The sequence below is a fragment of the Scaptodrosophila lebanonensis genome, unplaced genomic scaffold (assembly GCF_003285725.1).
Source record: "Scaptodrosophila lebanonensis strain 11010-0011.00,11010-0021.00 unplaced genomic scaffold, SlebRS2 tig00001412-arrow-pilon, whole genome shotgun sequence".
Taxonomy (NCBI): domain Eukaryota; kingdom Metazoa; phylum Arthropoda; class Insecta; order Diptera; family Drosophilidae; genus Scaptodrosophila; species Scaptodrosophila lebanonensis.
In genome coordinates, this window is record NW_022060739.1 from 1,541,631 (window position 1) to 1,613,719 (window position 72,089).

Genomic DNA, 72,089 nt, shown 5'->3' on the forward strand with positions numbered 1-72,089 from the left:
GACTCCAGCAGACCTGCCAATAAAAATAAATATTACTTTCAAAGAGGCTTTTGAATATTGAATTGAATATTCTTAGTTTTTATATCTAAATTTATTATATCAAGAGTTCAAATTTGCGTATTAGACTTCATTTAGTAAGTAATTTCTTGTTCGAAATTGTCAAAGCTGTTGTTCGCAAAGTTCTTCTAAATTAAATTCAAGCATATGAATCCTTCGCTGAAATTCTCTCTTCTTGCCCTCCCGCCGCATTATAAGTTAATTATTTAAATTTGGTGTGGACTTTTTTTGTCGAGTGTAGCAACTGGCGTCGCACATTTTGTCAGCGGTAACTTCCGGCGACAGGCACACCAAGAACAGCGGCAGTTCCCTCTAAAGTTCCCACACCTGCTAGGTGTAGGCTACAATTGTCCTTAAATCACGCGTAATGAAGTTGTCGCTGCGTGTTGTTGCTGGTTGGTTGCTGTTGTTGATGTTGCTTATTGCTGTTACTGCTCTTGCTGTTGTTGTTTGTTGTCTTTGCATTTTATCGCGCGCATTTATTTTTGCATTTCAAATAAATTACGACAACGACACAAAGAGCGCCATTAAGGCGGCAGGCAGCGACTGTTAGAAGTAGAAGCTAAGACAGCTGCTAGCCACATGCGCAGCCACAGCCACAGTTAAAGCCAGTGCCACTGCCAGAGGCACTCCCTTTCAACCCAGCCAGCATTCACCTCAACCACGTGCCAATTCAAAGTTAAACGTTTGCCATTCGTCACATGGTCACCTGGGCAGCTAACCTCCCCACCAGCCCTGCCAATCCCTGTTGCCTCCACAAGCTGGAAACAAACAAATGTTCAAGTTGCAACTGTGTTTTGCCCCAAAGTGGCAAGTGCCTTCGTTAGCGAGTTGCTCCGCCTTGCCGTTCAAATGCGCGTGCAACATAGACAGCAAAGATTGCGCTGCCAGTGTCACTCTTTCTGCTCCCATTTCCTGCACCCCTTTCCCCCACCCACCACCCCACTATTCACTTGCTATGCGCATTGTGCGCGCCATGAAAATTACATGTTTACAGCGGCAAAGCCAAATGTAAACGTAAACACACATTAACTTGGTCGCATACAATATTTTTCACTCAAGGTTGTTTAGCACATGGGGTGGGCTCCCCAAAACACATCAACACACACACACACATATACACAATAAAGCCCTGCTCCCTCTCTGTGCCATAATATTCCGAAAATGGGCAAAACTACCTGCTCATGACATGGCTAAATTTTGGTTTGACCTACAAATGCAAGGCAACTTAGAGCACATAAAAAAGAACCAGAATAAATGAGTGGGCCAGGAGGTGGAGGGAACGCGTAAGGTGCCTCGTATCATAACCAACTATAAAACATTTTCATTTCTCAGGAGCATAGGTACGAGCTCATGGCGTTTGTTACCGAGAAAAAGCAGCTACACTTACTCCTATAGAGAATATATTTAAGAATCAGGACGATTTTAGATAATTTAGGCAGAGACGTTAATTGATACCACATTTAATACAACTAGTCTGCCAACTCAGAGATATAGTGCATCCTTTTCATTTACATTTGAAAAAACAAAAGTTGGTACCACTCCGACAAAAGATGTGCCGCTTCAAAATATTCCAAATAGTTTCGAAACCAATTGCTGTTCATACTTGAACACAACATGAAAACAAATGTATAATATAATATTCATAATTATTTAATTTCTTAAACTTCAAGCTAGTTTTTATCATTTAGTTGAGACTTGCATCTGAGAAATGTATTCTTTAAAAGGTTGGATTTAAATTTGTACAGAATTAAGGGGCTGATGACAACTGGGAAGGAAAAACCTTATAATAAAACTATAATAAATCTTTACTTTTCTTTATAAATATTGTAATAACTTCATTTTCGTAAACAATAACAATAGCTCGTCAAATGGGAATTAAGCAAAATTTGAATAGAATGTTGCATACTTTTAGGGATTGGCTTAAATACTGCATTGTGTAAATAATATACAAATCGGAAAATATTTTGGCTGGTAAAATGATGAAAATTAAATTAAAAGAACAACGCAAAACTGCAGGATTTTTTAATACATATAATGCAGCCGAAAATCTAACGATAATCGTTTTCAACTTTTGGTAAAACAATCACGATTATATTCGTATTTTTTACCCCAACACTAAATAAATATGTATGACAACGAATTTTGTTCTTAAAAGTTTTATGTAAGTTTAAAAGCATTTAAATCTTAATAGAATAATTAGTAGTTACATGGCTTGCAATTTCAATGCTTCACTGCATAAAATGTTCAATCAGGCAGCAATCGCTTGCAGACTTAAAGACATTTGGGCAGATAACCATATTTGGTAAATAGCCTATAGCTTTGAAGGAAAAAATCAGTCAAGTGTATGTAATGTTCGGCATATCGAGCGTTGCTTTTTGTTTTTCGTTGTTTTGGCTCATTCTAACATATGTTCAGGCAGTAAACAATAAAGCTGCTGCTTGGGTCTGTTGCTGCGTTGTTGTCAAAGACGTCGCGTCGCGTCGCTGCAATTTTTTGTGTTGCACAATTTTCCATTTATTTTCACGCCACGCGCGATGTGCACGGCAAGATAAGCTCAGCAAGGGGATAAAGGCGGAGACGAAAGTAAAAGCACGGCAAAGTCTTGGACGTGGACGCCTTGGAAAAATATGAAACATGGTTCAGTATCCTTGGCTTTCTTTCTTTCCTTCATGCCGTCTGCTCGCTGGCTTGCTTGCTTGCCTGCTGCTTACTGCTTGCTTTCCATTATGGGCTGCACTGGCGCTTCGGGTTATTACAACAACATGTCAGCGCTGGCCATAAATTGCGCTAGTCTGGCAAATTTTTGTAGTTTCTGACAACATCAATGTGTCGTCTTCCCCCTTTTTTGTGCTCGTGCTTATGTCATTGTTGACATATTTGCGCAACTATCTACCATTAAACGACAAACTTTGATTTCGTTTGCTCTCGCAGATTGCCAAAGTAATATGTGCAAGTGGATGCTTAGATGCTTAGATCCCCTGCTATTCTACTCATACTTGTATGACTTTCGCAACGCCTGTCGCATATTTTAAATCCCAAATGCTGCTTGGCAATCAAACCATTTCAACCCCATGCAACACCCCCGCTCAGTACACAATACACAGTACCCAGTTGACCCCGTGGGACTTAAGCTAAAGACGAGCCAACTACCCCAAGATATTGTCGTCGTTGGCACAATTAAACAAGCGTCACCCACGGTTCCCTGCTGGCCTGCCCACTTACCCAACCTGAACTCATTGCCACCTTATAGTGATGGGCATGGGTTTGGACTGAAATGAGCTTGAAACATTTTTTAGAAATCACTCAAGCGGCTTCTCAAAATGCACTTTCGCAGACTCTGAATATCGATTATGATTTCATAGAAAATGAAAAGGCGTTCGAATAATAAAAGCAATACAAATATGCCAACAAATATTTTAACATATTGAAAAGAATTATGATACATATATTTTTCGATCTCTCATGCTCTCCAGCTCTCCAGCTCCATGCTGTCCTCTCTTGTAATGTGAAAATAAAAACAGCATGCAACACCAATGTTCCAACAAAGTCCCTATTGTGTTGGTTGGGCAATCCATACATACTTACATGCTGGTATGTTGCACGCACTGGTATTTTCTTTTTGCCCGATATATACCCTTTAAACATACTGTTAATATTTCCATAACTTAAATTAAACTTGTAGCAAAATTCAATTACAACAAACTAGTTTAATCTTATTTACATTTCATATTATTGAAATATCTTACAAATGTGAATCTATTGGCAAGGTCAATAGGGTTTGACCTTTTCAACCTCTTTCTTATTAAAAATCGTCCTTATGCGCCGATACAGCAGACGCCTTGCAAGAACATTTACATGGCTTCAAAGACGTCTCATGTACAAGTATTGTGAAGCTTGTTCATTGAGGACGTCAGCAACTTTCTGCACTTCAAGGTCCTATTGAATAGCGATAGATTAATAAAAGGAATTGATTTCCAATGGTAGGGACAGCTTATCAATAATTTCTTGATAAAACTTTTAGTGTGTGCATAGGTGGAATGAAAATGGAAAGTCTTATATTCGAACTATCTTTTGGATGCACAAAAGCAGTATTTTAAGTCGCAATATCGATAGTATAATTATGAATAATTAGCATGCAACGCAAACAATTTGAATAAAACGATCATTTCAGAACCTTATATTTTATTTTTGAGTGAAAGACACGGTTTGATCATTATTCAACAACATATCCTTCACTGCATTTTGTTCACATTCGAGCAACCTTCATATCCTTTAGTCACGCACTCATCTCTAACATTTTCCCTGCTCAGCATTTAAAAATGATAATAATTTGCTCGACTCGCGCTTTAAGTTGCTTTTCGTGAGCTGCTGCTTTCCTCTCGTCTCGTGCCAGTAGCAATAACAACAGCAGAAAGAAAAGCGTCGACATCGACACTCGCTTTGCGGCTGCTTTTTTTCATCCCCATCCCCTATCCGTGCTGGCTCTTCTTCTTTGCCTATTGTGCCACGCAACGCGAATGTCTACATTTTGCCATTGCTGTAATTATATTTGACTGCCGTTACCATTACCGTTGCCTTTGCCGTTGCCTTTGCCGTTGCCGTTGCCCTTGCCACCGTTACCGTTACCTCAAATGCTTTGTTGTGGGCCGTTGGCCGTCGGTCGTTGCCCGCCAGGCTCTGTCGCAGGATCGGATTCAGGCTAATCCAGGTGGCTAGTCGACGGCCCCGGGGATGGGGACTGCTGTTCTTTGCTTTGTAGCTGTTTTATTTAATTTCTATTTTCATGCGAATTGGCAGCAATGTCAAGGGACAATAACAAACGCCCACGACCCATCTCCATCTCTACAAGTATAAGCACATTCCCATTCATATACATTCAATGACCGCCCTCACCCCGCCCCTTTGAGTTGGCTACAAAGCGGCAATTGCTTTATAGCCCGCTGCGTCGTTTTACTCAAGTGTCAAATCATTGCGCTCTCTGGCATTTGTTGGCATGGCATGGCCAATTGCATGCCCAAGTGTTAGGTGAGTCGACGAGTGGAATGGGGCGGGCGGCGGTGCTGATGTTTGAAGTGGTCGGGGCCAAGTTGAAAAGTGCATTTGAAGTGCCGTAGGGCAGCGGCAGCGACAGCGACAGCGGCGTCAAAGTGAAGCGAAATTGCATTTATCTGCATAAGCTTTGAGTGGCGCTGCCTACTGGCTGCCAGCCTGCCAGCCTGCCAGCGTGCCAGCCAGCCAGCCAGCCAGCCAGGACCTCGGGCCAGTGAGCCTGGCATATTAACACGTTTCTGAGCGTTACGACATTGTGCTTTTGACGCCAGCGCCTAACAAAGTTGTCACACAGTGCTGGACAAGGTAATAGGTATTCTTTTTATCAATACCTTTCGAATGCTTTATATTGGCAGATTAAAGGTGGTTACTTTTTAAGTAGAAATTAAATATAGAGACCAATCCACAACGGCAGCCAGCAAGTAACAATAATTTGCAATTAACGTCCTTCGACGTCGTGTCTGAATTGTACGCAAAATTATAAATAGTGCTATGCAAGTCGAAATTTAATTGAAATATTTATTAAAAGGAAAACAATTCCATTCACCAGGAATCAAAAATGTATAACAAAGCTGGAAACTATATATATACTTTAATTATAATTCAATATTTTCTTAAGTTCAATTAAATCAACGTATTTATGGAGCTTCAAGCTTAAGTGGAAAGTCCTAGAAGGGATCAAGCATTCTGGACAAAGCCTCTGTTTCCGTCTCCCGGATCTATGTAGTGTATTTCATTTCATAGGCATGGCCATAACACCCTATACAATAACAAAAAAGGAATGCTAAAGTCGAGCAGGCTCAACTCTTAAATACCCTGTACCACCCCACAAAAAAGTAATTAAATTAATTAATTAATTTAATTTAATTAATTAACTAAATTAATTTAATTAATTAACTAAATTAAATATAAAATATTCCATGCATGCATGCATACATTTACCTTTGCATCAGAATAGCGTCTATGCGTGTTTGTGTACTTGTACGTATGTATGTGTGCATTGGGCCTGGTTATATAGCTATAACTTTCTTTCCGATCATTCTATCATAATGAAACTTGGTACACGGTTATATAATAACTAACCTAATGAAACCAAATTTTAGTTCAAAATTCCAAGAACTACGGGAGTTATAGAAAATCGTTAATAGGGGGGGAGTGGGGAAGTGGATCAGAAAAAATGAACAAACTCGTCCTTTCTCGGTGTCAGGAGAATCTGTATACCAAGTTTTGTTATTCTAGCTCTTATACTTTCGGAGATCCTTGCGTTCATACAGACAGACAGACGGACAGACGGACAGACAGACGGACAGACAGACGGACGGACAGACGGACATGGCTATATCGACTCGGCTTGTCAAGCTGATCAAGAATATATATACTTTGTGGGGTCTACCAAGCCTCCTTCTGTGTGTTCCATGTGCACTCGCACAAAACTAATATACCCTTGTACCCTTTGGGTACAGGGTATAAAAAGGATTACAGTTTCCATGGTGATAAGGGTTCTTTAGGAAACTGCTTTCTAAATGTTCAAGACATAGCAGACTCAGGCTTGTTGCTTTTAAATTTGTATACTCTTTTTGTATCTCAGGTGTCAAATGTTTCTCTAAGTATAAGTTGAGTTTCTTGCACCAAAAAGTAACCTTTCATTATTTCGTCGTAAATTTCCACTCATTTGCCATACGAGTTTCTTGTTGTCTGGCTCAAATTGTTGTCTTTAATTAATTTAATTAAGTTATTAGATAGCAATAGCCTATTGAAGTTGTTCAGCTAATGTGTAAAAATTGTGAAATTAATTTCCTAACTAAGCGGAATCCACTTATCGTTTATTAACTGAATTTTCCCTCTTAGGTAAAATAAATTGTGATTGTCTGATTGGCAGGAGTCCGAGTCCATACGAGTACATACTTTTTATCAGAGGTCGCATCTCTAAAGGGTTGTTTGAATGAAAAGGAAAACTGAGTAAGACAAACCTCTGAGGCTTTTGTGAGAAAAGAAAGAACTAACATTTTATCAATCTCGAAAGCTGTTGCTGCAACTATTTACATGCTCGTTGGTGTTGTGTGCGTATTTGTGCGTGTTTGTGCATGCATAGAATTTCTCTATTATCTGGTAGCACTTTACACTGCATTTAGCATGCGTGCCTCATTCATGTGATTGATTTTTGCCAAAGGAAGTGCAACACTTGAATGGACAGACTGCTTGTTGGACATCCAAGTGGATGTTTGCACGCACTACTACGCAGACAAACACCAATATGTGCATATCTGTGCATGTCTGTGCATGTACGAGTAAGCAGCTCAAAGAGCGCTCAAGGCGGTGATATAAATTAAAATATGTACAAATGCAAGAAGCGTGAAAATTGCGTTTAAAATAGGAAAATTAAATACACTAACTATTTTACACACATGGCCAGCAGCTAGTCAGACACATACACACACACCCGCACACATACATTTGTATGCCACACATAGAGCTTTGGAAAGTCCTTCGCTGTTTTAACATGCTCGACAAACTCGCTTCACGTTGCCTGCCCCTCATTTCGTATATTCCATACCATACCAGACCATTCCATGCCCCATGCACATGGCCCGCCACACTACAAACAAATTTAATTTATTCGTGAAACATTTTTTTATGCCGAATTTACGAGCGTTGGCTCTTTCGTTGCTTGGTCCCCGATCCATGATGATTGCGTGCATGTGTGTATTGGTGTGCTGCTGTGTTGCTGTGTTGGTGTGTGTCCTTGCCAGGCGAGGCAAGCGGCAACTGCACTCGCTGGCAATGGCAATGCCACGTAAATGGCGACCGCTCCTGCCCCGCACTACGCCCCTCCTCCTCCCTCTCAAATGCTGCTGCTTCTGCTCCTGTGAGTGTAAGCGTCATAGCCACGTCAATTTATTTATTTTTGGATTTCAGTTTTTAGTTTGTCGTTTTCTTTCTCTCCCCCTCTCTCTCTCTCTACTTTGCTCCTTTTCCCTACCAGCCATACTCATTTTTTCTGCTGCTGTTGCTGATGAGTGCGCAAAAAAATCACTTGATGCGTTCGACTGGAGTTGTCAGTTAGGCCAGGCCTCCAACCCGATCCTGTTCTCCGCAACAATATACATATACACAGCAAAGAATAATGCAAGATTTGAACGATTTTCAAATTGATGAAATAAATAACATTTACAACAGAATAAAAGCTCTCAAGCCAATTACAGACTTAAGGCTTCCCTAGTTGTCATTCAAAACAGCTTTTCCTTTTATGTTATGTAACTATTTTTCCATAAAAAGAGGTTTCCAAGACATAGAACCCACAATTTCTCAACAGCCCCCACATAGTCGCTTACAAAATGCTAGAAAATTAATATTACTTTGTCTATTCATATTTTGTAATAAACTAATCATTGCTGTAAAACGCTATCTAGTTTTTGCCCCACGTTGGGCGCCAAAAATTTATGTAATAAACTACTCATTGAAGTATCCTGGCTAGATGTAAAAACAACAAAAACCAGATAGCGTGAGCCGACGGTGTCACAGCGGAGGTCGGGACCCTTTGATACCCTAGCTCTTTCGGGGTGGGGTGGGTTTGCTGTGTCCTGAAGACTCTAAGTACATAAATTAAATTATTATAGAGTCCCTGCTGAAACTAAATTTTGGAAGGCCTACTTCCAACAAAACAACTAAAACAAATCAAAGGCCAATTAAATGGGAGAGGGAAACTGACGGTACAAGTGATAGCTTCTTGCATCAGAAAATATGTCTAGCTATTTTGCGAGATCTTGAGATGGAAGTCGATGCTCGCGTTCTATACCCACCCAACCATGGAGCTCCAATGCGAGTATTGTTTATGGAGTTCCCCTATAGTAAATGTTCTAGCTAGTTTTACGTCACCATGTCACCAGAAAATAAAACTTTACTAATTCATTTTAAACAAAATTTAATAATACGCATGATTAATTATAAAGATATACATTGTCGAGCAAACAAATTATAAATCTATTAGCAGGATAAATTCTTATGACAATGCAAACATAATAGGTATAATTCATTGAAGAAACTTATTTAGTATGAGTAAAAAAAAATACAAATTTAAGCCAAGTAGTTATTTATATATATAATTCAAAGAACATAGGCTGAATATTTTATAGTCTAAAAAAATTGGAAAAATTTATTGTGAAATCAGAAAGTGTGTGTGCATATACGCTTAATGTTATTTATTCTCATGTTATTCTTTATGTGTTAAAGTAACGTCGATTCAAAATTTAGCTACCCGAATCAGCAGCAGTTTATTTAAAGGCAATTAAATGAAAAAAAACAAAACTAAACTAAAAGCTCACATGAGTGATAGTGAGGTAGGTCAGTGCTGCAGATCAGCGCATTCTTTGCGGGTTCATTGACCTCCGCATTTTAAGTTATTGTCATATGTTCTCTCAAAGGCATATTAGTATAAGAGAAAAAGTTAGTATAAGACGAAAGTAAATTGACATGCGATAACTGTCGAGCAAAAGCTCTGTACTAAAATTGATATGTATGCATGTATCACATTATATCAATTTAACTTCGGCTTACAAACGAGATAAGAAACAAAAGCAATAGCAATGATAAATACAGACTTACGTACAGACTCCAGCGATGAAGGGCCCTCCAGCGAGGTGTAGTCGTTGTTTTATGTACAGATTCATTCAATGCACATACATTTATATGCAAATGCATATTTATATGGTGTGTTATTATATGGATGGGTTAATTTTGGGCTTATTTAAATTTGTCTTATTTATCTCGAGGCATATTTTTTTCGGGTTCATTTTCTTTTGCTATTATGATATATATTTGTACACATGCCTTTTCGAGAATTTATTTCGGTTTAAGCTTGTATGCACTGATCTTGGGCACGAAAAAAAACAATAGCAAAAAAAATTAAATGCACATGTCTGCTAAAAAAACTGTACCTATTGGTACATATAAGTATATGCACTATATTGGGTTTTAAGGCATTTCCCTTTCGAGGCACTGTACACACACTCTCTTCAATTGTGAAACTGTGATTTTCAAACTTAGACACTATATAGGCTCTTTTTGTGAGCAGTAACACATTTTATGTAGTTAACGCTGAGGTGGTGGTGGCGGCAATGGTTTCTACGGCAGAGGGAAGTCGGCGGTGGTCAGGTTGGGCTAATGACGTTTCGACACCCAGAGCAAAAAGATATATCCCGCATGTTCGCAAGCTCCTTTTTGGAAGACGGACTGGTAGCATACGGCAATTCACTTTGCCGGTTGGAACCAAATGTTTCGTCCAAGTGTAAACAACGACTGCGGTTTGAATTCCACCGGGAAATAACCCTTATGTCGAAGTTATTTGATTCGGCTGCACCCAATACAGCAGCGACAAGGGGTTAGTCGCAAATCTCGTGACGGATGCGCACCGATTACTTGGCAGCGCCCTTAATAGGCAGTTGCCCACAGGCGGAAAATGCCATAAAGATTGGGGGGGTCTTCAAATCGTCTCCAGCCGCACGGTTTTACACTCGATGAAGGTCCAGGTTAACGTGGACAAAATCTTAGGGTTCGAGAGTGTCACGCCGTTTTCCTTTTGGGCCAGTGAATAACACCCAAAACACGTGTTAGGCGTAGCTGACGGACGTGGCTACTTTGTAGAACTTGGCCATCCAAAAGTTAATGCACAAAAGAGGTCGGTTTTAGCTAGATCAGGCCTTTTATAACACCTCATTCCAGGGAACTACTGAAGTGCGTAAAGTTAGGTGCGCTTTACATTCCAACCAAAACCCAGAGTTGTACTAACTAAAGCTTTCAGAGTAATACAGCTGATAGGGGCCTGAAGCTTTGGGACAAATATTAGCCCTTTTTATCGCAAGTGCTAATTTTGTAGCACCGAGCTGCGATAAAAGTAACATTAATTTTATTTTAATGCAGGCGACCATTACACCACACGATAATCTGACTATATATATTGGAAGATTAGCGAGAATCAGCTTCGAATATCTTTTGCATGATAAGTTCCAATATCCCGACCTTGAAAATCTTCTAGTTGGTAGAAGCAATTTCCAAGTTTTTTACCTATTCTGCACTTTATGAACTGTGGTCCTAATTTCGCATTGAAATTTTTCGAAAACTTGCTAAGGGCAAAGTTTCTACGGAACACTTCTTGTCCTTCTTTAAAGGAAACTGGCTTCGATCGTAAATTATATTGAGCTGCATTACGTTTATAAGCCTTTTTAATATTTGCTTGAATATCTTTGCGTAGCAATGCTAAATTATCTTTTCGATCTAGTGGAACAACAGGCTCTGTTAGCAACGATAAATCCTTTAACAAGCGATAATCCGAACCATGTGTTATCATATCCAATCCAAACAAGGCTTTATATGGCGAGCATCCCAAGGATTGATGTAAAGCAGAGCGTAATGAGCAAGAAATGGCTGTAAGGTGTTTATCCCACTCGGTTTGATCTTGTTGCAGATACGAGCGAATAGCAGCTAACAGAGAACGGTTTACTCGTTCAGCAGCATTACTTTGCGGAGAGTACAATGCTGTATAAACATGCTTTATGCCTAATTCTGTCAAGAACGCATTAAAATCGTTTGCTTTGAACTGCGTTCCATTATCGCTTACAATGGTCTCGGGCACTCCAAAACAGTGAAATATTTGCTTTAACATGAACTCTTGTATCCCAGCCGAAGTAAATTTCTTTAACGGGTGTAACCAATGAAATTTACTAAAATGATCTAGAACTATTAATAGTCCAATATGACCGCTTTTACTACGTGGATATGGGCCAAGCAGGTCAATGTATAACCTTTGAAAAGGTCTACACGTTGGTGTTTGCGCACCCATAGGTGGGCGAAGAATACAATTAGGAGCTTTATTTTCCTTGCATGCGTCACAGTTACGAATGTAATTGCGCACATCTCTCGCTAAACCAGGCCAGTAGAGATTTCTACGAAGCTTTTCAATAGTTTTTTGCATACCACAATGCGAAGAGACTACGCTGTCATGAGCTTGTTTAAGCACATCGGCTCTTAAACGTTCTGGAACCCAAAGTTTCCAAGAATTTGGTTCTTGTTCCTCTACTCCGGTAGCATGTTCAGTTCTCATGTAAATAAACTGATTTAGAATTTTAACGTCAGGAAATTTGGATTGCTGCAGAGTAAATTTTTCTTTCAATTCCTTATAATCTGTATCAAAGAATGCATCTGATTCCAAATCAATGATAGGACCTACTGTTAATTCCGCTAACTCATCCTCACACATTCGAGACAGTGCGTCAGGAACTACGTGATCTTTCCCTTTTCTATGTGAAATGGTAAACTTGTATGGTTGTAAACGGAAAATCCAGCGGGCCAATCTACCAGAAGCATTTTGTTGGCGCATTAGCCACATAAGACTGGAATGATCTGTAACTACTTCGAATTCTTGAAGTTCTAAGTAGCACCTAAACTTTTCAATTGCTAAAATAACAGCCAGACATTCACGTTCGGTAACGCTATAATTGCGTTGTGCACGACTCAATTTTTTAGACATAAACGCAATTGGCATTTCATCACCCTCGGAAGATAATTGCACTAGCACAGCGCCTATTCCGAAGTTACTTGCATCGCAATGAAGATAGAATTTCTTGGCGAAATCTGGATTTTGCAACACAGGAGCCGTAGTCAAAATGGTTTTCAAGTTATCCATGGCTTTCTGTGCTTCTTCAGTCCAGACAAACTTCTTTTTATTTGACAACATTTCGGTGATGGGGCATGTCAAGTCTGCATAATTTGCAATAAAACGACGATACCAGCCACATACGCCTAAGAATCCTCGAACCTGCTTGAGATTTCTTGGTGGTGGCCAATTCAAAATACACTCAATTTTTGCGGGATCCGTACAGATACCACCGCTGCCAATAACGTAACCTAAGTAGTTAACATTACTCACGCAAAATTGACTTTTCTCAATATTGAGAGTTAAATTTGCTTGACGAAATTGTTCTGCAAGACGAACCAACACCGAAAGGTGGGAAGAAAAGTCTTCAGAAACAATACAAACATCATCTAGATAACCAAAAACGCAATGACGAAGATCAGGAGGAATGATATCATCCATTAGACGACACATTGTAGACGGCGCATTACAAAGGCCAAAAGGCATCACTTTAAATTGGTATAAAGGCCTACCAGGAACCGTGAATGCTGTCAAGGGTCTTGAATCGTCCGTAAGCTCAATTTGCCAATATGCATCTTTTAAGTCGAGCTTAGAGATTATATTTGCTTTTGGCAAGCGAGCAAAAATACCATCGATGCTTGGTAGAGGATAAGCATCCTTTTTAGTGGCATCATTTAACTTCCTAGCATCCAAACATAGACGAACCTTGTTAGGTTTTAATACAAGCCGCATTGGCGAACTCCAAGCGCTGGAAGAAGGCTCTATAACATCCAATTCTAACATTCGATCAATTTCTGCATATAACAATTTCTCAACTGCTGGGCTAACAGGGTAAAATCGCTGTTTCACTGGACGGGCATCACCAACATCAATATGGTGTTGAATTAAACGAGTGCGACCCAAACCTTCTGAACAGTTTGGAAACAATTTTTTCACCACATCAAGTTGTTGCTTTTGTATACTGGTAAGTGGATAATAAGACGAGTCAGTAATTGTATGGTCGGTGCTATTATCATTTTTCTCGAGAGTGGAAAATTCTAACGAACTGATAATATTAGGGGCCAAAGCAAAAATTTTCCAGAAGTCAATGCCTAAAATCAATCTCTGCTTTATAGAAGGAATAACGTACAGCTGAATTGATTTTGCAGTACCCTTATATGTCATAGTGACGGTCAAAACGCCAATGACGTCATGAGCTTTACCATCTGCAGTTCTTACCTGTGATTTAATAGCTTTAAACTCAGGTAATATAGAAAAGTTTTCCAAAGCTAAGCTCGAGCCAATACAACTTACATTCGCACCTGTATCTAACAGACCGTGCTCAGTAAATTGCAAAAATGACACTTCCGCATAACAACGCATATCATTTTTGTTACTAATAACAGACGCGACTAACATTTTACATTGTTTCCTAATTTGATGGAAATAGTTTTTGATCCGTTGTGTATTTCTAGATATTACAGGATTAATATCATTGAAGATTCTATTTCTGACTTCTAAATAATTTCTCAGCCTCTCATGATATGGACGAAAACTTTGAGGGGCGACGGACACATTCTTATCCCCTTGCGGTCGTTGTATCACTTGTACAGGAGCAAGAGAATCTGTGGCGTCCTTGTTGACATTTTCAGTTAATTGGTTGGGGGCATCCGGCTGTTGTTGGATGCACCCTGCTGGCGGTTTTCCGAACGACGACGATTGCAAGTTCGGCACTGTGGCTTATAAACGTTGAGAGCTCCACATCCGTAACAGAATATTCGGCGTTCTGCCAAGCAATTTTCCCATACATGGCCTTGCCCATCGCAATTCCAACAGGTAATGTTTACATTGCGAATAGCGGCGAGTTCATTTTCCATATTTAAATCGATGTCAGGATCAGTGTGCTCTTCTACTTCAATCTCCTCAACTGCATAACATTGACGACGCGGTATAGCTGGAGTTATTCTTTGTCTTCCCTCCGCGCGACAACTGAGTTCGCTCACCAGATTCTCGTGCATTTGTACAAGTCTACGTAGCTGACCTATGGAATGAATAGGTTGATACAGCAACTTATGGCGGATGTCTGGGAGCAAATTATTTTTAAGAATTTCAATCAATTCTTCATCCTCAAACCTTATCGAAGATTTATCAATCAATGCGATTACAGCTTCATAAAAATTAGAAAAAGATTCACCTGATTTCTGTTTGCGAGACCGTATTTGTTCTTTGCTTGCAAATTCTGATCGGTACTCTTTGTACTGCTGTCGTAATGAAAGGCAAAAATCTGTCCAGGCAATGTGATCCACTTGTTTGTGGTATCGCCAATACCAATCCCTGGCTCTTCCTACGAACAGAATGTGCATATGTTTACACAATGCAGTAAAATCGCTATCGAGAGTTTCGTCGGTAAGCGCTTTTACGCGATAAATAAACTCTTCGACCCCTAAACCATCCGAAGAACCATCAAAGTGCAAATTCCACTTCTGTATTACCTCTGCCACTTTACTGGGATGAACTGAAGTACGACTATTAGACGATCTTGCGGCTGTCGTTACTTGTGACGAATTAGCATTCGAAACAGGGCTCACATTCAAAGAGGACATTACTCTAGATACAGTTTGTTCAATCATAGCTTGTATAGTAGAATAATTAACTGGCTGTTCACGTACATGACCGACACGATTGGGACGACCTCTTCTCCTAGTGTTTGCAATTCGCTGTGGAGGAGGATCTGCTGCAACTGTAACTTGACTGGCATCTAATTCTGGCACTGGTGCATCACTCACGTCCAGAGGACGGGGATCAATAACTTCGTCAGGGCTTTGAGCATCTCTCATGCTTTTTGCCAAATTTCTAGTGACCGGACGACGACTTGGACCAGGGCCTATAGGATCTACTTGCTTAGGTTGTGGAGAGCAATTTCCTATAACCAATTTAAATTGTTGGACCTCTAGCACAGTGGAACAATTGGGACATTCAGTGTGAGACTCTAGCCAACTTTCAAGACATGTTTTGTGAAAAATGTGTTTACAGTTTGTAATAAAACATGACTGCGTATTTGTCATTAACTGACAACAAATATTGCAATTCCTTGCGGCAGTATCCGCTGAGGATTGCGCATTTTGGGGACTATGTTCAATAGGCATAATACTTTTTAATATATTTTTTCTGATATATGACATTTTTGGTTGACATAATAACTAGAACAAAAATCAACTAGACATTATTCAAGTGCAAGAAGTAGTGTGTTTTTTTTTTTTTTTTTTTTATTTTTTTATTTTATATGGGCTATTGCATTTATAAAAAGATAAATAAAACGTGCTATGTATGTACCCTTTCAATTGACCGCCCTTGCTCGGTAGCGATATGCCGAAGCAGCATGATACATCTATTCCAGACACAAAGGGAGTCCAATATCACCAGATAAACACTAACAACCATTTATCAATCTTACGATCCGAAAGGAAGGTGACGCAATTTAATATCTACTAAACTTTTGAATACCTGATCAATGAAAAGGCTCTCACAGTGACAATCGGCAGGGTATCCAATCTTAGCTGAATACGCAAGATTCCAGAAAGTATACGATAGTATTTCAAAACTCAAAATGCTCAAAATCTAGACAAAATCAAAAAGCAATCGAAAACAAAACGAGCTAAAACTCCGAAGCAGTGTGATAGCGATGTTATTCTATCTGTTTAGGATTTTACAACTCGAATTTGATTAAGTCAATACACAACCAAATAAACGTCGGCAAGGCATCCGATCGCACTCAAATACCAGGTTCCAGTACGTATATTCTGAAGTATTGAAACGTAATCACAACTCTTAAAGAACATTATGTTGTGCCAGGTAACACATACGTGCCATCAGTCATAATGAACTCTATATTGCAAAATACAGCTTCGAAAAATTTGGGAGGAGTTACTACTGCGCATAAATGGACTTCACTTCAATTATGTTCTTAATCCATCGTACCCTTATTTATTCACATGCAGCAGCCGCCACACATGTTGTGGTCTAAATGTATATAACTTTTGTTATTCACAAGCAGTAGCAGCCCCACGTTTTGGGCGCCATAAATTTATGTAATAAACTAATCATTGCTGTAAAACGCTATCTAGTTTTTGCCCCACGTTGGGCGCCAAAAATTTATGTAATAAACTACTCATTGAAGTATCCTGGCTAGATGTAAAAACAACAAAAACCAGATAGCGTGAGCCGACGGTGTCACAGCGGAGGTCGGGACCCTTTGATACCCTAGCTCTTTCGGGGTGGGGTGGGTTTGCTGTGTCCTGAAGACTCTAAGTACATAAATTAAATTATTATAGAGTCCCTGCTGAAACTAAATTTTGGAAGGCCTACTTCCAACAAAACAACTAAAACAAATCAAAGGCCAATTAAATGGGAGAGGGAAACTGACGGTACAAGTGATAGCTTCTTGCATCAGAAAATATGTCTAGCTATTTTGCGAGATCTTGAGATGGAAGTCGATGCTCGCGTTCTATACCCACCCAACCATGGAGCTCCAATGCGAGTATTGTTTATGGAGTTCCCCTATAGTAAATGTTCTAGCTAGTTTTACGTCACCATGTCACCAGAAAATAAAACTTTACTAATTCATTTTAAACAAAATTTAATAATACGCATGATTAATTATAAAGATATACATTGTCGAGCAAACAAATTATAAATCTATTAGCAGGATAAATTCTTATGACCATGCAAACATAATAGGTATAATTCATTGAAGAAACTTATTTAGTATGAGTAAAAAAAAATACAAATTTAAGCCAAGTAGTTATTTATATATATAATTCAAAGAACATAGGCTGAATATTTTATAGTCTAAAAAAATTGGAAAAATTTATTGTGAAATCAGAAAGTGTGTGTGCATATACGCTTAATGTTATTTATTCTCATGTTATTCTTTATGTGTTAAAGTAACGTCGATTCAAAATTTAGCTACCCGAATCAGCAGCAGTTTATTTAAAGGCAATTAAATGAAAAAAAACAAAACTAAACTAAAAGCTCACATGAGTGATAGTGAGGTAGGTCAGTGCTGCAGATCAGCGCATTCTTTGCGGGTTCATTGACCTCCGCATTTTAAGTTATTGTCATATGTTCTCTCAAAGGCATATTAGTATAAGAGAAAAAGTTAGTATAAGACGAAAGTAAATTGACATGCGATAACTGTCGAGCAAAAGCTCTGTACTAAAATTGATATGTATGCATGTATCACATTATATCAATTTAACTTCGGCTTACAAACGAGATAAGAAACAAAAGCAATAGCAATGATAAATACAGACTTACGTACAGACTCCAGCGATGAAGGGCCCTCCAGCGAGGTGTAGTCGTTGTTTTATGTACAGATTCATTCAATGCACATACATTTATATGCAAATGCATATTTATATGGTGTGTTATTATATGGATGGGTTAATTTTGGGCTTATTTAAATTTGTCTTATTTATCTCGAGGCATATTTTTTTCGGGTTCATTTTCTTTTGCTATTATGATATATATTTGTACACATGCCTTTTCGAGAATTTATTTCGGTTTAAGCTTGTATGCACTGATCTTGGGCACGAAAAAAAACAATAGCAAAAAAAATTAAATGCACATGTCTGCTAAAAAAACTGTACCTATTGGTACATATAAGTATATGCACTATATTGGGTTTTAAGGCATTTCCCTTTCGAGGCACTGTACACACACTCTCTTCAATTGTGAAACTGTGATTTTCAAACTTAGACACTATATAGGCTCTTTTTGTGAGCAGTAACACATTTTATGTAGTTAACGCTGAGGTGGTGGTGGCGGCAATGGTTTCTACGGCAGAGGGAAGTCGGCGGTGGTCAGGTTGGGCTAATGACGTTTCGACACCCAGAGCAAAAAGATATATCCCGCATGTTCGCAAGCTCCTTTTTGGAAGACGGACTGGTAGCATACGGCAATTCACTTTGCCGGTTGGAACCAAATGTTTCGTCCAAGTGTAAACAACGACTGCGGTTTGAATTCCACCGGGAAATAACCCTTATGTCGAAGTTATTTGATTCGGCTGCACCCAATACAGCAGCGACAAGGGGTTAGTCGCAAATCTCGTGACGGATGCGCACCGATTACTTGGCAGCGCCCTTAATAGGCAGTTGCCCACAGGCGGAAAATGCCATAAAGATTGGGGGGGTCTTCAAATCGTCTCCAGCCGCACGGTTTTACACTCGATGAAGGTCCAGGTTAACGTGGACAAAATCTTAGGGTTCGAGAGTGTCACGCCGTTTTCCTTTTGGGCCAGTGAATAACACCCAAAACACGTGTTAGGCGTAGCTGACGGACGTGGCTACTTTGTAGAACTTGGCCATCCAAAAGTTAATGCACAAAAGAGGTCGGTTTTAGCTAGATCAGGCCTTTTATAACACCTCATTCCAGGGAACTACTGAAGTGCGTAAAGTTAGGTGCGCTTTACATTCCAACCAAAACCCAGAGTTGTACTAACTAAAGCTTTCAGAGTAATACAGCTGATAGGGGCCTGAAGCTTTGGGACAAATATTAGCCCTTTTTATCGCAAGTGCTAATTTTGTAGCACCGAGCTGCGATAAAAGTAACATTAATTTTATTTTAATGCAGGCGACCATTACAATTTATTTTCTTTAAATTTGTTGGCTATTAATCCTTTCCATTAGTTTATCTATTTTTTTTTATTTATATTTGGCACACCTTTTTGTTTCCTTTCTACAGCTGCATTTGAAAACACAAGCAGTTAAATTATAGTTTTGCGAATAAAGCAGATAAGATGGTACAAGAAACCGATTATTGAATTTAAGCGCGAGCGTTCATTATCCCCAAACAGATTAGGTTAAACTTTAATAATTTCAAAAATATTCTTTATTATAATTAAAATACATACATATTAACTATAGACTGCCAAATGCTCTACATAAGTGCTTTAAAATATGAGGGTATTTTTGCTGGGTGTATGTAGCCCACAACCACATCCCTGGCCACATCCCTATCCACATCCTGTTCCTGCTGAATCCACGTTGAGCAGCGTGCGTTAAAATTTCGTTATTATGTTGACAGCACTTTTGCTATTTTTATTATTTTTTTTAAGCTTAAGCGACGCATAAGAGTGTGCATATATATGCATGTGTGTGTGTGTGTGTGGCATTTACGAGCAGCGAGGCAGTCAGCGAGTCGAGTCAGTCCTTGGTGTTATTTTGGTGTTTCCCCAAGCTTGTTTTTTGGTTGGCTGCCATTGCGCTCATCAGTGATATATGTATATATGAATATAAGTATATATCTTTACGCTCCTACATGCGTGCCTGTGTGGGTGAGCTTGCAACGGCAACTGTGGCAACTGAGCTATTTTGTGGCAATAAGCATGAAATTTAAATGAGTGCCGCCCACTAGACACAATCTGCCCTTCCTTCCATCAGCCACCCGACACCCTCGGCCCTGCTATAGCGTGCCGTGCCATGCAAGTGCTGTTGAGTATTATTTTTCACGCTCTGCTTGCAATTAGTGCCAGTGCTTCCACAATTCAAAACTCCATGAAGCCTGCAGATTTGTTGTTGCTTCACTTTTTCCCAGAACCAAATAGAATTCCTTTTAAGCCAATCACGTAGTTGTGAGAGATTAAGCTTTTACCAATATCTGTACTAAAAATATTCTGTAATGCGTTCAACAATAGAGGACTACCACATTTTGTGAAAGAGAAATTATTGGAGCATGTTTTGCAGAAATACAAGAAATAAGTATAAAAGGTGCAGCTATTGACTTAATTAGCTCAGCACCATGGGCAGAATGGAAAATTCTCATGCAAGTCAGTTGTTTGCCGTCTTTTGTTTAAAAATGATTAAATGAACAAAAGAGTATTCGCTAGTTTCCAGATGGCGTTTTTAAAGAAGATTGCTCATTAATCAAGCCTAGTACTTAATTCAAAAGTACTATAAAATACACAAATACACAAGGCCTTTACTTACCTCGAAAGCTATCAGATAGTATATATGAGGAACATAATCAGATGTGCAGTTTAGCGGCTACATCACAGAAACAAATGTACAACCTGAATTGCTTCTTTCTCGATTGTTGTAGACAGAAGTCCTTTAATCTTCAGTCCTCAAGCACTCTATCTTAATCACAAATGTTTTTGAAATTTATTAGCTTTATCAGGGAGTGCTCAATATTTTGTCTTCAATATATGAAACTATTAAGATAAGAAAGAGGTACCAAAAATTCTTCATATGTAAGATATACATATTGGAATTCTGAATACAACTTCGTGTGTCTCAAGCTTAGAAGGAAAAACTCACACAAGGCCATAAAACTTAAACAGCTAAGTTGTTGTAGCTAATTAATATATGAATTTAGCATAATATAAGATGAGGTCTCCTTGCTGTAAAGCATACCCTTCTATTGGCTCATCTTTTCAATATAGTAACAACAATTTAATTCGGATTTTTTAAACATAACATAATCAATATGAAGTAAATGTAAATATGCAAAAATATGCCAACAATTCCTGATGATTTTAAAAATGTAAAGTACTTATAACATGATTTTTCTATTTACATTCTTTCAGACTTGCGGCATATTTACAAATAAATGCAAATATGTGCACAACTATCTGAGTCTGCTCACATTCTGGCATTGTCTATTTGCATTTTTGAAAACTGATCAATGGAACATTTAAAGCATATTAAATGTTGTATTCAAATACAGAAATCAAGCAAAGGGTACGGAATGAAAAGCTCATGTAAAAACCCATAGCTTTACAATACATACTATACTCGAACTATCAAAGTGACACAAATCTGCAATGGCAGGCACTCACAGCCAGAAACACATGCAGCTTAATATATTTGTATACATATATGATTGCCCTCGGCTGACCAAGCAATACAAGTTTCATTAGTCGAAACAAAATTGTTAACGAACAATTTTTGCAACAATTTCAAAATAAAAATTTTTGCAAAACTTGGGGCTGAATGGCAACCGCACAAAGAGTGTTGGGTTTTGGGGGGACAGGGGCAGTTTGAGAGTGAAGCAACGAACAAAGACAGCTGGACTGTGTGTGCCATTTATTTATTTATAACATTTTAAGCAATGTTAGTTAACAGTTTTGTAAGTGCGGCTTGTTTGTGTTTGGAGGAGGGTTGGATGCAGTCGCTTGCCTCCTCAAAAACAGTGAATACTGACAGATGTGCTTGAATTGTTGTTGTTGCTTATGTTTCTGTTGTTGTTCTTGTTCTTGTTGTTGTTGCTGTTTCAGGGTTAAAGTGCAAAATAAATGCGCTTAGGGCTTTTGTTGTTGCCTTGCACGTTGCTTATACAAATTCTCGTATTATGTTGCATACTTTTTGGGGTAATTTATGATTTGACGCACATTTGAGGCAGCGTGTGCAGTTAGGGGGGTGCGACGACAACCCAGTGGTGGGGGCTGCGTTCGGGCGTGCATTGTGGGGTGTGGGAAACAAAAAATAAGGAAAATACTTTTGACATTGGCAGGCAGGCAGGCAGGCACACAGGCAAGGGCTGCTTGCCATTCGCAGCTGCTGGTAAAACAAAACCCGAAAACCAGCAACAAGAAGTACTACAACAACAAAAACAACAGCAGCAGCAACAACAAAACAAATGATGTGTAGTGACGCGCAACTTTTGTGAAATGAAAGCAGCAACGTGCGATTGCCAGATAAGATAAGATAAATAGAACAAAAGTTGAAAAGATGCCGGCACGTGGGACAGTAAGCGAGTCCTTGGCAGTATAGAGGAGGGGTGGGGAGACGACTTAGACTGCGACTGTCAGTAAGATAGCAATTGGTTGCTCTGATGGGGGTGGTGTGAAGCAACGCACGTGCCTTCAATCAATGCCGACACAATAGTCAATAGCCAATCATATTTGTAAGGTGGAAATCTTTCCCTTTTGTTTATCAAGTTAGCCAACCACACGGTGCGTAAACTTAACCCACACACACACACACACAGCAAAACAGACAAACCGACACATAGATACAATAGCTATTATAAGTATTTTGACAAAGTTAATCTTATAGCGTGCATAATCGGAAATAACAAATTGCGTCTAGTAACAGAGATAAATGTGATAGACGAAACGAAGCTGCAATCATTTTCAAAATCTGTTGTGAATTTCTTAAGCACTTTTTTTTAAAATTATTTCTTGTGCCAAACTCCAATATCATAAAATAATAATCTAGGGAATGAATCTTGCAGGAGGATAACGATTCAAAACATGGCAGCCGCCGTTGCACTCCCTGTAAGATGCAAAATGGCATTGTCTCTTTGGATTAGCCTTTACAGTCTCAGGACGCCATTCCAATTGGAAATATATGGGCCATTTTTGAAGACTAGGCTTCAGGGAAAACGACTATTAACTCTCCAGCAACTTTTTCGTCAAATTCGACATATTTAGAAGTCGCTTTCAATCGAATATGCTGAAATTTTGGGGAAGATACCAAACGACTATTGATTTTAAAGGTGACTGAGCACTTGAGACAATTTTTTTAAATTATATGCAAAAATTTCTTTATAAATAAATTGTTTTTGAATTATGCACCACACGCTTTTACTTAACAGACTGTATTAAGCAACTCTTTGAAACTTAGCACGCATTTTTGAAATTATCTCCTTCATTTATTTAAAGATAAATCATAATTTTTGGCTTTTGTTAGCTTTACATAATTGATGCTGTTTTGTCTAGTCCAGTCCATTCCAGTCGATTATGAGATGCATATAGTTATGGTTCCCGAGGTTTTTTTTAAAAGGAATATGCATTTTTTAGCAACGACTTGCAATTGCTATTTACTCTTATAAATACATATTTTTGTTCCCCTTTATTTAAGCGCTCCTTTAGTTACCTTTTTCGAAGATCTTATGTGTAAGACAATGCGGCTTGAACTCTTAAGTCGCCGCCACAGGTCAGCGCGTCCTGCATTTCTTTTTTCATGCGCAAATCCTAAGCCCATTAATGCTTTGAGCTCTTTGGTGGTTTCGATTTCAATCACTGCACTCGTCCATTCTCCATCACTGCCCATTGAAGTTACTGAGTACCGTCGCTTTCCTGCAATGGCTTCTTCATTAAATGAATGACTTTGGTTCGCACTTTTGTCGATTTTCATTTACGTTTTGCATTATTTATAGATACGATGGTGGAGCAGTCGTTGAAATGTAAGCCACAGGAATGCGAATGCGAAAGAGAGAGGGTTATGGTGATGGTGATGGTGATGGGGTGGACAATTAATGCGTCTAATGTCTGCTCGAACTGTTTTGTGCAACGTGTGGGGCTTCAACTCATCGCCTGGGCTCTCCACTTCTACTTTCCACTTTCTGGCTCTTGCGTGTGCGCTTCATTAAAAAATCTCATCAGATCCATGCCACTTGTGTTGAAGCAAATGCGTTTTATCTGCCACTCAGGAGCGCTCTGCATATTTATGATGACTGCCAAATCAAAAATGCAAATAAATTTCAATTTCTACTTTGGCAAGGACTCGGGTGGCGGAGCGGGTGGTGGTGACACAACCAAACACGAGCCATCACGAGGCAACACGAGAGCGGTGGCAACAACATGACAGTTACAATTACAGTTACAAACGCACTGCCGCAGAGACTCGAAGCCAGAGCCAGAGCCGATTCTGAAGCTGATGCTCAGCCTGTAGTTTGCAGCTTGCTACCACAAATCATGCCACTGAATCATGCCACATGGCAGGCTGGCTGCCACTCTGACATTTTATGTGGCATGAATGTGTGTCAGCATGTACTCACATACGTGTCAATGTGTGTGTGTGTGTGCGTGTGTGTGTATCAAGTGTAAAGTTGCTGCTTGCCAACTTTATCTTCTACTCATATATACACACATAGATATAGTCTCATATTCGCACATTTATATACATACTTGTACTTGTATGTGTGAAGGATATTAATATTTGTATGTATAGGAGAAGTGCAGTGGCATTTCTCCCTCCCCTCCTCCTGACTGTCGTTCGCTTGACTTGTCTGCTTTCATGCCCTACACTTGATTATTAATATTAAATAATAATTTAGTTGTAATACATTTCAATTCTGCGTCTGTTTGCAAATGAGTGACAGTTTAATTTGAAAAGAGCTCTCGACTAAGTCGAGAATTCTCCAGTGGAGCTCCTCTTATTGTCTTGTCACTGGCTTGGCTTTTAAAGCACACGTGCGAGCATTTAAATGTCCTTTAAATGTCCTGCCACATCAAATTGTGCTTCTACATACGACTGTACACATACAGATATCCCTTGTCCTTAATTATTTACGTACCAAAGTCAATTAGTTTCATTTTCACAAAAACTAAAAGCCAAATCGCATAGACAGCCAAGGGGGATTATACGAGTCGGCGAATTGGGGAGGGATGGCGAGGGGGCCTGGGAATGTCAGGCTCTACTGCAAAATCGAATGAAATCGTAATTAAGTTTGCATCACAAATAACTCGAGTGGTTTGCATGTGAAAAATGTTAAAAATTGTTTTAAATATTGACGCAACAACAAAAGTGCCAGCCAAGCAGACTAAATAAAAACAACAACAGCAACAAACAAATACTGCAAATGTTATATAAAAGTTACGAGTAGAGCCGACAGGAGTAAGGACTGCTCCAGTGCATTCCAACAACTACAGCGTTATGTCTACGAGAGGTGTTTGATAACTACTGGGAGGTTAAAGAAAAACGAATTCAACTTGAGTGAAAAATAACTTTACTTCTTTTGACTCGACCAAAACCGATTGAAGGGATAAAAGGTCCGCGTCAAATTAGCAGTTTTATAAATTCCGCTCTTTGAGAACATATAGCATTTACTTATAGATCTATAATTATATAATTTTACATCAATTTACTTTATTAAAAGTTGTGGAAGGAATTTTGTTATATTTCGTCCCAAACGTCACTTTAGAAAGAGAACGAGAACGATAAGATTTTTTTAAGGCACACATTTTCTTTGGTAAAAAATACAACTAAGGCGGAAATAGGGCTTAAGGATTGTACATAAAACTCTTTCCAAGCACTTTTGAAAATAAATCAAATATAATTGACATTTATGGGAAGAGATATGGTAGGAGAATCTGGTAGCTAGCAATAAAACTACTGGTAGGAACAACACTCCGGTGAAGCACTTTAATTAAATTGATTGATAGAACATGTTTAGATGTTTATTATGGGAAGGAAATTTTTGTTTTGGCGACTAACTCGTTTATATTTCATAGCCTGAAATATTACTCTTGGATTTCGCATTTCTAAAAATTTATTTCAAATTAGAATTAACTTAGTATACTAGCCATACACGACTCCGGCGTGGAGACCCCAACCAGCAGTAACAATTGGGGCCTAACTGGAAATTAATTGTAAATAATTAAATAAATATATTAAATTACTAGATGGCTTACTTGTCGTTAGTCTCTAAAAAAGAAGATTATACTTGTATAAATAAAAAACCCGTATTAAAAAATAAAATAAAATAATAAAATTAAAGAAATAACGCAGCGATCTTAAAAATACAAAATTAACTTAAACAGTTTTTTTCCACTGTTTGGAATCTTACGTCCAATCGGCAACATTTATTTGACTAGAACTTTCTTTATCAACTATAGTATTACCATGCGATATTAAAAATTTTTGCTTGAGGAAGATAACAAAGTTAACAAAAAGCTAGCTTAAAACATCAGCGTCCACATCGGAATCATCCTTTGCTTCGTTAAATGAAATTAGGTTGAAGGCATAGAAGAAATACGGCATCCCTTAACATTCAATTAAATGGCATTTTGAACAATTTATTCAGATTTATCTCAAACTTAAAAACATATAGTATGGTTATTCTAAAATTGTAAAGCCACCCACGGCTGGGAGCACTTGTCAGGCAAATGGTAAATGAAATTTTCAATGAATTGTAATCGAGAAAAGGCTTGATTTAAATTTTGTGTGCTGTTATCCTGTGCACAGGGCAAGACATTCAAGCCAATTGTGGGCAATAGAAGAGAAACGCATAAGGCATAAGGAATTTGCAAATCCGTTCACCTTCGTGTGGTGTGTGAGTGTGTGTGTGTGTGTTTGTGTGTGCATTTCAGGGCCAGCTTATGAGCAGACAATGCTCCTCTGCATGTGTCAGGATCTGATTGAGGCTCTAAAAATGCCTGCTGTGACACATTCCGCAGTCATTTTGTGTACTTGCAACATCAGCCTAGCATCAGCATCAGCATTAGCTTCAACAAGAGCATCAGCATCGGTATCGGCATCAGAATCGAAATCTCAGACACCTTTTTGGGTCGTGACGGCAACACGAGACACACAACCAGGCACTGCCATTGAACAGGTAATGGTAATGGCTCCGTTCTCTTCATTGTTTCCTGTGGCCTGTTGCTATTGCACGCACACACGCACACGCATATGCACACGTGCCAAAGCATCTTGCAGATACGTAGATACTAAGATACAGTCGCAGAAACATCAAAGTTGAGCATCTGCGTGCCTTTGCCCTGCCATTGCATTCGCATTCATTGATCGCATTAAACAAGGTAAACACAATTATTTTGGGCAAAGACAATTTTTGTTATGCTTCAACCTTCTCTGTGTCTTTTGTTTCTGTTGCTGTTATTGTTGTTGTAGTTGTGGTCTTGCGACAACACGTGCCCTCAGTTACAAAGTTCAAGTATCGTCTCTGTTATCACATAACTACGCACACACATATAGTAGTACATACATACGCATATATTTGTGAGTGTGTGTGTGTGTGAGTGTATTCACAGGGTATACATATATGTGTACACCTTATTTGTTTGTTTGCATAGCTGTTGTGTGTTTATTGGGCGCCAATAGAAACGAGAATTACAGAGTACATATATAATCTACAGCCTTACACTATCGAACAAAAACCAGAGAGAGAGAGAGAGAAAGTAATGCAAGAGTCGAGTGGGCTTAACTCTTGAATACCCTGCACCTACCTCCGCAAAAACAAAAAATATTTATTATTAAGTATTTTTAGAATTAATTTTGTTTTTAATTTAAATAAAATGAATTAAATATAATATAAAAAATACAAATATTACACATACATAGAGTCCTATAGTTTCAATAGAATACATTCACATCAATATTGTATCTATACTTAAAAAGCAGCTGCGGGTACAGCTTGGTCAGGTATTACACTTATGGCTTCATTTACATTTAACCTTTCATAATGAAACTTAACACAACGACAAGCATAAGAGCAAAAAGAGTAATTGCTAAATTTTAGTTGAAAATTCCAACAATTACGGAAGTTATAGAGAATCAATAATAGCGGAGAAGTGAGCTATGGAGAATCTGGATGCCCAGTTTGGTTGTTACAGCTCTTATACATTCTGAGACCCTTGCGTTCATACAGACGGACGTACAGACAGACGAACAGACATGTCTTTCATCGTGCTGATTAAGAATATATGTACATATATACTTTATAAGGTCGGAGGTGCTTCCTTTTCCCTGCCTTGGCGGTATTCCTAACCCCTCACAAAGGGTGTGTTACAGTTCAAAATTCTTGCTCTAAGATTAGTGTTACATTAAAATAAATTATTGTGCTTATATTGCTAATATTATGTTCTTTATTAAAAACCTTATAAATAACAAATTTAAGAAAATAAATTCTTTAACTTATAAGTACTTTATGAAAAAGCTGTCACATATTTATTCGTTTGATAACATTTTGCTATATTTAATATATACATATCTCCGTAAAGTAACTCACGACTGTTTATTTGTACATATACACAAGTTGTCCAACGCAATATTAAAATATAATAGATATAAAAATGTAAAATATGACAGCAGCAGTTGTAAATAGTTGGCTGTTGGGGCATTTGTCCTAATGCAAAATTATGCAAATGATTGAGCAAATTATGTCAAAATATTTTTATTTTGCGTGCTGACCTTTGTGTGTTAGTCGAAAACAACAACAACAACAACAACAACCACAAAAACCGTTGCTTGTTTATTTGCCCTCTTATTCGCAGTTGTTATTGTTGTAGTTGTTGTCAATGGCAGCAAATCTTGTCAAATGAAAAAAGATCATTTTCAAGGCAAAAGTATATTGTGTAATAAATAAATGGAATATTATTCTCGCTAGCTAGCATTCGTTTGGCCATTAATTTATAAAAGTATGTATCTATTACATTCCTACCTACATACCTACTTACTTTTTCACTTCGTGTGCTCATAAGAGGCAACAAAAAAATATAAATAAAAAGAAATACAATTTAAAGAAGAGGAGAAAACTACGTTTGGCTGGCACAGAATTTTCGAAAAATGTCAGCTACGAATTTTTCGTATTTCAATTTAGTGTAATGCGGCGACTGCAACTTTTTGTTGCAAATTAATTTGCCCGGAAAGTTGTTGGGTGTGTGAGAGCGAGCGTAAAAATATGGGTAGCTTGTTGTGGTTGTTGTTGATGGTGTTGATGGTGTTGTTGATGGTGTTGTTGTTGGGCGGCTGTACGCACGTGTACAGCTCGTAATAACCGCAACTTAGTTAACTAAACACGCTGGCAGGAGGAGTGTCAAGTGCTGAGCTAGCAATGGCATGGGGTTCTAGGAGCATGAAAAAGGCAATGGTTAGAAGATGGGTGGAGTAGAGAACAGGGAGCGGGATGTCTGTGTATCTCGCCAAATGTGCGCTGAAGGAAATTGCAAACAAAATTGCAACTTCCTGTCAGCGACAAAAACTTTTGCTAGCGCCAATGTTGCCACTTCCGCTTAGAGCAGCAGTCAGACGCGCGTACATACACACACAGTTGTATATATATGTATATATATAGAGTATATATTTATGTTTATGCTTGTTTGTGTATGTGTGTGCTAAGTGCAGTCGCTTATTCATATGCAAACGCTTGCGCCATGTTTGGCAATCAAAATATTTCACTAAATTGCTGCTTCCAATGCCGAACAAAAGTCGAGGCAGCAGCAAAAACAACGAGTGTGAAACATGTACACTGAGAAAAAAATGTTATTTGGTATTTTCCCTGCAATCTTCATGTAACTGAGCTCCCTCATTATTTGAAATGAAATATTTAAGTTGTAAAATGGGCTTCCCAGTACTTCCAATATAGCTAGAAATAAAACTGAACAGTTGCATATAAGCCTTTTTTTGTGGCCAAAGAACTCATATTTCCAAAGAATGTATGAGACATTTTGGGTTATCCTGGTATGCATGTCACATTTGATTTAAGCCCTGACCATTTTTACAAATTCAACAATTGATCTAACAGTTTTATTTCTTATATTATATATTATATTATAAGCTTAAACTATAAGCTGCTTTCATTTGCAATTGCAAGTGGAATTAACAATAATAATACAACCATAATAAAAACGTATCAATTAAGGTTAACTTTTTTGGCAAATAAGGAAATCATGAATCGATTCCTGTTTTCCTCGTTATCGGCAGATGGAACAGTTCAATACCGTTAAAAAATGTTTTCTGGCGACAATAAGCATGTAACTGACGCAATGAGTAAAGCAGTCCTGGGGACTTAATGTCACAGTTTTTATATAAATCAGAATAAAGAGCAGCAGGAAAGAAAACAATTTTGAATTATATGTATATTAGTATATGTCCTTTTTTTTTATACTTTTAGCCACAAATATTAGACAATATTTAAGAAAAAACTTCACTTAAAAGTGTTTTGGGAAGAGTTCTAACTGAATGTAGAGGATTGAAAGAAAAGCTGTAGGTGTGCGGTTTATCTCGAAAAACTAGCAATCTTTAATATTTCGTTGGAACTTTGTGATAAATTTAATATGGTAAGAAGAATATGGAATAATGCTATACGTATTTATTCTGGGTTCAACAAAAGTTGTAGCATAAAAGTAACCCATATTTGTTGTCGAAATTAGTTTAAGGTCCATAAAATGAAAGGCGAATTCTGAACTACAATCAAACTAAAAACAAGTGCAGAAAAGGATCGAAACGACTACTGCTTTAAAAATTACAAATTCACAAATAAATTGTGTGTATTCTGTACTTTTGGAACAGAAACGAAAATGTAAGCACGCGCTTCCAAATTAATACAAGGTTATTGCGTTTCATGCTCCACATTATTCACTTTTTGGCAACAGGTATATATAGATATATAGTTTTTGAGAATCTGAACATCACTACTTAATCAATAAATGATGAAGAACATAAGTTATATACAAATTTATGTGCGGACTCTCAAATGAATACACAGTTATTGTATTTCAATTCCCACAGTATTTAATTTTATTGTTCTAATATCTTTTTTTTGTGAGTGCTACAAAAGCAACTATGCAGCAACAACAACAATAGCGCCGACATGTGCAAGCAGAATAAAATATTAAATAAATTTTTGCAAAATGCTGCCACACAAAAAATTTTACAAAACGTGACCGCCAGAGAAAAGTTGTTCCTAAAGTCAAAGCGTATGCACAAAAAACATTTTGCACAACAAAAAGCCGCAACATTTGCTCAGTTAGCTAACAACAACAGCAACAACAACAATAGCCGCAACAACACGGCTGCAGGAGAGCGCGTACAACAAAGAAAAAAGAGGCAAAATTAAATAAGAAATACAAGCAAACTGACCGCAGGCTGTGCTCATAACGTTCACGTTATTTTCTACCGCTGCTACTGTTGATGGATGTCTGCTTTGCTGCCCTCTTGCGGCCGGCTCTTCCTGTTGCTGTTGTTATTGTTGTTATTGTTGTTGTGGTGCTCACTCTGCTCACTTTTACGAGCGCCGTTTGTTTTATTTGCATGTTTACGCCCGCATTTTTCTAGCCGCGTGTGTTGCGCACAAAAGTATGCTATAGTCGTCTGATAAGTACCAATATAGTAGCCTGCTACTGTTACTGTTACTGCTACTGTAACTGCCAGTCCCAAGCCCAGGCTTTGCAGCCTACGGCCATTCACGCAAAGTTTACTCGGGCGCTGTGCCCAAATATAAGCTGCCCGAAAATTAAAAGTAATTTTACATAAAAAGAAGGCGCTATAGTGTAGTTGTTGTTCTCATATTTTTCCGTCGTGTTTGCTGGTGTTGTTTATATTTGCACATTTTACGGCTCATGTGACGCTTTATTAAAGCAGATTTAATTCGTTTTTAAGTTATGTTGTTTGTTTCTGCTCTGGCCTTGCTCTCTTTATGAGGTGTGCATTATGTGTGTGTGTTATACTAACTCAGAAAGCGCTTTAATCTTTTCTGTCATTTTTTGCAGATCCCTGCCGACACTTCACACCGTTTTAAGCGTAAGTTCACCTGAAGAATAGGGTATGATGCAGAATTCCTTTTAATTTCCCTTTGGAAATTGTCACCAGACCGCCTGTTGCGCGCTTGTAACTGGAGCTCTCATCATGGACACTAACTGGCTGTCAGCAGAGACCGTGATGTAGAATATTTTATTACAGCTAATCTAAGACTTCAGGGGCACAATTGGTTTTGGTTTTGTCTACATCATTCATGTCAAGGTCGCGTCGATTAACGATTCGCACAAGGCTATTTTATAAATAGTATTTACATGTACAAATCGCCCAAACTTTAAAATATTATGGAAAGAAAGAAACATGTTGTTCAAATTGTACGCTTTTTAAATCATACTATTTATTGTATATAGTACTCTTAAAAATACTTAGTACCTTTAGAGCCGCACAAATTAGCGAATAAATTAATCAAGAAACTGCATTTTAAGGAAATGCAGCAGCAAGTATATAGGACAGCAAAAAAAAAAACACGCAAAAACATTTTTTTTTAAAATTTAAAATTTAACATTACAAGCGAATGTGGAATAAGTTGAAGATGTGGCAACAGCTTAAACAGCAGGACATGCTGTTTTCAAGTGATGGCTTCAAGCTTCAGATACATGTTTTGTCTACATATGTGTTGCTTTTGGGGTGAGTGTGTGTGTCAGTTACCAAAATTATGATGAAACGCACTTGACATGTCGCGGCGGCTGTTTAAACGCCTGGCAGCTGATGACTTGTTGGGGCCAACAGGCAAAAGAGAGCACCCTGTGTTGCGGTTAACGAAGACTATGTAATTGTCGAACAACAGGAAGGACAACGACGATGGCTACGACGCCGTTTTACGACAACCAAGAGCAATTTGCGAGCGAAGTTGCGCAGCTGAAATATGGAGAGAGAGAGAGAGAGAGAGTGCCAGTGACATGCGTCGTTAGAATACTCAAAAGTTGATGCTTCGTGTGCCTTTCTGTGTATACGCCAAACTGGATTTGCACTTAATTGTGAGAGCAACGAGCAGTCATTCACAATGTGCTGAATGAGCGCAGAGTGTGATGTTGCCAGCGACATGTTGCCAGCAGCATGTTGCTGAGCTCGCGTGGTTAGAGTACAAAAAGCAAAGCCAACAATTTAGCCTGTGCATGTACCCGATGCTAAAGTGCAGTAGTGTGCGTATGTTTATTTGTGTGAGTGTGTCAACCCTGTACGTGTGATAAAAGCAATACAATAGGTAGATAAATAAAAACTGTAGTTCGTTAGGCAGCAAACATGCAGGCAATGTTAGTTTATTTGCAGCAAAAAGCGGGCCATAGGGGGAATTGAGAATCAGAAAAAGCAATGGATTCAATAAATTTTTACAATTTGGCTTATCAGATATTATTAGTTAAATATTGCACATTTACAATTATAAATAAAGATGAGATAATATTTACAGTAAGAAGTACTCCCTTCCCTAACTCTAAATCAGAAGGAAGGCATTCTGGCAGAATCTAGGAAGACCAAAGCCGCAGTATAAGAAAAGGTTAATCAAATCAGTTCGTAACATATTTGGTTCTACAATGCCCTATAGAGTTCGTGAAATAACTTCACCTTCGTTTCCAATTTCGCTGAGTGCACCAACACTCCGTCCTGGGCATTTGGAGTATTGGTTTGTGTTGAACTCGCTTGGGGCTTTACTCAGGCCATAGGATTCATTATTTTTACAACAAATCTTTGATTAATTGTGCGTCATCTTACATGGCATACCATTTATATGGTGTGCCACGTGCCCTTTAAATATTTATGTATATTTCAACTGAGCTGAGCCGCTGAATCTCCTCCTTCCTCTCCATTCCTCTACCTCTAGCTGCAGAGAACCAATCAGTTGCCCCCCACTATGTGACGACAGGCATAAATCATTTGCTCAACCAGCCTACAATAATAACAACAACAACAACAACAAGAGAAACAAGGGCAACTCGCTACACCCACAGCTGACAGACAATTACAACAACAACAACAGCAGCAGCAGCAATAGCTCGATACATTTTTTGTTTTCTTGACGCTCAGCAAATTTGGCAACAACAACAACAACTTGACAGGCAAATTGTGCAGCTCCGGCCGGCTTCATTGCTCGCTCCCGTCTCGCTCTTTGTGGCCTCCGTTTAACTTTCGTTTTTCTCTGGGGCGCCTGCCATTGTTTGCGGTTCCTTGCCAGCCTGCACTTCCAGATGCCGGCCCCCTCGCCTCCTCACATCCTTCTATCTCAGCTCACTCTCCCGCTCGCACTTATGGAGCAACACATTAAATTTGATTTGGTCACGTTTCCAAGCTTTGTTCCACTTATGGCTCATTTTGGCATTTTACCGTACAGTGGCGATGTCGACTTCGCCGTCGACGTCTAGAGCACAATCAAGCGTTGACTGACTAGGACTAGGACTAGGACAACGACAATAACAACAACAACAATAGCAACTAGAAGCGCTGGGCAGTCAAAAAGGGCGAGTAGTCGAAGCGCTGTGCTGTCCTGCCTTTCCGTGTGGCAAATGCAATCACAGCTTTTCATTGCTGGGCCAAACCTCCCACCATCCGCCCTCTGCACCTACCATGTCCTGCCTCTAATAGACGCATTGCTGTCATAAAATAATCGACGATGAATGCCTTCGCGTCCTTGTTCTGCTGTTGTTTAAGCCAGGGACTCATATTGGAACCAGTTCCCAACTGTACCGTTACATGAGACTACTACTTAATGGTCAGGCCATTAACAAATTAACACTACGTTTACGATGCTAATGTGGGGTCAGTATAAGTGTGTCACTGTTTAGCATTACCAAGATCAGTAATCAAATTTCAATTGTGGACTCTCTATTCCATCTTGGTCTGTCCCTCCTTTCTATTAGATGTACGAATATCTAATTCAAATTCTCACCTTTTCTTCATTTTTTCAAGGGTTTCAAGGGTCAAGATACATTATAACTAGTTCGCTAGGGGTGTCTTCCAAATCTCCGGTTTTGATTTGGTTGATTCATTCATTCATTCGGTTTAACTTACAACTTAAGTTAACATTCCTTTTACTTTGATAATCGAGTCTACTTAGAATTTATATCTTTTCTTCTATTGAAATCTACTGATAATCGAATATCTGTAAACGCATTTATTTGGTTACGCTTCTGTTGCAATTCTACTGCCGTTTCCACTTCAAAACTAACATCTTAGCCAAGTCTGCTTTTCAGCTTTCACGCAATACTTGAAATCAATAGCTGTTCCTGTTTCGATTTATTAAAATTTATAACATACGTTACATTTTTTTTCGTTTGTTTCAAAATCATTTAATACCGGTTTGTGGTTCCTGCGCCCCTTTGGGTCCCTGGTTGTAACTGTTGTTGTATTGCTATGCGGTTGGTTGCTCGAACGTCGAAACGTCGGAAGTGCTTGCGGTTGTAGCCAAAGCTGTATAAAGGCAACAAATGCAACAACAACAACTACGAGAACGGCAACGACAACAACATCAATAGCGTAAAGAACAACAACAGCTGCAGATTGACAGGCAGCAGGTAAATCGTTTGCGGCGGTCACTTGCTCGTAAAATCGGGCGGAAGCAATTCCCTGGGATTTTGGCGACATTTTGTGGCCAGGACAGTGAGCGAGCAAGCGAACGAACAAGCGAGGACGGGAATCGCAGGGATGGCCAACTTCTGCCCATGTCTGGCAGTGGAGCGTGCCTTAAGTTTCAGTTTGCCAGAATTTTAGTTCCAATTTTTTTTATAGAGCCGGTTATAAACGAACTATGTAATTTATGCATGAAAACCAGTTCGGTTCGGTGGGTCCCTGGACAGATTCCTGCATACAAATGAAGATCACCGGCAACTGCAAAAGATCCAACATTGAAAATTATTTACTACACTTAGAGAAAAACTACGAGGAACACTCGGAAGATCGACTATTGAACCACAAAGAGTAGCTGTTGCAATTCGTTTTTATTGGGCTAGACTAAGTAATTACTGTCGACACAACCAATCCACAGTCAGTGAAATTTCGACAGGGCCAATAGTCATCTAGTCTTTATTATGTTTTAAGAAATGGAAACAATGTACAAATCATGGTTATTTCTTCTTTCTAAATTTCACTGCTTCTGGACAATCCACTGAATGGTTATATCTATTTTAAATAATAATTGAGTTGTGTGTCGTAGAAGCTGTTGTACTCCCCGCTACACTAATATACTATATGTATATCCTCCAATACCCATAGAGCTAGGTTCTGATATAGTTTGGACTAGAATTCGTAAGTCGAACGCATTATCAATTATTGTATATATATTCTTGTTCTTGAATGCAGTTCCTAAAGCTGTTGGACCTTACCTTTCAACAATGCTTCATAAGAAGTTCCCTATGCACTGCTTTCATCCGGGGTCTGACAACTTTCTGGTTTTAATTTTCTCAGTGTAAGCACTGTATTTATCTGTGTATAGGCAGCTGTCTTTGGCCATCTCTTGCTGTGACAGCTGAGCGACAGTTGCAAGTTGCAGAAAGAAGCACAAAAGAATTTATAATGCGGCATTACGAAGAAGAATTGTCGGCTTATCGCGATTGAACTGACGATTGAGATCACGATTGTCGGCTGCAGAACCCTTTGACTTAATGGCCTGCTCAAGCTTTGACAATATATACATACATACATATATATATACCCGTCTATGCCCGCCACTGGAAACTGTCTCTGTCAGATTGGCCCTTTTAAGCGAATGCCGCTTCTGACGCTTCTTTAATTAGGTTTTTTCCTAGAAAGTGCAGAAACATCAACAACAGATGATGGCTTCAGCCCAGGACTAGCCTCAGAAGCGGACTCAGTCACGGTTTTGGGCTCAGAACCAGGCGCAGAAAGCTGCGGCGGATCTCTTAATGGCATTTCCAACGACTTTCGACGTCCTTTCATTTTCTTGCATAGTTCATTGCGTTTTTGACGTTTTACAGTTTTTCCAATTTCCGTTTTGTGCATGTCAAACAGAATTGAATTTTAATTCCTTAACATATATTCACCCATGTATAGGTACATATGTATGTACGTATGTAAGTAAGTCTGTACCGCACTGGCAGGATAGAAGAACATTGCAATTGACACATGACAAGCCACACACACACACACACGCACAGACAGGCACATACATGTGGGTTGCCTGTAAATTGAAATGCATGAAAGGAAAATAAACTAGCAGAAGAATACAAATTGATCAAATACTCGTACAAAAACGAGCAACATCATCATAAAACCGTACAAGCAAACCTAAAATGGGGGGCAGAGGAGAAAGCCCAAAAGCACTCAACTAACGCAACCAAGTCCCAGACCAGGAACAGTACAGAATAGAACTGAACAGAGCAGGCCAGACGACCATAACAGAATAGAACAGAGCAGAATAGAATAGAGCTGACTGAGCCGCAAGCCTGACGCGACAACCAGCCGGCACTGAATTCTGAGCTCATCATTGGGAATTCAAAAGACCGGCGAGAAATTTATTTGATGTGTGTGTTTCGATACGTGCCATGTGTGTGATAGTAGTGTATGCAAGTGTTTCTGTGTGTCTGCGTGTGTATGTCTGTGCGTGTGTGTGTGTGTGCAGTAGCAAAATCTGCAAATCAAATTACAAAAATCATAGCGCAAAATTTTCACACGGCTGCTATGCAATAGGGACCTACAACAACAACAACAGCAACAACAACAACAGCAACAACAACAAAAGAAAAAGCAAAAAAATCAACAAATACTCTGAGCCAGTCCCGGCCGGCAAATTGTCAGACGTCAAATGATGAAATGAAATCAAATATCAGCAGGCCCAACAACTATACGATGGACACCGGGGCGTATAAGCGATGCACACTAGTGATGAGCCATAAAAGGATTTGGCCAGGTGCGACTTCTTCAAGTTGTAATTAACAATTAAAATATATGCAACTAAAGTTTAAGCAAATGAATCTTTTTAAAATAATATAAAGAAGAACGAGTGAATTGTTACGATAAAAAGATGATTCTTAGCATTCTTCGGTCTACAATTAAATTATTTTCAGATCCACTCATGAAGAATCGAAGAGTATTTGGTGTTCTGCAATCATACTAAGAACACTTCTTATCAATAATTTAAATATTTATAAAAACCTAACTCGATCAAATGTCCGAAATGATATAGAAACAGAACCTATATAGACTGTTGTTATTAGTAGAAAGTGTAGTCTTAATAGCACAAAATTTTAAAAGAGATTAAGATTTAATTTAATTTAAAATGTCGAAAATGAGCCTCAAAATTGTATACATATAATATCTTAATTAAAGTTCATTTAATTTCCATACAAACCGATATCGAAATTTTATAAAAAAGAAACTGAAACCAGCAAAATAGTATGAACTGAATTCAAATAATCCTATGTATTGCTTTTCTATGTATAACTCATCGAACAAGTATGCCACAGAGTCTTTTGAGTTAGTGTAAGGGCCTATTTCTACTTCCAATGCTTCCTAGCCTATAAATAAATATTGTTTGCATTTTAAAGAGTTTAGTTTCAATATGGTTGCATTTTTGAAGTCTCTATCATTAACAGTTGTTATCAGTCATTACAATAGTTAATCGACCACGACGGGCAATCACTTAAGAAAGTAAAATACTAAATAGGTTGATTTGTTGTGCTCTAAAAAGTTCCACATGGCTTAAATTTATTGTTGAATTTAGATTTAAGTCTAGTTTTGTTTGGGTACTCGCTTTCTTTTTTATCATTACAGGTCCGGCTGCTTAGACCTCATTCTGGCACATCTCTAACTAAAAACTAGCATGCAACTATTTGACGACCATCTAACTAGTATGTTTCCCGTCCCTCTCACTGGTTGGTTAGTTGGATGGTTGCCCGTCATCAGCTGTCAGCCGTGGCCCGCTAGAGACTAGCGCCAATCTGCGAAAATTTGAATTTGAAATTTTTATTTATTTATATAGCTGATAGAGAGCAAGTGACGATAGTATTTGGGGAGGTGGAAAGGCAAAGCAGGAGGCTTCAGATTCTATTTGCACAAATGAAGTGCAATGTTTGCAGTTACAGTTATCAAGTTGTTGACACATGGTCGGGGGAAGGACAAAGGGTAATGGCATGTGAAAGTGCGATGGTTCGGGCAATTGATGCGGCTTTTCTATAACATATTGCTCACATATACATATATATATATATATCTATTTATATATGTACCTACTATCTGTGCACATATTTACGTATGGAGTACTGGAATAGCTATTTTAATTCTGAATTTAATTGAAAACTGGGCAGTAAGCTGCCAAAAATTGTTTTTTAAAAATCGTTTGCTCTAAATGACAGTTTTGAAAATTCATTTTACACAAACATACCTACATAAATACAGATATACATACAGACATGTATATAAATATAGATGTGTCGATGCTTGCAACGCACATTAAAAATGTATGCAGAGCTCAAGGGGCAAATGATTTCCATGAATATAATGAGGGGGCACGTTTATTTCAAAACTGCATTTCATTTAGACCAATCTATAAATTGCTTCTTTTTTTGTGAAATATTCGCTTTCTATTAGTTTACATAATGGATTTTTAATGCAAATATTTATTTTATTTTGTAAATACTAGTTGAAAGGGTTATTACTTGTTTTATTCAATTTGCTATATGAATTTTTATTTTAATATAATTACTACTCGTTCCTCTTCTGTATCGGAGCTTTTGCATGGACCCAACCCTTAAATCCCTTTACATATTAACGATCTATGTTTATGCAAAATGTAATGGCATGTAATTACATCGACATTGTGGCTATGTAGGCGGCACAGAGCTGTGTCAAAGCAGCTTGGCCAAAGATTATAGTGACGGCTTCCATTTCATAACATTCCATCACCATTCTAACACCATTCCAACTCCATTAGAGTTTAGCTCCATTCAGGCACCTATATATTTGATAATGTGCTATTGCAGTGCATATCGACAGTCGAAGATTTTCAAATACTTTTCTATTCCAAATTAAACGGCTTCCCAGTTCTTATCTCTCCTGCCTTCCTTTAACAACACATTTGCTATTAAATTATTCAACATAAGCAATCGGTAGGACTGTTCTTGGGTTGTTTTTCTTTCACAAGTTGGACTATAGACTCTTCTGTCCTCTTAGGTCGTCTTAGCTTTTATGTTTCCTGCAGATCAACAAGGAATAATCTTTCACTTGATTAAGATGCACAATTGACTATGCTTTGCACAATTTTTCCGCACATTTTAAGCCTTTTATATACGTGTATGTCCTCTCTTTGATTTTAGAAACATTATTAAAAATGGCATTTAAATCACATAAATTCTCAGTCGGAGCTTTATTTGAGTTTAATTGTCAGTTTTAGCAATTTTAATCCATTCACAATCATATACATATTATTTATTTAAAAACGTATTTCTTTTAACATCATTTTTTGTGTGCGAGTAATTCCAACTAATAATTCATGCTCTTTTGGTTGATTGCTATTTATTAATAAAAATATGTCAGCATCTATGTGCATTTTAGAATGCAAATTCAAATTTATTGCGCAATTAAGAGCGAATGATTTAAGCACGTGAAATATTTGGTTTCTTTCTCCTTTCTTTTTTTATTTGCATGTTGCTGGTGTCCTATTTATTAAGTCGTCATATGATGCATGGGAGACTGCTTTAAGTGCGTTGGGTTGGGCGCTCATTTAACCATCATCATCGCCATCATCATTAAGCTCGTGAGCAATGCGCGGATATCAATGTCGGCCGTGACGTCACACGGTGAAACTTGCGCTAATTAAAATTCACATTTAATTGGCATGGCTGTTTGTCTTCGGCTCGATTGCTCGCTGCGGCTTTTAATCTTGCATGTTTATTCAATTAAAATACGCAGTCAATGGACAGATGCAGAAATGCAGATCAATAGCAGCTCACGCACGTACACACTTTCAGAGTGATTGACACACACACACACACACACACACACTGTATGTATGTGGGGACATTTGTAAATGTGAGCAGCGTTATTGTATTGGCAGCATTGGCAGCTGAGATGCCAGTCATTTTGGTCCTGTTGATAGGCCAAAATCAATTTAAACGCATGCATTCAACGCCTTCGACCACAAATGCATTCAAGCGAACGTCATGAACTATCGTCAGAGCGAGCGAGACAGAGGTGGAAGAGAGCAGATAGGGAGATGGACAGCAGGAGGAATCCATTGACAGTTTATTAACTGGCCGAGCACGAAATATTCTTGACATGCAGCCCACGGCCGATACACATTGTACATTAATTAGTTGGCGTTAACGCACTGTGGTGGAAATGTGAAACTCCTGCGAAACATTACGTCATGAAATGTGCTTTGGTAACTTCGAATAATTGGATAAAACCTATGCTATCACTTCTTTATTCTTTATATAACTTCTTCTATACTACAGTTTAAATGATTGCAGCATATCAAGGTAGGAGAAGAAAAATGCCAGTATTATCTTCAGGGTATACGCCGATCTTCGTACATCGTTTGACCTAAGTACCGCTCTAAAAAAGAAAAATCCAATAGGATGGTAAACTGTGGCGCTGATGAAATAATGGCGAATAAATTTAAAAATTTAGCTATGAATTGGGAATTATCGTTCCAAAGCAAAATTTAAGAAACAACTAACATTTGCTCATATGTCAAAGTTTAAAAACGTATTTCATTGCAAGAATAAAAATATATTTTTTAATCGCAACGAATCCAGAAAGCATCTACGAGTGTTAGGTACATTAAATATTCAAATTAAATATAATTCAAATAATTTGATAATGCATTTCTTTGTATTACTTACATTATTATTCCTTATTAAAGGTTACATAATTAACTTTTTAATATGAAATATTTTATAGTTATAAGACACATAACGCGGTTCTTATAGCGAGCTGATAGACTTAGAACATATTGATCGTTAAATTTGAAGCTAGAATCGATTAATATGTTCTATATGTGATGAATAATATGTGATAACTGCAATGAAGTTTGGAAAAGCTGCCACAAAAAAATGAGGAAGCAAAACAATAAACAGCTTTCCTGGATTCTATATCTTCACTCACCTAGGAGGTACAAGAGTCAGTCCGAAGCACATACGCTTAACTGAAAAAAATGAAGCTATTCCAGCTCCATAAGAAAATGCTTTATTTAATTTACTAAATGTCTTAAATAACCGCAAAAGCCTTAGCCAATCGTAGACCCATGCTTTTGTGGCTTGTTTCATGTTTGAGGCTTTGCCGAAAGTTATTGAAAGGCACTTCTAGTCTCAGGCAAAGCAATATAACCGGGAACTTCTACCCGACCAGTTGTGTTCATTCTTTTCTATTTAAAGACCATTGTTGTTTTCATTTTGCGCAGCTCAGCAAAAGCATAATGCTGGACATAATTAATAGTGCGACATTCTGGTCAGTCATACATATTTAAAATATCCTGTTGTATCATACTAATTGAAAATCTATATTTAATTGCTTCCAGAATCGATCCAGGTGAACCACAAAATTGGTCTCACTGTGCGACCACAAGCCAGTGTGGCATTCCGGAGTCAGAGGGAATCAGAATCGGCGAGCATGCGAGTGGCATTCCATGTGCCAAGGGCTCTAGGGAATTGCCCAGGATAGCGTTGACAGTTGCAAAGAGTGGCCATGAGGGGCCACCATGAAGCAAAGGGACGCCCACCCAGCTGGATGTGTGCCGTGGTCTCTGCTGTTGTTGTTGTTGTTGTTGCTGCTGTTGTTTTTTATTGCTGCGCCCCGTCAACTTTAAAAACTCGAATCGCATTTAATTTAGTGGAAAGCGGAATGGGCTGCAGACTTGCCAAAAATATGATATTAAATACATTTCAAGTCGAGCGCAATGAAATGAAAAGAAAATGCCGCACCTGTTGTTGTCTAGGGCCGCCTGCTCCCGAATTTGGCTCGGCAACTCGTGTCTAAGAACTGGCGGCCTCAACTGACAGACTCCGACAGATTTCCATTGCTCGAGGGCTGTGTGCAGGACTTGAGAATTTGTTGCAATAAAAATAAACAGCAAAGCCGCAAACAATACAACAATCCCAAGCCGCCGAACAAGTCGCATAAAACAAAGCCAAGACAGCCGTGAAAAGTGAAAAATAAAAATGGCACGAAAGGCCCTCAAATCAAAAAAAAAAAACCTGAAAAAAATGTGAGAGAATGGGCGAAATGAAACGCACACAAAGCAAACAGGTGCTAATCGAAATATAATGTTTCGGGCAACATAAAAAATGATATGCCAATAAAATTTAATAATTTAAAAATGAAACAACAACAGAGCGAAGAGTACGATAGAGAGAGAGAGAGAGAGAGAGACAGGGAGAGAAAGCAGGGGAGTAAATGGCGAATGCGGAAAAGCCGACAAAATATAATAAAAAATTCATGAGCATTATACAAAAAGGCGAAACGAAAAAAATATATACGAGTACTCGTATAAAGACAAAAGACGAAAAAGCGCTCAGATGACGACGAAGAAGAAGAAGAAGAAGCAGAAGTTGTGGAAGCTGCAGAACGTTGCAAATAATGAATGACGGAGATGGCGATGGAGATGGAGACGATGTCGACGCCGCTGTTGAGGGCGGCGGTAACGGTTGACGGAAACAGCGACTGCGAAATGACATAAAAATGAAGCGTTTGCCTACTTAAAGGCGCATAAAAAGCAATTTCCGTACGCCTACAAGGTGAACGACACGCGCCCGACTCGCGCACCAAAATCCTCCAGTATTGTCCCTGTAGTTGTTGTAATTGATGTTGCTGTTGTTATTATTGTCGTGCGGACGCATCTTTAAGTTCGGTCATAAAGTATGCAACACAATTGAGCGGATCAAGCATGGGAAGGACCTACAACTACAGTTCTGCTGCTCTACAAGAAACTCTGCGCAATGAAGGAAGAAAACAATGGAATCAATCATGTTATGTGGCGAGAGCTCGCGAGCATAAGGTTTATTTATAGATAAGTTTATAAAAGGTTAAGTGAGGTCACAGATACCTACCCCAGCGCTATCGCATACTTTCGTTATGTTGCCAAAAAAAACCTTTATTAAATACTGGATTAGTGAATTCTACAAAAGGGTTTCATTATACACAAATATTGCCGGGAATTTAACAATTGTTTTGGGGAAGTACCTTCCCATTAATGGCTTTAGTTGGCCATTTACTCTCAAGACCTTTTCTATTACACTATTCGTCCAATACCAGATATGTGTTGTGTTTGGTTGTATTACATCAATGCGGTCTGTGTGCAAAAGAAGAGTAGTGTGGGGCGCTATGGACAAAGAGCTCTTACAAAACGATCAGAACCATGCTGTAAGGATATATAATATCGATACGATTTTGCATGATTCAAATAGATGGCAGCTAATGTATAGAAAAATATATCGACTTTTGACTTTGTAAACTTTTTATATCTTGTACCCAAAAGGCAAAACGATATACTAGTTTGAAGACTGCGTCCAGTCGTGGTTCCATCAGCCAATATTTAGTTAATTTAAACTCTCACCAACGTGGTTACTTGGGTAAGGGTAAATTCCAACTCCTGATTTAGCTTCCGTCCATTTCCATTACCAAATCAAATTTTCATACTTTGCCTTCAGCGCGAATATATTAAATACTTGAAACTATTATTGCTTCACAAATGACATGTTTAACAATTTTATTGCACTTATATTGATATTCATTGAATTGTAAGTAAAAGTCAACGGCTTTGAATTCCTATTGTAGGTATAATTTTATTGTACATACCTATTATAATTACGTGTACCAACGTAATTTGGCGATGAACGTATTCGGAGCTAATGTATATTTGTTCACATATATTGTTTGTAAATTATATAAAATCAATACTTAGTATATATAGAATAAAAATAGTAGGTATATTTTATTGGAAATTACGGATTGCAGATTAACTGATAATAGAATATTTAATCTTTATTGAAACCCAAATATACTCTTAGTTATGGCTATGACCTGATTTGTTTAATTTTAATAACAAAGAAAACAATAGTTCGGTCTTTAAATGAACAAATTAAATAATAAAAAAAAAATATTTTTGAAAATATTGAACAAATATTTATACGAGTGTTAAAAAAACAGGCTGGCGATTTCATAAATTATAGATAGCTTTTATTTATATTTTAAAATCTCAAATTAAATTTTCTTTTTATTATTTTGTGATGCTGAAACAGACTCTGAAAAGCAACTAAGACAAAACTAAAAAAAAAACACAAGAAGTCATGCTTAGATAATTAGCAGTTAATACATTCCCGTTTTAATTGTTGCTTCTGCCTTTATACTTATTTCACATAATCTGGATAGAAATAAATGCGTTTTCCCAACATTGAGAAAAGTATTTTAGATTAGAATAGAATATAGAATAGAATATAGAATATAATATAGAATAGAATATAATATAGAATAGAATAGAATATAGAATAGAACATAGAATAGACTATATAATAGAATATAGAATAGAATATAGAATAGAATATAGCATAGAATATAGAATAGAATAGCTGAGGATCGGGAAATTTTTTGGTCACTGCATTAATACGGAAAACCCAGGTACTCGAGTACTAAGGAAACGCACGTTCACTTTTTAAGCAAATAAACAACAAATAGTGTCACATTGATAATTACAATGCGCAAACATAGGCACGCGCACAAACAAATATATATAAACACAAAGAGTGTGGAAAAGTGTGGGTTTCTATCTGTGTATATATACTTGTATGTATGTAGTATGTATAATTATGGTTACATATGGTTCTGTGAAATGTGCTTTTGTCCATTTGATGTTTACCTTTTCATGACCAGTCAGGCAGTCAAGCAGTCAAGCCGTCAAGCCGTCAGACATTCAGTCAAGCAAAAAGACAGACGGGCAGTCAGTCTGTCGCTTTGACGTTCTTAATGAGACAATAGTGGTAGCAGCAGCAACAACAACAGCAGTAGCAGTGGCAGGAACAACAATCATAACATTAAAATGGTTGGCGGCCTAAAGCTGACTAAGCGACTGGCGACATTACAACTGTCAGGTCGGTTGACGACGGCCTGGTCTGATGGTTGTTCCTTTTCGCTCTCGCTCGCTTGCCCCTCCTAGCCATATGTATAGTCGTTATTACAATGATGGTTTACACGTTGTTTACCTGGTCAAGGAAATCTTTGCTCTTGTTGACTTTGGCTTTTATTTAATTTTGTGGTTGCTTGCTATAAATACGACCCAGCCAGCTGGCACACATGCCTAAATGTAAGCAACTATACTCCTGTCTATATAATACAAGCCCACACACTAATATATGCAGGCGTGCAAGTGTGTCTGTTTCTGTGTCTGTGTGTGTGTGTGTGTGTGGGCAGCAAATAAACTTTAATTGTTGAAACCACAGCGTGTCCTTGCTTAGCACGTGTGTGTCTAAATCGTTGTGATATTTGTTGCTGTTGCTGTTTCTGTTGCTATTGCTATTGCTCAAGTTAATGCGCTGTTATCCTTTAACTGTTTCGGCGTCAGAGCAGAGATAAAGTGAGTGAGACAGAGAGAGAGAGAGGGAGTGAGAACGCTCTACACTAATACATATTCATGTTAATGTCAGCGCATAAATCTTGCAAAGTCTTCTAACACCTGTCAGCCATTTTACAAGGTGTTTCCACTTAATACATCGACACACACACACGCGCGTGCACATTCACATGTGTGTCGACATTTTCTTTGTATGACTTGCTTGCCAGCTGACTGGAATCCTGCCATGCTTGTCCGCCTGCCAGCTTGCCAGTCTGGCTGGCTTCTTTGTACACATGTGTCAATGTGTCGGTCATGTGTCCGGCTCTGCGTGTGATATTGACAGTCGTAGCAGCAATGCCGCACATAAATACACACACAAACACACATACACACACACATTTATGCCAAAAGAGCGAAGGACACTGAGTAGACGCCAATTGGTCGCATTGATCACACGCCAAGTGACTCACGTAAAAATACGAAGTGTGATCCAAACAATGACTTTATTTCTGGCGTAAACGTCTACCAATTGTGCCCCCCATTAATATTAGTAATTAGAGCGACTGCTGATAAGGACAACAAAAAATAGAATTATTTTCAAGCTCTCAAAAAATGCCCACGCTGGCACAAATGGTTGAATGTCCTTTCTTTTGCCTTACTGTCTAAGTCAGTACATAGGAAATGAGTTGCTGAGGAAGTCTATGGGTCTAACCAATAATGAGCATAAAAGTAGAGTATTTCAATAAAAAGCAACAACAAAAATGCATAGAGAAATGCTTAGCTACAGTTTTCAAGTATTCCTTTATACTTATATATATCCCACTATCCCTCACTAGAATCTTATGATTAGAACTTGTCTCTTTGCAATTGTAAGTGATCTGCTTGCGGAATTTCCGGCATATCTTCCACATCTTTATAGCATTTATTTGTATCTTTGTAGTATTCTATAGCCATTACACTGGTTTGAATCATAATTCCTTTCCGCGAACTTTCCATTACTTTACAAGCGCGCCTCCAAAAACGCTGACCAATTCGGATGGATGCTGTTGATGTTGCCTTCGAACGCTTCACTGGCCGTGGATGAAACTAGTCTAAAAAAAGACCGGACCAAACTATAAGCTGCACAACTGTCTAACCAGGTTGAAAATTATGGTAGGGAAATGCGTGTGTGTGTGTGTATGTGCGTGTGAAGGTAGCCAGGAAGAGGAAGCGAGTCGGCTGAGCAACAGCGACAACAACGAGTATAACAGCAGCAGCAAGGACAGCAGCAACAGAGATGGAGGACGAGGACGATGAGGTTGACATTGATTGAACGTTGGCCACAACAATACAACACACACACACACACACAATGAAAGTGAATGGGCAAGGATGTGAGGCTTAGAGGGGATAGTGAGGGAGCTGGGGCGAGTGCCAAACAGGAGGCTGTTAGTCAGAAGGGTGTTGATTGTTGTTGTTGCGGCCAATGCTGTTGTTGGTTGCGCTGTTGGTTTATTTTAATTGCCTGGACTCTTTAATTGTTGAAATATTTAAATTAGTTTGTTGAGAGCTGTCGTCGTCACACGACAAACGCCGATTTGAATAAGTGTGAGTGCCTGTGTATGTGTATAGATACATGTGTGTGGGTGCGCGTGTGTATGTGTGTGTGTGTGTGTGTGTAATATTGTGCGTGTGGGGCTTAACTTGGCAACTTATTTCCGTGCTGGCTGGCATTGCTCGTTAAATTACATTGAACCATACGCCATGGCTCATGACGTTGACTGCATATTTGAAATACAACCCAAGCACACTCACACACACACACACACAGAATCATACAATCGTACAAACAGGATATTGAAGCAGGCAAGAAGGACGTAGCCGTCGTCGTTGCCCATGACCAAGTTTTTGTATTTAAGACGAAATAAATTGGATTAGAAACCGCAAAAATCCAATTGTCTATTGTGGTAGCACAATGGAGGCGCAGATCCTGCCCAGAAGGCTCATGGCTTCTACCCATACATATATACAAATATATATATATGCAGTAGCTCTAGCATGCCTCTCTAGCTCTTCGAATGCTTCAGTCGCTTGTTACCTGTCCAAGCTCGATTTGACTTTAGATTTGGCTTTGCTTGAATTTTAATGCCACGCTTTCACTCCCCCTGGACCGGTGGGGGCCGGTTCAGAGCTAACAAACCAAATGTGGGTCTTGAAATATTTAGCAGGAAATGCTGCGCTGCTGCAGCGATGCTTGGGCGGCGTCAGCGGCAGCGTCGACGTCGACGTCATCGTCATCGCCGTTCCCCTTCCCGTTCCCATTCCCGTTTCTGTCGCCATCGCCATCGTCATCGCTCTGTTTGTCTGTTTGTTTGTATGCAAATCAAAGACTAATTGGATTTTTAAGCTCAAACTGTCAATGCTCCGGCGCCTAGTCTGCCTCTTTATCCCCTCCGTCCCACTAGCCCTATGTATCCTTATAAATGTGTGTGTTTGCTCACCTGACTAAAGCAAAACCGTTAACAAAGGCAGTGAAACTTCGACCGGCATTGACGTTGTCCACGCTATACGCATGCATACGTACATAAATACATACATACATATACTATATATACTTGTATGTATTTATGTAGGTATAGTATGTCTGCATGGGATTTATGTTTTCGGTAAACGATTTAAGCCGTAAAGCAAACAATTCGTCGTGCATTTTATAGATACGAGGCAGGAGCACAAAGCAAAGGCGGTTTGTTAGCAGGGTGACCAAAAATTGAGAAGACTCGAATTCTCACTTAAGTGAGAAATATTTTAAAATTAATTTTATAGAAAGAAATTTTACTTATGTATATTCTAGTTTTCTTTCCACTTTATCTTGGATGTAGTACAAACGAAATAAATCACAATGGATTAAAGAATTGAGAAAATTAAAACTATTCAGTTTCGATTCTATGGTATTATGGATGTAATATATGATCTTTTAGCTAGCCCGTTCACGATATTTTGATCTGAATTCTTATTTTGTTTTAAAATTAATTTGAAGTGATCGCAAAGATGCTTAAAAATGTCTTCCTTGGGCTTTAGAAGCCATATCGCGAAGGCTTCTAAAGCCCAAGGAAAAGTGCTTACTAATCAGTAATTATACGATATACATAACATATTCTTTCTTAAGTCGTTATGGAATTCATTAGAACTTTAATACCTGATAACTACATATATATATCTACGAGTACTTAGTAATAACCAGATAATATGAACTATTCATGTTCACCGGCTAACTATTGCTCTTCAATTCCATATATGTCATTCCTAATATTAATGCAATTGGAAAATGCTTAATACATTTGCCAGCACCACGCTATATTTAACCACAAAACACTTTAAATAGAGAATTAAAGAAGTGTGGATATCTCCAAAGGGGTATATATTTACTAAGGATTGGTGCAAAATCATCGTCCTTCTAAGATATGTATATCTTGCATTCATCCTAGTCAACCGCTTACAATTAGTATCATTTGCTTTTCAAATAGCAGACCTATGGCTATAGCTATAATGAAAACATAGCAAGAACAACAATCGAACATGTTACAACGCTACTAACGGCGTTAATGCCGATATATATTTACATTTTTATATATGTATGTCAACTTGTGCGAAACATAGCAAGGATCACATTAAAGTGCGATGAATAGTTTATTTTAAATTATTAAATTTTATTTCAATTAAATTCTACAAGGGTTTGTTTAAGTTTTCATAAATTCGCTCAAGTTTTTGATTTCGATAATCTTGGATAATCAAAATTTGTAGGTGGAATTTTTAAATTACGTATACGACTCGTGGACTCTGGCACGAGATATTCAGTTAGTTCCCTAAGTGTGGTTCATCAATTAAACAAATTTAGAACAAAACTCAATACTGGTACATTGTTTGATGTTAATTTTTCTACCGATATCACTTAAGAAGCTACCATTGGTAATGTAATCTAAGGGAGGGATGTACCAACAAGTCACATACTTATAAATAGTGCCACAAAAAAATTCCATATTTTTATATGCACCTTGTATAACAACAAGATAAGTTGATGAATAAATATGGAGTTTGATGACAATTCGCAAAATGAATTATTATGAATCACATTTTTTATCTTGAGCAAGAATTTTCAACTAGAGGTTTTTAAATTAAAAAATCATTGAAACTAATAATAATCTGGTTAACAAAGCTTTCGTTTTAAAATATTTTAGAAAAATAGTTTCAATTTCAATAAACCCTTTTTAAAGAAAATAACATGAAACATATAAGCTCTGAGAGACCGATATTCTTAATAAATCAGCTACCTTTGCTTACATTTTCCAATTAGCCAGTCAGAGAATTATTGAATGCTTAATTGGCTTTAAGCTAAATCGTTTTTTTCTGATTACTGTAAAAGAATAGTACTTTTAAGAAATTAAAATAAAATAATGCCCAAAACAAAATTTTCAAATAGCAATTGCTTTCGATTTAAAATTTTAACGGTACTCAGTAATGCAAGCTTCTAGCAGTATTTATGTATTTATGTGTATTTTCATTCAACTTGTTCATATACTTTAAAATAAAACATTTAATCTATAATTTACAGAATAACACATCAATTATTTACTATTTATTAGAAAATCCAATCCGATTATATGAGCAAACCATTCCAAAATAATAACAGTTTTGTTTTTAGAACATTAAACGTCTGCTTTAAAAGACTATTTCGAAATGTATAATAAAAAATGTCCTTGGCTTCTTCTGTTGGCTTTTAAACGCGCTGTTAAAACAGATTTGGCTCATTCGAATAGACTCTTCATATTGGTGATGCCAAGCGCGCTCAGTAAAAATAGATTTGGATCATGGATAATTGGAAGCTATGGGAAGAGGTGCTTATTAAAACCATTGAGGATGGTCACCCTGACTACGAACAAGTCCAGGACTAGCACTAAGACCAAGACCAAGTCAAAGTCCACGGCCATGGCTTTAGCTACGTCTACATTTACATTTACCTTTGTCATTATGTCCATTGAACTTTCTTTTTGTGCTTTTAGAAATGAGACGTAAATGGGCGGGCGTTCAATGAGTGGGTGCGGATTTGTGTATGTATGTGCGTGTGTGTGTGTGTGTGTGTAGGGGGCTGGTAGTAAATGCAAATGCTATACTAATTTGATTCTATTTAAATCTCGTTTTGGACATCAAGCGACTTGGCTTAAACGGCATTTTGTGGCACGCCCACTGTTTGGGTTTGTTTGCTTGGCCACGATTTGCAGAAATGGCCGCCTAAGCACGCAGAGCAGCAGCTGCTCGGATTGCTAAGCTAGTTGTTTCTATTGTAGTAGTTGTTGTTGTTGTTGTCGCTACTGTCGCATTTGCCTTGTAGCCCGCATGACGCGCACTCATCACGTAACAGTTTTGTGTTGTGCCAAATGAGTGCCTTGAGTATCTTTTCTATTTGCGTGAACGGACCTGCCTGGCAGGAAGGCACGCAGGCAGACCGGCAGGCCGGCTGGCAAGCTGGCTAGCTCCAAGAAGGTGAACGGGTGCGGTGTGGGAAATCAGGGGAACAATCCAACTAAGTCAGTCAACCGGCCATTCTCCATACACCCAGAGAAAAGTACGTAATCAATCGAATTATTTACACTAATTGATTTGTTTATTTTCGTCCTTGATTTTCACTTAATTCTCAAATAATTTAACTGAAGTGTGTTTAAAAGCTAAATTCAACATTATTATGTACAAGTATATATTTGTAGCTATGTTGAAGTGCTTTCTATTTACAATACCCTCGGTAATAAACATCAACAATTCTTGTCACTATTCTGCAGTAAATAGATACAAATTGTAAATAACCGCTGGAGCTGAAAATTTTAGCCTTGAGTCCTCAAAACAACTCTCGATATTGGCCAAAAATATGTGAAGGCGTCAAATGGCCGAGACTCCTCTTAATGACAAGGGTTTATGCGCGTTTGTTTTTTTTTTTTCAATGGCCATATCCTGGGAAGCGCCATCCACCGACCTTCGACTTAAGAATGGACAGGCCCAATTACCACATTTGTAATTAGCAATAAGCCTAACATTATTTATAAACTCAGACACAGACTTGAATCGACGACTCAAGCTCTTCACTGGTTTTTGATTTATATTTAAAAGAAATAGATGTGCTTGCATTTCAAAAATTTTCCAAAACATTTGTTAAGTTCTGCCTTATTTTAAACATTTAATTGAATGCACGAATCAATAACTTTTATCCTAATCTTTCTACTAATCTCTTAAAAATCCCAGCACTCTTTACTCATAGAGGACTTACTTATTAAAAGTTAACTTTGGGTATTTCTAGCTCGTTTTTAAAGACAATTCCTACATTCTTAAATGTTTTCATATTGTGGCTCTATTACTATTCTAACTATTGATTACATTTTGTATATTTTGTTTTGTAATTGTGATCAGCTATACTATATAGACTTCCATGCATGCTGTCTTACTTGATTAAGTAAAAGATGTATAAATAATGCAAAATCACCTTTGTTTTGTTTTCAATTAGCCAGGAAACTAAACCGCTATTTAAAGTGAATTTTATTCAAATTTATAACAGATTTAATTGCGCAATTTAGCACTGATTTAGAACAACTATAACCCTATTAAAAGGACAGGTAATACAAGGCAACGCCAACAATTCAGATAGTTGGAACTCGACTCGACCCGATCGAATAGTTAAGCTCATGGAAACCATTCTTTGAACTTTAGTTTTTATACCCTGCTCCCGAAGAGTATAAAGGCTTTATAGGGCTTTTGCAATGAATTAAAAAGAGAGGCAATCAATTTACAATTGTATGCCCATCTATCCGCATGGATTTCGGAAATGGCTGACACCACATTAGTTTAATTTTGTATGTAGAGTCCTAGTCCCTCATCTCCTCCCATCCCCCTAGAATTCGGTTTTGAAAGTTAAGAATCACAAATTTTAATTAAAAACATGATATTAATTGAGCTAAATTCAATTAAAAACTCGACATTGCCAATACGATTATCGAACTTATTTGTTTTCCAATTAAGAAATATTAAATTCAGTTTAAAATTTGTTTCTAAACGGCTCATTTGCCAATGTCCAATTAGGCAGATACAAGTATTAGGGCTTCATTTGTCTTCTAGGACTGAATCCTTTATACAAATTATTTTGTTTAGTCGCAGCTAGGTCTGAAGAGACAGTTAAGTTTTTTGCTTCTTCTTTTTAAGCTAATATTCTACTAAAGTTAAGTAAAAGCCTAAAGCTTTGCAGAAAGTTTGATCTGCGAGCAGTATTTGTGCTGTTTGTAGTGCATTCAAAAATTTAATTCGCTGTGCAATGATTTATTACAATTGCCGATGAGGATTAACGAGACAAGAGTACATCAATCCACTTCCTAGCACTCTTGACGATGAATCAAAACAGTAAGCTTCTTTGAAATGCTACGACATTGACTTCAATCGTCGCCGGCGAATGCATATTGAAAAATATTTTGTAAAACAAAGAAGCTAAATAAAAAAAAGATCTAAAGGTGAAAAGATTTTCTAGAATATTTGACGAATTGGAGGAGGTCGACTTTACATTGAAGATTTATATATGGGTATGATCAGCATGATGTACAAGTCAGGAGTGAGTAGAGACATGTCCGTCTCTAGAGACACTAATATGTCATTTGTATAGAAAGAATCATTGTAACTGTTGGTACAGTAAAGCTTCAATATATTGAGAGACTGCAGTGGCGCGTATTAGTCGAATAATAAAAAAGCAGCCCTCGCACAATCAAATAGTTTGATTTGCATGCAATCCATTAGAAAGCCTTCTTTAATTTCTTTAAGTGTAGTCAACTGCACCACATGAGCCTACAAAACATGTCCTTGTGTTCCACTCACGCACGCGTCTGCATCTGTGTGTGTGTGCGTGTGTGTGTGTGTGTGTGCTTGTGTGTGTGGCATAGAGATAACAAACACTTGAGCAGCGGCAAAAACAGGCAGCTGTGTGTCAGCAGTTGAGAGTGTGTAAGTGTGTATGTGTGTATGTGTGTGTGTGTGTGGAAGGGGGTGGGGGAGGGGAGTATAGTTGTTGTTGCCGTAGTGCTTGGTGTACCGAAATCGTCGAGTGTGACAGTGACACACTTGGAAGGAACGGACACGGTTCTGCGTATTGAGGGAGGCTGCGAATGCGGGCGAGAGCGAAAGGCGCGTCCGATGAAGGGAAGCGCTGGTGCGGACGAGCGTGCGATGCAAAGCTATTTTCGGCGTGTGCTCGTTTATGTGGGAGTATGTGTCTCTTTGTGTTGCTTAGGCAAAGTCAAAGCCGCAAGGACATGTGTCACACTTGTACGCATTTTATGGGGCTGCCATCGCTGCTATTGCTGTTGCTGTTGCTGTTTCTGTCCTGCCATCGAACATTGCACGGCCGAACTTATGGCGTTAAATAATACAATAGCCATTGTTGTTCTTGTAACAAGCAACAATAACAACAATAACAACAACACCTCAACATGACTGGCCTTGCCGAGCCGAGCCGGGCCCAACCTTGCCTTCACTTGGCTTAGCGATTTACGAGCCTGCGTTGTCTGCCGTTCCGTAAAATGCCTTGCGATGAAATTTCCATGCAGTCACACACACGCACACACACACTCACACGCCTATTTAGATTTTTCCATACGCTACATTTCCGTAGCATACTTTTCGCTTTTCTCTTTAAAGCACCTGCCCGGAGGGATGGTGTTAGGGTGTACGGGCCCGCCTATTAATTACACATGTTGCTTCTCAGCTCAACTCAACTCAACTCATTTCGTTTCAATTTCATTTTATACGTTTTTATAGTGCGCCCAACTGTTATCCTTATTTTTCTTCTCGCAACACATCCTTCACATTTGTAACATTGGCAGCTTGCAAAAAAAAAAAAAAAAATAGTAACAGAAATTGAGAATATTGCTCTCAATGTTGCGTTGACAGCCGCGTTTTTTCATCTTTTGCTGGCCAACAAGTAAGTTATTATAATAATATATTATATTATAATTTCTAATCGAATTGCTGATTTGTTTAAAGTTGTAAAAAGTTCGTTAGCTTCATGTTCGTGTCCGCATATAAGTATAGTATTCCTCACTTCGCCTTCTCAATCTAGTTATATGATAAAACGTTGCTGTTCAAGTCAATCAGTGGCTTTCAAGTCTATGATATGGTTTTTTATAGCTGTTTTTACTACATTAAAGACTACTATTCTAAATTGATGAATGAAAAGTTAATGAAACACAACTCACTGATTTTTGAGAGATTTCTAAATAGCTTTGCTTGTTGTTGCTATACAAAAAAACCTTTTGATTGGATTGTTAAACATTTTGCAGCAAAAAGTGTTGCCTAGACTTACAAATCTTACGTCTACAGCATGGAGCATGTGCTATGGTCTTAAAAATGCATTTAATAAGCAGATATAACCATTAATTAATTCCCGTTCAAATGCAAAAATGGACTGATACGAACTCGATTATAACGAGAAAATCTTTCAAGACATCAGAACAGGTTCGGATTCAACAACGACATCGTCCTTATTAATTTGATTTTGATTTACATTGATTAACCCTCTTTACAAAAAATCTGATTCAATTCTATAACATACCACTTAAAATTCAAAACATTATTAAAATCCATCAATCCACTAGTTGAAGACCATTTCATAAATGATTTAATGCTTTAAATATTACATAATTTTTTCAGTCATACATCAAAAGTCCTTTTTTCAAATTATGTGCATTCATTTTCTATCGACATGAAAATACCTTTCAAAAAACTGCGAATTTCAGGAAAAAATCGATTGACGTATACACTATCCACTGTAATCCGTACGTTGCTGGGACAATAAAAAGGAAACTGGACGCATTGCTTGTGGCAGCAAAGCCGACGGCATTTTTAAAGCAACAACCAAAAAAATATATCAGAATAAACGACAAGGCTAACGAAAGTGAGACGGCCAAAATGTCACATACACTCCGGAAAGAATGAGGAGGAAAAAAAAAACATTACAAAGTAGGAACGCGTTCGTGGCATATGAGCCTAATAAGCTGTTGGCACAGTTGGCATAAAATATGAGAAGCGAGCATTAGGCGAGGGCGTCCGGGGGGAGGAGAGGCATTGGGCAGGGCATGAAATGTGTGAGCCACATGTTGTCGTTGAGCCAGAGTCGACAGCCGATCGGCCAATTTATCGAAGCATATTTCGACTTGAACTTGAACGCGTTTAAGGCTCAGTCGCAGTCTCGGCATCAGCCTTGGTCGGGGGCGCGAATGAATTGCTTGAGGACACACTCACACACACACACACACACAGTCACACACACAATACACACAACGATGTGCAAGCTAAACGGGCAAATCATTTTGATCACGTGCCCAGCGCCATTTGTTGCCAACGGCTTACACAATACGAGTACGGCCAAATGGGCGAACGAGTAAGGCAGAGTTGAGCGTTTTCCAATACGAGCCCCACACACACATACCAACTCGCTAATTGCAAAAATTCATTCATAACTCTAGATCCAAATTGAAATTCCATGAAAAAGTCAAAACACGCCAGCCACAGCGACCAAGGAGGGAGAGAGAGAGACAGAAGTTGCCTTAAAACCACAAAATTAACTTTTGGGGCCGGCAAATTCTTAACGCTCGAATGCGCCGCCAAGTCGTCGCACCGCAATGCCAGCTACGTCGATTTTGACAGGAAATTAAATTCGATGTATCGCCCTGGCTCTGGCTCTGGCTCTGGGCTAGCTGGCTCTGCTTCTGGCCAACACGCTTTTGTTTTTACCTTCCTTCGAGGCTCGCTATTCGCATCTTTGCAGGCTTACGAGAACAACTGAAATTCATGAGGCTTCACTTTTTTGTTGTTATTGTTGTTGTTATTGCTGTTGGTGCTGTGTGCCGCTTCTGCTCTCTTGGCCAGTAAATAAACCGGAGATGACTTTGTGGTTTTCATTATGCGCTGTGAAATAGAAGCATCGGTCGCCTGCTGCCTTCTGCCTTCTGCTTCAGCCTCCTGTCTTCTCTCCTACCCCCACTAACTTGGCCAAGTGGACGAAGCTCGACTGCTTGTTATAATTACCGACTGCTCCCTGGGATACACTTAAATGGAGCTTGGGTTGCAGCGTCATGAATACATGTGGCATCTTGCATAGGGTGCTTTCCAAAAACCAAACCGAACAAACCGACCAAACAAAATAAAAATATGGTATTAGGGCTTCTTGTTCTTCATCTGCTGCTGCTGCTTCTTCTTCTTCTTCTTCTTGTCTTGTCCTGCTTAAAAGACTCGCAAATTTCCTGGCAGTTGTCTCAAGTGACCTTCGGCTGACTTTCAGGCGCACCTACTTCAACTACAGCTTCAGCTTCAACTTCATCAGAATAAATTGATTTACATCAGAACAGAGAAGTTGTTCTTGTTGTTGCGGCCCACGCCAACAACAACAACCAACACACACAGGATGGAGCCGAGGCAGCCAACAAGAAAGGCCACTTTGCAAGCAAAAGCTTGGCAGGCAACTGAATTGCCAATGAACTGATGATGTGTCGGTGTCGGTGCCTCTGCCTGACTCTGCCTGGCTCTGCCTGACTCTGAGCTCTGTGTTCTGGATCTGTAGCCTTGCCTTGCCCTGTTGGCCTGGACAGCGACAATAAGTCATTGTCAAGGTGCTGAAACGTCGACGACGACGACGACGGCGACGACTGCCATGGCAAGGAGCAATGCAACTAGAGATGTGCTTCAAATCGTGCCTGATCGTCAAATAAAAAAAAGTGCGTGTATTGGGAAATAACTGATCATAAATACTCGAAGAGAAGGCAGCTCTACTCATCTTTAAGAAAGGTTAGAGTTGAATCGAAATGGGGCTGCAAATACAATCTTCACGCAAGTAGCTCGATAAAAATTTCTCATTTAAAAAGGTATCTTAGGTGTCTATGCTCCACTTCCATTTCTTACAGAGTAGCCCGCCCTTCCTCCTGCAGCTTGTTCGAATTACAGATCTATTTATCGTCAAAACCTTTGCTTACTTAATACCTTTTAATCATTTTACAGAAGTTTTGCAAGACATAAAAAAATCAAATTTAAACGATTTCAGTAACTTGTAATTATCTTTGATCATCATGTTGGAAAGCACATCGCTTTACTTCTAAATAATGTAAACTAAAAATGGTATCCACCGACATGAAAAATAAACAACAATTCGAATTACAGTTCTGATTAATGCCAATTGCTTAAAAACTTGTAATTATCTTTGATCATCCAATACTTTCATGTTGGAAATCCCACCAGATCCCAGATCTAATTAATGTCAATAGCTTTTCCTACTTAGCACGATTAACTCAATTTTCTTAAATTTTAAATTAAAAATACTTTAGGAACTTGTAATTATCTTTGATCATCCAATACTTTCATGTCGGAAATCCCACCACTTTACTTCTAAATAATGTCGACAAGAAATTTTACGGCTGACATGACAAATAAACAACACATGTGGATATAATGTAGACGGTTCGAATTACAGATCTAATTAATGTTAATAGCTTTGCCTACCTAGCCCGATTAACTCAATTTTCTAAACTTTCGCATTAAAAATGATTTAAACAATATCCCAATACTTATCCAATACTTTCATGTTGAAAATCCCACCCCTTTACTTCTAAATAATGTCGACATAATATTTTATCGACTGACGTGAAAAACAAACAACAATTGTGGACGACCCGGACACATCTCTACAGCAGCATTGCAACTGCCATGGCATATACATAGCTTTGCATGTGGGCAGCAAACCCGGCCTGAAGTTGCCAAGTACGCCATGCAATGAAGTTAATTAAATAAAAATAAAAGTTGGCGTAAATGCAATTGCAGCAAAGAGCATCGAGAGCTCCGAGTGTAGAGCACAGAAGGGAGCGCCGACAAACAGAAAAAGAAATTCCTGGGAACGCCCACGTTGGTACTGTTTTTGTTTTTGTTGCTGTTGCTGTTGCCTTTGCTGCTGCTATTGCTGTTGTTATTGTTGCTATTTTTTTCTGCACAAAGGCCACACTTGCACAAAGGTCTTGGGACTGCGTCAAGCAGCAATAAGAGGAGCCGCCGCAGAAGCAGCAGCAAACCATTAATGTCAACTCAATCTGTGGCCATCACAAAATTCACTTAAAATATTAAAAAAATACGAAAAAAAAACTGGTAGTCGAACATTAAATACGCTGAAAAAACTAAGTTCTGGCTCATTAGTCTCAAAAATGAATTAAGTCGGAAAACTTTGTCTTTTAATCTGCGGCTTAAAGTTAAAGGTTCTTCAATGCCTGTTTCAACGAAGCGGAAATGTTTCCCATTTTGGAAGATGAAAACTGTTAATTGTTAAATTGTCAACTCTCTTTAAGAATTAAAACATAATCACACAAGTATGAAGTGGAAGCATTTTCATTAGTTCTATTAAGCCTAAGCTGGCAGTTATAGGAAAAAAAAGGTATTAAACATGACTTGGTAATAAATACACTATTTAATAGAAAAAGGCAGAGTTCTAAACTATATTCTATAAAATGTATCCTTTATAGTTAACTCCGGGGAAATCTCTGACCACTTACTGCTATGAGTCTGGGCATAGCTTGCCGGACCGGCATTCACATTTTTCCCACCGGTTTGGAGATTTCCCTCTTTCTTCTTATGCTAAATTAGCTATTAAGAGGAACTAAATTTCCTTCTCTACTTACTTTTTTGTTTAGTTTGTTAGGTCTATAATGTCTCTGGCCACATATGCCTGTGATTCGGGGCATAGCTGGCCAAATGGAAAATGAAATTCCCCCAACGCATTAATAGACGTTTTTGTAAAGGTTTTTCTTAGGCTATGTTATCTTTTAAGTTGAAATTATAACGTAATATTATTACATATCTTTATTTTAATTTATTATATAGTATAAATAATAGTTTTTACATGTGTATCGACAGCATTATTTGTTTTAAATAAAAAATAAATAAAATAAGGATTTCTTTGCATTCACAAAAACCTTCTGATAATTGTGCTTCAGTACTTCGAATTCCATTTGTTTATAGGGTATAAGATAGCTGGTGACAATTTTGGCAGCTTCAACATTTTGGATATGCAGTGTTATGGTAAAGACGGTGTCAAGCCAAAAATTGACAACGGTGACATGCGGCAGCAGTCAAGTGACTTATACTTGTCATTGCGGGGACCGCTGACATAGGGTAGGAGCCGGGCCTGGGTTGGAGGGCAACCCTAATCAGTGAGAAGCGCACTTGTATTCGACGTAGACGTCAATTAGGTGCTTGTCGCGACTGCTGCTGCTGCCGCTCCTAATGCTGCTGCTGAAAAAGGCAAAAATAAATATAAAAATTTGCATCAATAAACGACAAAACCATGCGCCATGAAGCCCAATATAAGTAATATAAGAAATACAAGTGCCACGCAAGCATGCTCCATCAAATCGATGGATGACTGTGCGGCAGCAGCAGCAACAACAATAAGAACAACAACATCTATAGGAGGGCCACTATAGGACCTTTTGCTGGTACTTTGCATGGGTTGGATGTCAGGCCCAGATGTTGACAATTAAAGCGACGGCAAACGAAGCATTGAAACAACATTTTGACAAAGTGGCTGCTTAATTTTTCAATTGAACGGAACGCAACTGAATGGCATGGAGTAGCGAGGGGAGAGTCGGATGGGAAGAGTAGGATGGCTCTCTGTTTGTTCTGGATTTGTGTGGGCGTGTTCGCAACCCGCTTCAAGTGGCAACAAACCGACGATTTCATTGCCGTTGCCGTCAGCTGCCCCTGTCGCTGCCACAAAAAGCTGTCAGCCACATTGATATGTGCACGAGAGTGCTTGACTTTCGCACTCTCCGAAAACTGCACTCGGTGTCATAAGCAGAGGCCCAAAGTAGCGGCTGGAAAACATTCAAAATGTTTCGAAGGGGCAGGGGGCAGAGGGGCAGGGAGGGATGGCGAACTATTTGAGAGCGCGCTACAAAAATCCAAAACCACACACAATTGAACTCCACACAATCCACAAATTGCGAACTGAGCCAAGAGAAAGCGACACCAAATGCGGCAGCAAGAAAGTTTATAATTTTACTGACACTTTTGCGGCCCTTCTCAAGCATACAATGAGAATAGGATGTGCATACCCTCTAGCCAAATGATAACAAAAGGGTATATAGGATTTGCAGCAAGAACAATATCCCTGTTGAAATTATCCATTTGATGAGATAAGTTTATTATACTCGTACTATACTTTTGTGTGTATTCTCTTACTTCCATCTTTAAGACCAACAGAGTTAAGAGTCGCAACTTCCCTGCATGTCTTTCTATGATTTTTACAAGTATTTAACTTCGATCAAACACCGCTATAACGAGTAAGGCTTTACCAATATTTTAATATATATCGTTGGATTTAAATCATTTTTCAAAGTCTTTGATACCAAAGTACTAGAATATCCATTAAATGAAACTTAAAATTTTATTAAAAAAAAAGGTTAAGTACTTTAAAAAAATCATTTTAAATTTTATCAAAGAATATTTTATGTCTTGTGACTAGTGCACTAATTTATAAGAATTTTTCTTAATGCTCTAGAAAATAATAATTAAATAAATAAAATCATTTTAATATTATATCACAATAATTTTGGGAAAGCTAAAATGTGTTCCTAGACAAGCTATTTGTTTGAAATATGCTGAAAGTTCTTCTCTTTCAAGAGTCCATAATATAGTTAGGAACTTTCAAAACATATCTGAACATATATAATTTAGAAGCATAAAATTTAAATTATTTTAAATTTAATATTTTAAATTATTTTATCAAAATCTGTTGAATAATTGGTTGAAAAATACTTCAAAAGTCTTTGTAGAAAATTAAAAGTTCTCAACATATTCGATTTTCATTTAAATTTTATTGCCTTTCTTCAGACAATTGTAGAGGGTATTTCAAAGTCCTTGACACACCCCTAAACCACTCTAATTTGGTTGTGTGTCTGTTTTTTTTTTCGCTCATCTTTCAGCACGCATTTTTGTTCGCATTCGCACTTGTACTTTCGCATCCGTGTCGACCTCATTATGGTAATCAACTGGGCCTTTTGCAGTTATTGTTGTTGTTGTTATTGTTGTGCATGCCTTTTGCTCGCCAATCGCCGTGCTGATCAAATTAAGCGCGTTTTAAAGTGACTTGTATATGGCAAAAGTTTTTCGATTAGAGTTTAAGTGTCCATTTCGAGCGCCCTGAAATATGCCATCATCATGGCATTGGGCGGCGCAAATGGCGCAAGTTGGGAATGCACAGAGCAGCAGAAAAAATAAAAATAATAAAAATAAAAATATAAAGTTGATTTTTACATTTGCCACAATTAACTTGAAGTACATAAAAAGGCCATAACGGACAGTCGAACGAACCTTCACCCATTAAGCAGCGCCCCACGCCTGCTCCATTAATAGGCACTGCCGGCACAGCAGTTGAACAACCCAGTAGCAGTAACAGCAACAGCAGCAGCTGTTTCACTTCCCAGCAAGCCGTTCTCGGTATTCCACGTTTTGGCCGCAACAGTTTTCACTTGAATTCTCGCTGAATTGTTGCGGCAACTGACCTCCACGTGAAGCAGCATTCAACATAGCTCTGTATGAGTGTGTGGAAAAATGGTGCAGCCTGCTTCAATTTCTACCACATTTCTTGGGGGGTTCAGCTCCCTGCCGAACTAGTTAAAATATCAAGTTCACAGAAATAATTATAGCTTAAGCGAAAGAGTGAGAATCACCACAGAACAATATATATTTTTGTATCAACATAATAGGACTTTGTTTGTACGTCTGAACTCCAAGAACTTGAAAACTTCAAAGGCCAAATACTCATAGCTTGTCAGACAGATACTCCATAACTATTTGTATATGATGTATATATGATGATATGATATGGTAGAATTAGGCATGAAAGTCTTCAATAGGTTATCGTACGTCTCTGAACTCTCAGAACATTTAGGCCTACAAAAAACTGTATGCAGTCATGAAGAGCACTTATTTACATAACATTTGTTGTAGAAAAGTTAGAATGGAAAAGGGTTTAAATTATCATAGTAGGATATTAAAACCCCTCCCTTATAGTGACCCATGTCTGCCGGTAATGAAAAAGAAATTATATTCTTGATCTACTTGGAATCGCATCATCGTACAGCTCCGGTTCGCATGTCAGATGCAAATTGTGTTTTTTGTACAATTTTTTGGATAGCCGTGCTGAAGCTGGCACTCCCCCTCTCCGCTGCGCCCACTGCCGTTGCTCATAGTTTTGCTTATCTTTGCATAACTTTTGCATAATAAACCAACCCAGACAGCCCAACCGGCTAACAGGTCCAATGCGTTCGTTCTTTGTCATTGTTATGCCTCGCACTCGTATGTTGAATGTTGGATGTTGTATGCTGTATGCTGGATGCTGGATGCTCATGCTCTGTGGCCATGGGTTGTTGTTGGCATTGTTTATGTATGCGCCAACACATATGCGCACACATATGTACATTCATATGCGTCGCCGAGTCAACAGCACAAAAATTCCACAAGGGAAAATGCATAAAAACCAAACAAACCAAAAAGAAAATGAAAACCGCACGCAACAACAACAACAAAATATAACCGAACTGAGCAGGAGATGCTCCTGATGCTGATGCTGGCGATGGTGATGGGGATGGCGATGGTGAAGGGGGGCGCTTTTTGGGGATAGGTTTTAATTTTGGGTCCCCTGGCGCTTTTGTCTAAGTTGGTGCTGCAACGAGTCCTGATCCGACTCCTACTTCCCTTGTATGGAGGGCGAGCTGCTTATGTAAATCGTGGGTCCCACACAATGACTGATAATTTAATGCAAACCGCAGACTTTTGTCAAGCTAAGCATTTAATTGTTTGCGAAGTGCTGTGTACAAGGTCTGTGCAGAATACAAGTCGTGCTCTTTTATTTTGGCATAACAGGCACTCGATTGAATCGAAAGAAAGAAACAAAGTTTTATAAAAAACAATAGAATCCGTTTCTACAAAACAATGCGAACTAAAGCTCTATTTAAACAAATAGGTCGAACATATCTGTAGACCTAACTTTGCCCTACATGAACCCGTTCGTGTGTTGGTCCAATTATAACCTTTTCCGGATCACATATCTTTGGAACACTCCATTCAGGCAATTGCCTAATCAATATACCTGCACCTTGATTCAAACAATCTCTAATCCTATCTCTTTTAATTATTTCATAATTTGAATTTTATTTCATGTTAAAGTAACTCGGATTTAGACAGGGTTTTTTATATGAAACAAATCGTTAGATTAAGTTTATTATAAGTTTGGGACGCACGAATACTCTCTTTAATTGAAAAAATTATTTTTTCGTCTTACATGAGGTTTTTCTACCAAGAAGCTGCACTTAAAACTTTTACGTTTTCCTTGATTTTCTAAATATTTCAAAAAGCCAAGATCTCAAAGATCTCCCAAGATATTTCAAATAGGGTTTCTGCCAATGGAAGCTTAGTATTTAAAGGATCTCAAAGTATATTGTGCTGGAACGGGGTAAAATTGACAAAAAAAAAAATCCTTCAAAACGTAATAAATTCAATAGAGTCCATAAATATAAATGGGCGCTCGATTTAATAAAATTTAATTTATTTATTTAAGAATATTAAAAATATTGAAAAGGCGATTTTTTGTTTTTTGTCCCAGCTACTTATTTCGCTCTAGTAAACGAAGCTGCAAGCTATTTTAAGTCGTAGCGGCTTATATTAACGGTACTTTTTGGAGAATTCTTGCTATAAGCAAGAGAGATGATTTTAAATATTGGTAAAAAAAATTTATGAAATAATGGAATATAGTTTTTACAGCAAAAAATATGTTTGTCCCAGAGACCTACATATATCTCAAACTGTACTATGTAATATCTTAGATTCTTTTGTATATATAAATAAGTTATATATAAGCTTATTTTTTTTCAAAGTTACCCGTTTTATGTTAACTATAGGTAGTTGAAAAAACGATTAAATATATTAAAATATCGACTTGAAAAGCTTCAATGTATTTAAATAGATTGTGATACATTTTAAAGCAGTTGAAATATTTGGAGTAAATTATGCCACACACACATACATATTTATTTGTATCTTCAGCTTTGATGGCGTACATATGTGGTTTTTAATTAAGTTTTTAGTGCTTCAATGTCAAGTTGTGAAGCCATTTCAGTCGCATATTACTTGTATTGCATGCCACACTCTCAGTTTTTATGCTGATCATGAAAATGGTCAAAGTAACATCAAACAAACTATTCATCATCACTTTTGACACGAGGAGCTGAGGGCGAAGAGCAGCCCAAGCAAACTCCTCCAGATTCCGTACTTGTATCTAGATACATGCACATGAATGCTTGTGTGCCGTAAGCTGATGTGCTTTTAAGAGTTTATCCGTGTGTGTACGCCCAAGCAAGGAGCCCAGATTCGAGCTCATACTTGTAGCAGCCACACTAATGGAAAATTGGCATGAAAGACGAGCTGCTATGGAAATTTAATCACATTCACATTTCATACAATACATCATCATCATTGTGACTATGTTAGTGTATGTGTAGTGTATTGGTGTGTGTGTGTGTAGCACTTAAGAAACTGAGTGCGTGCGTGTGTGTATCCGTGGATGTGTTGTACATCCGCAAGTTTGTTAACTGCATTAGTGTGCGCTCCATGTTTGATTATGCCTGGCGGATAGGATATATATGACTATGACGTTTACTGTTTGGTAGCTGAGCACATAAATGAATGGGATAAAGTTTTTAGATTTTGATTGCTTGATTGTGTGTGTCAACAACGCATTACGCACACAAATACGAGAATATACCCACACACACACACACACACACACACTCGTAGAGTATCTATAGTCAAGTGAATGTATAGATTTGGGTTAGCATGGCAGGCATTACATAAATCCCCTCACACAAATGTAAAATATGCTTATATACGAGTAAGCCTGGCACGACTTTAGATTCAGTTCGCTCTAAGGTATGTTCTGTACACACACATACACACACACACACACCTACACATGAATGTCTTGATGTTGTGCCCACCCACACATACATATGTACGAGTATATATTTCATTTGTTTGTTTGTCGTTCATAAATTGAGCTTCGCCTTTTGTTTGCACGCCGGTCATTTGAACAACATTCTATGATCTGTATGTCAGGCAACATATAATTATGTTGTATCATTTACAGCAATCAAAACAAAAGGTCGAACCCTATCCCCCACCCACACACTATTCCAATTTGAATTTTATGCAAGCGCCACAAAAGTTTTCTCTCTAGAAATTACCAGAGCGCAAACGATACAGATATCGGCATATTTCTCCACTTATTGCCCGCACCTAGCTATTTTCCATACTCGTACGAATAAAGGGAAAATAGTTATGAAGGTGGGTAGATATACTATACGTATATAGGCAGGTTGGTGGAGTATACATACATACTTGTATATAATCACAGTTGTTTTGTTACATAGCTCGGAAACTGTCGTCTGTGCTGCGATGCGTTGACAACATTTCACGCTAAATTTGAGCCGTGGTTGTCTTTTGGTTTGCGCAAGACTTGTTATCAACAATATACAATAATGCACTGACCAAAATTGTGGATGTACGAGTATATAATATATATATTATATACTCGTACATCCACAATTTTGGTCAGTGCATTATTGCATTATAATAATATATTATTATATCATAATTGCAGAATCTTTTAAATTCAAACGAATAGTATGAGAAAACCTTTGCTTATTTCATTTATCTAAAATGTACATATAATTGGATTCAACTGAATCTAGTCTTACTACAAATTTTGATTCTTATTTCAAAAAAATAAAACTTGGGGCCAACATAACACAAGATCAAGTCTTTGCTTTTTGTCCAACTTTGGTGAACAAAATTAGGACTAGGGGGTTAAATATTAAAGGTGATTGGTTTTAAATGCATGGCTTTAAATGATCTAGTGTTAAACAAATAATGAGACAAAATCTTTGTTTTTAATTCGATTACCTTGAAAATTTTATCAAAGTGCCGGAGCTCACCAAATTATATTTGTTAATTATAATTTGTAAGTGTAGAATTTGTGCCTAACATCGAGATTTGCATACTGTCTGTTCTACTATCAAAACATCTAAGCTTATATTTAATTTAAAGTTTGTGAATATTTTTTTAAAAGAATTTGATGGCAATTGACAGTTAGCTTCCATAGCTCATATCACGAAAAAAAAAACCATTTCCTTGAATATTTAAATTAACATATTAGGAAAGTAAATCACTTTCGTACATCCCGTTATATTAACGCCCCACATTCTTTGATACACTCATTGAATTTTGAAAGAAGAAATATAATTCCGTATTACCCAGTTGTAATTCCACAACTACGAACCCAAATGTTTAGAGCTTATTCATAGGGCCACAACTTCTAGCAAAAGTCCCCGAGATGACATAGTTTACACACCATCCATCTAATACTATTTATTTTTCTCAGTGCATTCGGTGGCGTGTTGCAAGCTGTGCCACTTCACGGCATTGCACAGCAGCCTCTTTAATTCCGCCAGCCAACGCGCATTGCATTAAACATATTAGATAACAAACAAACAGCAGTTACAGTACAACAAAAACAACAATTACAACTACCAAGAAGCAACAACAAAAACAACAGAAAACAGTAAAACAACAAGCGGTCCGAATTAAAAGCGCCTGTGGCTCATGGTCTGGTTGCTTGGCCTTCAAAAGGCATTGCAACTTTTGCTCCCTGCTTCCTATTTTATCTTTTTTTTTTTGGTAGGCGGAAAGACGCCGGCCAGCTAAACGACTATGAAAAGTGACAGTGGACGAGGGAGATGGGAGTGCGGGGAGAGGAGTGGGGGTGGGGATTGGGGTAGGGTGTGAAGCAACGACGACAACGTTGCCGGGGCATAAAACAGCGCCTTTATTCTAATGCCACTTCATGGTCTGACTAAAAACCGCTAAAACAGTCGCAGCAAGAAGCAGGACACTGGCGTCCTGCTGGCTGGGCTCGGCTCGGCTCAGCTCGACTCGGCACGGCATGAAAAACTACAGTAGAAACAATAAAAACAACAACCGTTGTTGCCGTAGCTGGCAGCAAGTTCTGTGCGACTTTTGCAATTTTTAGTGCAACTAATTCTTTCTGAAGTATCTCATTGTTGCACTCCAAAGCCGCAATTTCGTGTGGTCTGGCAGGGCGGGGGATAGGCAGACAGCCTAAGCCTTACATGCCTGATTGTTGTTGTTATTACTATCTCCCCCCCCCCTCCCCTCCCCACCATCCCCTACCATGTCGCTGTTTCAGCATGTATGTGTGTGCCGCAGGAAGTCAAAAGTATCGCGGCGACTTAAGCACCAGACCAGCCTCCAGCAACCCGAATAACTCGACGACCAACCGACACAGTTTATTTCCCAGTTGTTGTCACAGTTCTGCAGAGAGCGTTGCGTATGCTCTGGTTTTTATAGCCCCACAAAGGGTATAATAACTTTTTAGTGATGCTTGTGACGCATTGTCCGAACCATCTTCGAATCCACAATTCCAAGCTATGACTTGCCCGGAAATTACTGCGAAAGCATGAATGGAACTGGGTTCATATCTCAATAGTTAAGCCAAGACTTTTCATCATCTAATAAATATATATTAGATGCCTTTTCAATCAGAGACTATGCAACTTTGCCGATTAAATATTTTTTTCTAAGGTTTTTGGAAAATATAACTTAAAATCAAATTATAATCTAGTAAGCTGCAGGCGCTTAGAAACCTCTTTTTTAGGCTCGTTTATAGGTTTAAATTTTTCCTTTCTTACACTAAAATCACTCCAATTCCTGGCCTATTAAATTAAACTAAATTAAAGCCAAGAAGTACTCAAAAGACCGCTGTGAAAACCTGTCTGAGTCATTAACCATTTAGGCCCATTACCTTCGACTCTTAACAAATGATCTTTTAATGGCTGTGGCCTATTTATTAGGTTGAAGGCTCGCATACAGAATATTTAACTGGCGACAAAATATATGTATTATCGACACTTACCTCCGTGCTTAATTATTATTTTAGTGCACTCGTTAAATGGTTAGTATTAAATGCAATATTAAATCGAATATGTATATTCAACTGCCATCTCTTTTGTAACAATTAATGCTACCTTTCTATGAACCCAGACTTTCAATTAATACCAACCTGATGCTGCTGCGAAAAGGTCTTTGGTTCACAATAAATGCTATTCTTCCATTGATTTATAAAAAAAAATATGATTTGTGATACATATACGATATAAAAGGAGCATTACAAGAGACAAATGAAGTTGGACCATGTGTATCTCAGTGTGTTTGATATTGTGATTAAATATTTGTCCTAATATTTGTTACATTAGTAAAAACAATGCGGCCATTTCCTAAAAAACTCGTTTTGTTTTTCAAATTTATTCTGGAGCTCCAAAATCTTTTCACAAATCCTAGCGAATGCCATGGCTGATACCTAATGGAGAGTGCTTTAAAAATGCTGGGGGATAATCAGAAGTGGAAAACGAGCTGAGATGAGTTAGTTATGAACACTTTATTTTATTTATTCACAAAATTGGCTCATAAATTTGTGTGTATCTATAATTAGTTAATAATAAAGAGTACAGGTTATAAAACCTTATCGACTTCATTATATATAAATTGTGGTTTCACAGTTTATGAGTGAGCAGACAGTTTCTGAAATATTACGAAGTCAATTCCAATTTGTGTATTAGAATGCTATTAGACTTTTGAGTGGCTGTAACTTGGCCAGTATAATGGCAGATATTCATCCACAATCTACACAATTCCATTCTGTAAGCTTAAACATTAAAGCTTTCAGACTATCTTTACAAAATAACACATTAAAAAGCAGCAAACAAAAATAAACAGAAAAACACAGAAACTGGCACTTGCATATAAACTCGTACATTATAAAAAAGTCATTAATTTCGATTGGAATCAGCCAATTGGTATTGACATTTTCAATCACATTATGCATTCAAATTTGCTGATAAAAAGGAAAAATCTTTAATAACACAATCGAAAAAATAAAGGTGACAATCAAATGGCGCACTATAATAAATATAGCTAATGTTCTTTCAGTTCAGTTCGTCGGCCTTAGAAGTGGAAGAGAAGCAAAGAATAGTTTCTGAAATTGTTGGAGTCTTACAAGCCGAGTCTCTGAGCCGTCTCTCAGGGAACTTTCTGTGTCAAAAATGAAAACAAAAACGATGTGACAAACCAAATAGGTATTCGTGCCTTTAATGGGCATGTACTTATATTAATTTCCTAGAAAGGAAAGAGCAGGGTATGTGTTGTTCGCATCACTGCATATAGCCCAGATTTTTTTGATTGTTTGTTCTTGTTTTTGTTCTTTCCTGTGTTTTTTGCTTTTTCGTTATTTTTTTCGGTGCGCCACGCCATTTGTTCTGGGATCGCAGCATTAGCTCTGTAGCTGCCAGGGGCAACCGAACTAAGTCTGCCAAGAACTGCACTTAGCTGTTGTTGGTGTTGTTGTTGTTGCTGTTGCTTTTGCCGTTGCTGCTGTTTTTCTCCCCTTAGTCTAGAATTTTTTGCTACCAAATTTGGCTGCTTGATTGAGTAAGCCCTCAGCCCCCTGGCCGCGCATCAACAAACTCGACTTGGGACACGGTTCACTAAACACGCTCCACATGCAGTCGAAAACGTGTACGAGCGAACGGAAATGAACAATTGGAGCGTAAAAGCATAATTACTTCTAATTTCTAAGCCGCTGTGTTTAAGAATAGGCGAACGGTCTCTGGGCTTATGGAAATCAACTGACAACGGCGACAACAAGCCCAACAACAACAGCAGCAGTAGCAGCAACAGTAGCAGTAGCAGCAACAATAACAACAATAACAGCAGTTGAGAGCTTTGCAAGGAAAGCTAATGAGCAGAGCTGTTTAATTAAAACTTCTTCTCGCAATTGTTTCTAATGGGCGTCGTTAAAGCATTAAATGGTGCTGTATAAATCACAGAGAGCGACAGCATACATGGTCGAGCATGTGGATCTACCTATGTACATACATACATACGACTATATACCTAGAATATATATTTATAAATTTACCTTGATGTCTTTTGGCCACTTCAGCTTGCCAAACACGTAGCCATAAATGCACGCACACACGTGTAGCTGCCACAAACTTATGTGTTTAGCAGTTAGCAGATAAAGGGCAGGTCATGCTATCAACAACAACAGCAACAACCACCACATCGAAATCAACAACAACAACAGCAGCAACAGCAACGACAACATTCAACGCCTTATCAAGTTGCCAAGATTTAGTCGCCCCACACGTGAAAACGTGCAAGCTTATGGCCAAGTTTTGTTAGCTGTCCCCCCCACCCCTCTCACTTAGCCCAGTCCTCTTCTGTTTCATCTCCTTCTTATTTTGGCTATATTGCCGCTTAATGCTAATGAAAAATATTTCCCACTGTGCGCGGCTTAGCAGATCCCTTTCCCTGCCCTTCCTCCCATCCGCTCCCTGCCTTTACGCTTTATTAGCCCAAC